This window comes from Prunus avium, chromosome 6 (genome assembly GCF_965620075.1).
Source record: "Prunus avium chromosome 6, drPruAviu1.hap1.1, whole genome shotgun sequence".
Classification (NCBI taxonomy): Eukaryota; Viridiplantae; Streptophyta; class Magnoliopsida; order Rosales; family Rosaceae; genus Prunus; species Prunus avium.
This window is the reverse complement of record NC_142289.1, coordinates 24,831,441-24,902,712: the sequence shown is the minus strand read 5'-3', so window position 1 is coordinate 24,902,712 and position 71,272 is coordinate 24,831,441. Positions and strand designations below refer to the sequence as shown.

The following is a 71,272-nucleotide window of genomic DNA, read 5'->3' as shown; positions in this document are numbered from 1 at the left end:
GAATTTCCCTCATAGCAGGCTTGGTTGGTGGTGCTGCTGTTTTAGCTCTTTCATGTATGATGATCTATTACTGGGCTCATTGGCAGGAATGTACAAGTTCGAAAGAAAATTCTGGGAAGAAAGATGTCGAACAAGGAGGCTCTGCCCTTTCTCATAGATCAGTACCTGAAAAAAGTGTAGACGGCTCAAAACCTTCTCAAGATCTTTCACCATCATCCCAAACGAGGTCTCCTCATGATGCCTGTGATACTTCATCAGTTCTAAAGAAACCTAAGAATTTGGGTCATCCTGAGTCAACAAAAATAGAGGAAGGGACATCTGCTCCTATGTCTCTCTTATCATCATCAAATCTATCACCTTCTAAAAATCAACAACCACTTGAGAGTCCTGATGTGCTCAAAACTTGTTCTCCAGATAAATTGGCTGGTGATTTACATCTGTTTGATGGCTCCTTGGTGTTCACAGCGGAAGAACTTTCATGTGCTCCTGCAGAAGCTATTGGAAGGAGTTGTCATGGAACAATGTGCAAAGCTATGCTTGACTCAGGTCATGTATTGGCTGTGAAATGGCTAAGGGAGGGTATAGCAAAAGGAAGGAAAGAATTTGCAAGAGAAGTAAAGAAACTAGGAAACATCAGACATCCGAATCTAGTTTCTCTGCTCGGTTACTACTGGGGCCCAAAGGAGCATGAGAAACTGATTATATCAACTTATATTAATGCACAATCGTTGGCATTCCATCTCCATGGTAAGACTCTGTTATCTTTCATTTTAGGATTTGAAATAAGAATCTCCCGAATATTATTTCCATTAAAATTTCAGCAAAATGAAATTGCCAAGCCAAGCTGAGCCCATTATCTGATGATTCTGACCCATACAGAAAATCTTTGCTAAAAAGATTGGATAACTTACAACCGCATTTCATATGCATGCCACCTCTGGTTTTTGGAAAAGTTTGTCTCCCCGAAATCGCCAATACTTCAGATTATTTTTGTTTTCTGGCAAGTGAAGCTCCCACATATATCTAAAATGCTGGGAGTGTAATATTGTTCCTTGTGTACACCTTGATTTTACTAGCAATTCCTTCTCTCCTCCAAAAAAAAAACCTGCATGATATTTATTTTAATGCGTCTTTACTAGATATAGAGGTTTCAATAGGTTTCAATTTTATGTTAATTTTGAGAGTAGTAATGATGCATATGAGAAACTTTTGGAACTCAATGAGATTTATGATGAGTTAGGTAGATCATAAAAGTGCAGAAAATCTATTAGTAGTTAAACCAGAGGGCTTGGTATAAATTTCTAAAAATAGGAGTGATGTCCATGTATTTTTCCTAAACCTCTTAAGGAGGTTTGAATGAGCTTTATGCTGGTCTTACTCTGTGACAAGGTAAAATAGATCCATTTGGTCATTCTACAATTGACTATTTTTACTTGTTTACCAGTGGTCTGTAGGTAACAAAAGAATTCTACTGTATAAGATAACAAGAAGTACACTTGGAATCCAGTTTGACTGGTTTTCAGGACTAATGAATGGTAAATAGATCAACAGGATTTTTTTTTCGTCTTCGAATAGTAGGATTTGGGAATTAGGTCGAAGATGACAGTGCAGAAAAACTTTAAATAGTTAAACAAGAAAGCTTGGTGTAAAGGAGGTTTATGTACCTTTAGTAAACCCCTAGGGAAGTTTGAGTTTTAAGCATTTTATTTTTAATGTGTAGCACTAAACTGAATTGATCTGGATTCATTTTGTTATAAAGAAAGTCACAGTTTTTACTTTGTTACCAATAGCCCCTAGGTTTTTACTATAAAAGTTTCTAGGAGGTACAATAATTGCTCGCTGAGATGATAAATAATCTATGATCATGACACATACAATCTTGGAATCTAGTCATGATTTTGAAAACTGATGAGTAGTAAATCAACATCAGTAACATCTAATTTTACTTTTGGTCAATCTTTAATGACAATAAACTAAGATATGCACTTGTGTTAATTGATTTTTCTCCATAAACTCTGTGCTATGGTATAAATTTGGGATGGAGTTGCAATGAAAACTTTCCTTTTAATCATCCCTTGTTCCTTTTACAAAATTTACTTTGTATTATTTGTTAGAGAATATTAATTGTGTGCCAGAACTTCAGTCTGGCTGACAGAACCTGGCCAACATCCAAGCGTACTAAAACCTGTAACCAATACTGAAAATTGTCCAAAGAGAGAGGGCAATGTATTTTAAATGACCTAGATTTATTTTATTGAAATTGATGTCTTTTACTATGTGCTATTCTACTTTAAATTTACAACCTGTTAGGTTAGGATGGCAGTTTATGCTAAGGTGTATCAGGTGTTCATTAATGGGAAATTGTTGTGCTTTTAGAGTAGGAGACACCTTTTGTTACTGTTTATAGTAGTATTTCACCAAATGCGTTGTGTGGTTTCTGTAATTTTTTTTAATCAAATGTCTTGGTCTTGAATTATTGTCAAAATGCATGACCCGTCTTATTTTGGCTTTTAATAAATTATTATTATGAAGGCAATTTTTTTTTTTGCATCCATAAGAAATATATTCCTAAAGCTTTAGCTAGTTAACATCTGCCATTAACAGCTTAAATTGCATGAAACAGATTTATTGGAGTTTGTATTATCAGTTGGCCCCTACCAACTTTCCTGTAATAAATCCATCACTTTAATTGGACAATTTATGGGTGACATCGGCAACACCCTTCTAATATTTTGCATATGTTTTTAAAATCCTTTTCTAGTTTTATTCCTGCATCTGACATGAGTTTTCTGAATCTTTCTGAGTCGTCTACAGAAGTTGAGCCAAGAAAACTTTCACCCCTGTCTCTTGAGGAACGGCTCAGAATTTCTGTAGATGTTGCCCGATGTCTGAACTTCCTACATAATGAGAAGGCAATTCCCCATGGCAACCTCAAATCCACAAATATTTTATTAGAAACTCCTAGTCTGAACGCAGTCCTCACAGATTACAGTCTCCACCGAATTTTGACTCCGGCTGGCACTACTGAGCAAGTACTGAATGCAGGTGCTCTTGGCTATCGGCCCCCTGAATTTGCTAGCTCAAGTAAACCCTGTCCATCCTTGAAGAGTGATGTCTATGCGTTCGGGGTGATCTTGTTGGAGCTCTTGACTGGAAAGAGTTCTGGGGAGATTGTGTCTGGCATACCCGGTGTGGTTGATTTGACAGACTGGGTGAGACTTTTGGCCGAAGAAAATCGTTCTTTTGAATGCATTGACAGAGTGATCCTGGAAAAGCCTAGCGTTAAGCACTCCCCTAGAGTTCTTGATGGTATGCTACAGGTAGCTCTAAGATGTATCCAACCAGCATCGGAAAGACCCGACATCAAAACTGTGTTTGAAGAGATTTCAGGTATAGTGAACTAAAAGGACACCCCAGGTACAACAAATGCTCTAACTGTAGTCATTGGTACTAACACAATACATCGATTCTTTTTTCATTTTTGTGTAATTTACTAATTGTTTGTCAACCGATCCTGTAATTGACAAAGCCAAACAGGTAGTGGTACAGTTCAGAGGAAAATAAGTTCATTGTTGATATGGGGGGTGAATAATTTTTGTTGACCCTACTCTAGGGTATGATTTTCATACTGGCATTCGTGTGGTATTAATTTTAGATCTTCATCACTGAGATTTCTCAATCTGCAAACTTTTAAACTGCCAAGCTTATTTCTGCACCCAAATTTATGGAAATACTGTACGTGGATTTAATGTGTTTTCAAATTTATGGACATCAAAATTTCCAAATTTTATTTATTTATTTATTGGATATCTAAGAAAATATAAGCTCAATTATTAGAAAATATGTTGGACAAGGTCAGCTTTTACATCTCACGGAAGCTTTGTCCAACATTGTGCGAGACATTTTAAACTGCCAAACTGATTGAACCCGACCCGACTGAGCCGTTGGTTTGGTGCAGGTCTATCTTTATGAGTTTTCAAATTTTGGTAACAAAAATTGAATTGGATTGGCTCAACTGATTCTGTTTTTGGTTTTAAAACTGGCAGTTTAACCAAACCGAACCAGTCCAATATAATCTCTTTTTACTTCTTTTTAATATATAACACCTAACTTTTCTGCGACTTTATTGGATTGGCTTAGCTTCTTACATCACTCAGGCCATCTCCAATCCGTGAGTCCAAATCCAAAAAATCCTAAATTTTAGCCCAATTCTTTTCTCAATCCAAGAAAAGTGAGGGGCTAAATTTTGAGAAAACCCAAACTTTGTGCCAAATACCAGTCTAGCTATTGACTGGACTGGAATTTTTTTTTGGTGGAGCCACACAGCCATGATGTAGCCCATGTGCAAGGGAGAAACAATGGGGCCCGTGTTGTTGGTACTGCAGAAGGTGTCGCATCACTTTTTTTTTTAAAAAAATAAAAAAATAAAAAAATCTAACAGTAACCCAAATCAACGATTCATATTAAATCTAAGTTATTTTAACGGTAAAAAAAAATAAAAAATAAAAAGGCTAAAATTTATATCCAACGGTTAAAATAATATTTTCAATTAATCTAAATCATATCGAACCCCAAAACTCACTCCAAACTCTATAAATACCCACCTATTTTCAAATAAAATTATTTATGGAATTTCAATTTCTTTTAGGTCAAATTGTTCAAAAATTAAATTATGAAGTTATTTAAAAAGATTAAATGAAGAAAAGTTATTCATGAAAAAAAATTAGACTTAAACTATTCTTAAACAATTCAATAAAGTTGCGGACTTAAAATTTGAGTCTGAATGGTTGAGGGAAAAACAGTTTGAGTTCAGGCAAAACCCAAATAGTTGCTCTTAAGAGAACTTCCAGCAGTTTGCCCCTTGCCATGACAAGGGGGGGCTAGGGCAGCTACTATTCACATGAATAGTGGTTGCCCTTACCATATTAAGCTATGTGTGTTTCCAGCAATTGCCCTTTGCCATGGCAACTACTATTCATTTTGTTGTTTTTTTCACAACTTTTTTTACTTAAACAATTATTTTGAATAATATTTTCGGGTAAGATTTTTGGGTTCCTACGTGTCAATACTATTCATATCGAATAAGATTTTCGGTTTCACATTTCAGATAAATTTCGAATTTCAAAAAAAATATTGAGTAGAAGGAGAAGAAAATGTATGAGGATTTGGTGTTAAAAGTGAAGAGTATTGGTTGGTATTTATAGAAAACAAATTCAGTATTTTTAAAAAAGTTCTGATTTTTTTTCAATTTTTTATTGCACAAAAATTGGGTGTCGTTGGATTGCTAGAAAACATTAGATTGGAGAGCCCAGTGCGCACCACGTGGAAGCTAGTCGTTGGGGAACTATAGCGGGCGCGTCACACGCGCCAACGTTAAAAAAATTTTAACGCCAGGGCTAACGTCATCTCCAAAACGCGGGCAGGCGCTCGGGCCAGCCCAGTTCGCTGGGTCCCACTCCTTGCCCGGGCCACTTTTTGTTGCTGGAAACAGCATTTTGGGCTTGCGCCCCCCAGCCCTCCCCTAGGTCCCCTTGCTGAAAATGTTCTAAGGGGGAAAATTTGAGCTTAAGACCAAATGGATTGGAGAATGCCTTACCATACACCTCCATGCGTCAAAACACTCCACTAGATTATTGGGCTCATGTCTATTTGATTATTATTTTTGGGATGTTGTGGGGCATAAAATTCACTTGTTCACAACAAAATCAAAATAAGAGAATGTATGCTTTTAACCACTTGAGCAACAAATTCCCTTACGGTGGCATTAAACAATTACTTGTTACAGTAAACCCAAAAGTTATACAACACTAACTTACCTACCCCCCATAAATGAAAAAAGTGCAACGAAAACAGTTTTACAAGATACAAATAGAAGCTAGTCAGTCATTCTTCCCTGCTAAATCCATCCAGCAATACCAAATCTGTGTCTGGTATGGAAGAACACCTTAGAAGAGTTAGCTCATTTACTCAGCACAAAAACAAACTTTGCTGTACCCCTGAAACAGAAAAACCATTTGAGCAACCAAAAGAGCCCAAGGCGACCAGAAAACTAGTATATTTCCAATTTTCAATATCTTTAAATAGTTTCCTACCTTCTTTGAATGAAATTGGAAGGTCCCCAATCAAATCCGTAATATGTAATTAAAGTGTCCAAGGTGACTAGAAGACTAGTTACTCTACATCTCCAGTTTCAAAATCATCAAATAGTATCCTTCTCTCCTCAAATGAAATCAGCATGTCCAGATCAACTTTGTTGTACGTAACTTATATGCACTAAACCAAATCACGTTGGTCAGAAATCGTACTTTGTTCTCCCACTCTTTAGTATCAGGCACAACATATCTGAAATGTCAGAATAGGAATTGTAGAAGTTCCAAGACTCGAGCATCAGGCGTTTCCTTGATCCTTTGAAATGAACAACCTATATCCAGGATATAGTATAGAAGGGACTGATAAGAATTTTACAAATAACCACAATTGAGTATCATATTTGTTTCTATTCAATAGGTGGTGTGTTTTGGACAGTTGCCGCATACCTTAACATCCAAGGGCATGCCATGAAATTGACCTGCGCCTTCTGGTGGTGTCCAATTGTATAGAGCACAGGGTAAAAACAACACTGAAGCATCGCCAATATCCTCTATGAAAGCTTGGGCTTTGGTAAATTTCTTCGCATCAAAAGATGGGTGTGACTTCACCACCCAGGCAAGAGCTAGCTGATCCCCAAGCATTCTAGAAGCTCTCATGTACCTTGATCCATATACTTTTAGTACTTCTTGCAGAAAAATCTTCGCCCTGCATCGATACAGTATGTGAGATGTGGAAAATGGTCCAGAAGAAACACCGCATTTATGTTTTCTGGTAAACAGTAACCATTAACTTTCAGTTAAATATCTCCTGTTGCAAACCAACCGAGCTAACATGAAAAAGAAAACCAGATAATTTGATAAATGCACCTTAAAATGCCATCGGAAGTACCCCTCACTGCTATAAATCCTGAATTCAGAGGTTGAGCTTTGTTGTTTCGGAACGTGAGTGCCAGATGAAAATTTGGGTACTCACGAAAAATGTATCCTAGATCATCAACCACAGCTATATCTGAGTCAGTGAATATATAATGATGAATATGCCCCCGCTTCTGAGAAAGCTCCTCCAGCTTTGTTTCTAGGAAGGTCTGAATCACAGAAATCCGAAACAAACATCATATTAAAGCATTTTTCTAATGACTGATAAATACAATATTACACATGGGAACAATTTCTTGTTAAAGCACCCCCTACCTTAAAAAGGAGAGGTCTTAACTAATGAAATAAACTATGTAATATTTCTGAGAAGCATAGCTACTGATAAACAACAGATTTTTCTACTTGTTAATAATATAACTTGCTCTTACAATGTAAGACCTGATTCTTTGAAGCATCAACTGGTCACGTGAATATTCACCTTGAATTGGATGTACAGTGACCCCATTTCTGTGCATTGAAAGATCCGATTCTGGGTCAGTTAGAATGACTACATTGCTCCGGGGCATTGATACCTGCAAGTATGAAGTACAGACATGAATTTGGGAATTCATAATGATAAATAAAATTCAACAGCATACGCTAATATGTTTACAAATTAGCATATTGACTTCCTTCTAACCAAGTATCTGTATCATACAAAATCCAAACAACAAAGTCTGCTGATAATAAAAACCCTTAATTTTTCCTACCATTCTAAAAAGTCTGCAGATCCTAATATAGAACCATTCAATTACAGTCATTCCTTGGTTTAAATAGGTAACAGAACACACTCCTTATTGTGGAATTGCCATGGGAGATTAATACGATTTTCTACACATTCTGTTTAAACCACGTCAGAAAATCTGCGTTCCATCAGTTGCAATTTCACTATATCAATATTGAGCTCACAAAACCTCAAACATGTACCCCAAGATCTGTTAGAAATTAGCAAAGACATGATAAATCACAATGGTAATTGTTTAGTGTTAGAAAAACAATAGACATTAAGCAACTAATCCATTATGTTCTATATAACGATTACCTGAATGAAGTTAATGAAGACATTCAAGATGGCCATTGACCTCTCCACTTTAGTATAAGAAGCATTCCCAACGGTTACCAATTGTGACAGTTGATCGTCGGCGCGCCCATTAATGGTGGAGTTGTATATGGTGAAGACAGTGACAAAGGCAATGTCATCCACCCCACTGGACACATGGGAAGAGGCTGACGAATGGGTTTGGTTGAGAGCTTTGGTGCCTGCCCAGATGAAAAAACCATTGGTAAACAACACAACCACACAAACCCAAATCCGATTTAATCAAATTATATGAACAAAAGAATCTGATTTGATTTATTTTGATAAAGAAATTGAATAACCTTGGCATTGGAGACGATTTCTCAAGCCTTGCCCAGCAGCAGGTCCAAGAACCAAGTGATTGGATTTGTTGCCTTGTTTCTTCTTGGGCAAATCTTCCACATTAGAGTTATGATGCAATTGCTTGACTGAAATTTAAACTTCAATTGTGAATTTGAATGTTGTTTCTTCAGAGTGTATTTATTAAAAATTAAAAGAAATAAATGAAAGAAAGTAGAAAGAGAACAGAAGGCTCACCGGAGAAGAAGAGAGGAAGAATGAAAATAAGAGGGAGAAAGATGAGGAAACGACGCCATCCGCTGCACACTCTCATCGCCTTACCAATTGCTCACTCTGACTCTGCTGCATACTGCATCAGATCAACTATTGTTAGAGAGAGAAAACTGCACTGTTTCTAATCGTATCTGTCTCTAATTTCAGTGGCTGTTTGTTTTTCTTTTGTTGTTTCTTTTTCTTCTGGGCTTTGTTTATGGGCCTCAATTCAATTGGGTCCGACTTGCCCAGCCGGGTAAGAGTAAACGAGACGTCATGGATTTATTTTCACAGCACAGAAATATCAAACTGTGTCCCTTAGAGCCTCCGATAACTTTTCTTATTACAAATTTTTAAAGGGAATTTTACATAAACACCACCTCGATTATTAGGGGCTGCTGCATTTGCCACCCAAAGAACAGAAGTTTAGGAATTTTCCCATACAAGAGTGGATCCGATGATTTTACTAATTTATTGGATATCTTATATTATTTTTTGGAATTAACTTATACTTTTATTTTGACAACAACGTAGGAGTGACACCAAAACAATATTTCATAAGGCACAATTGTACAGCATATAATCCTCTTGGTACATACCTCCTTCTTGACCACAAACCACCATGTTTAGCCTTGTCTAGATTCTTTTTCTTGGCTATCTCTCACGTTGCGTTCATGTCCGCCATCATTTCATCTTCGAAATCGGAGTCAAATAAGTTTTGTTGGCTCATTATAGTATAGTGGAATAGAATTATATTAGTTAATAGATGGATGATTTTGATGGAATAATTGTAAAGAGACTAAGAAAACTTTGACGTTTATAGATAATTTGGATGATATCATATATAAGAATTAGAGGGTTGAGCCGGAGATATAGAATCTCATCCAACAATTTAAGATGAGATGAAATATTATCATATTAGATCTTGAATTTTGTGCAATTTAGAGATGATATTGAATCTACTTTATTTGATCCAACGGTTGGTGTGAGATGAAATCTTATCTTACCGAAATCTCGCATTTTGTGCAAACACATGATAAGAAACCAGTGTTTCATATTAATTGTTTGTACTTCACGATCCAATGTTTTGTGTTGGACGAAATCCTATCTTATTGGAATTTTAACATTTTTAGTCTATTTATTGGGAAAAAGTAAAATCAATGCTAACAAAAAAACAAATTAATACATGAAAATCTAAATTTACATCTTCCCATTGTAGCAAAAACCACATTATTGTATATGTGGCTAGACCAATTGGCAACAAGGGTAGTACGCCCGCCCCCTTCTATCAAAGTTAGAATCCTCTACATGTACATTAAAGTAATTTAAAATAATTTAGACTATTGCTTTTATTATAAATTTTACATCCAAAAATATAAATGGAATGTAAATGCCTTTGCACTGAAATTAATTTTTTATTGTTGATATGAATAGTAGGATATATAGTAGGAAGGTTATACTAGTGATTTACCCCTTGAACTTGTACTTAATTTTCGATTTGCCCCTTATTCCTTTTTTTAGAAAATTAAGGATATAAACTTTTTTTTTTTGGCCAATTACCCCCTTACCGTCTAAATCCGCAACATTTCATCCAAGTTGCCGTTAAATATGAGGGCAAAGTGGTCATTTTATACGTTAAAATAAATATAAATAAAATAAAATAATTTGAAATTTGAAATAATAATCAATAATGATAGAAATAAAGTTTTTATTAAAAAAAAAAAAAGTAGAGAAAATGGCATCCTCTGAATTTCTGCTTACCAACCCCATTTCCTATAAGCCTCATACCAACCCCCTTCCTCCTCAAAATCAAACACATCCCATACAACAACACCAAAACCTCCACCATATATTTGAACAAAAAAACCCATATGCACTTATTTGAACGCATTAAAAAAACCCAGATCCATTTGATCAAAAATCGCACAAGGGGCAGAAGGGTTGTGGCGAGGTGGGTGATTTTGTGGGTGTCGAGGATGGACTTGGGGTTTGGAGGAAGAGAGAGAGAGAGAGAGAGAGTGTGTGTGATGGTTGTGGGGTGGTGGCTGTGGGAGGGTGAGTTGTTGAGAGAGAGAGGGAGGCTGCGATGGGTAAATGGGTGGTCGTGGGTTTGGGGGTGTGTTGCGAAAGGGGAGGCAGTGACGGTGGGGAGAGGGGTAGGGACGGACCCAGGATTTCAAAATAGGGTGGGCTAAATTTACCTTGCATACAAACCTATTAAGTCCATCTCTAATGCTAGATAACTCAAACCCGAAATTTTCCCCTCTAAAATAGAACAATTCATGTATATCTCATACTCAAATAATTTTTCAAAATTCTTTTTTATGTTAATTTTACAATATTAAACAAAAAATTATTACAATTTTAAAGTTGAGGAATGGGGTGTGGTTTTAATTTAAACATAAATTTAACGGGGAAGTGTGGTTTTTAATGTTAATTGTTTCTGTATGTGAAGATTTTTGGTTTGTTTTTATTTATGTGAAGTGTTAAATGTTAATAAAATTGGGAAAGTGTGGGGTAATATGGGGTGGATTAAAAAGGGGAGGTGCCCTCACACGCAACTCCACCTAGTCAATGCACTAAATCTGTCAGTTGGGGTCCATTTACATGGGTTGATTGGAACTTGGGGAGGTGTGCTAGGTTTGCTAATTTACACTAGAAAAAAAAAATATTTTGCCTGGGCTATAGCCCAGGTTAGACAAAGGAACGGTCCGTCCCTGGAGAGGGGATGGGGTGCGAATTTGTCTTGGGGTAAGTTGCAAGTGGGGAAGAGGGTGAGTTGCAGGTGGGAAATGGGGGTTCTGTGGGTAGGATAGGTTTTTGTTTTGTTCCTTTTTCTTTAATTTTTTTCTAAAAAAATAAATTTATTTTTAATGATTTAACTGAAGATTGGATGAAATGTTGATGATTTAGACAGTAGGGGGGAAATTGGCGAAAAAAAGAAGTTAATATCCTTATTTTTTTTAAAAAAAAAATATAGAGAGTCAATTGAAACCAAGGTACAAGTTTAGGGGGCAAATCACTAGTATACCCTAGTAGGAAAGCGAGCAATCTTAGAAGAAAAGCGTGTTTTGTACTGGTTAAAAGCAGAAAGAAAGAAAGAGCGTGTGGAGTTGATTGAGTGTGTTGGTAAGGAAGCGTGTGCCAACTGCCATTTAGCCGAATGTTTTGATACCATAATATCTTTCACAGCTGCAATGCAAGCCTGCCTGCCTGCGTGCCCGCCTGCGTACCCTGCCTGCACACGCACTCTAAATTAGTTGAGGACGAGGCAGATAAAGACATTTATTTGAACACTTCCTTGAAAGTTGACGCATTCTCTCTCTCTCTCTCTCTCTCTCTCTCTCTCTCTCTCCAGTTTCTTGCATAGATAAAGCTAATTATTAAGATGGGATTTTGTTTTCTTAAACAATAATTAATTAAAATTAATTGACATGAAGAAGAAGGAATGAACTGTACCCAACTCAACCAAACCCTTCTTACTCAGTCAGACTCTATTAAATTTTCTTTAATTTGTTTTTAATGCGTTTAAATACACCGATGCTAAATAGAGACTCAAAATTCTATATATATATACATAGAAAGCAGAGACTCGTTCAGTTGGCATACTCCGTCAAGACTGCGGCATCATCATTAGCCATTGCAGCAGCTACCTAATCTAAGACTTATATATAGCTAATAGCTTATAGAGTTTGGTTTGCTCTGCCTCTTCTCTCTCATTCAGCTACAGCTCTCCTCCTATTATTATCGGCTTTCAACTTTCTTCATCAGGTAAATCTCCTTAATTCCTTTATACTTGTACTAGTATGTTTATATTTCTTGCCCATTTTGTTCTTCATCTAATTTCCTTTGTCATCCATTCATCTTAACTTCTTTTTCCTCCTCAATTTCTTTTTCTTTGTTCTTCGTTAACACTTTAAACAAACTTATGCAATCATACGTTTACTTTAAGAAGGAAATAGCAAACCACAAATAAGCTCAGGCTATGTTATGATTTTCACTTTCTGATCTTTTTTATTTTATTTTTTATACAAATGATATTCTACTTTAAACTAAATTAAACTACGGGAAGGGGGATTGTCTTGGAAACATAAAGATCATTTAAAAAAATAGGGGATTCGAACCAGGGATGGGGGATAGCCCCCGACTGGTACGAGGACGAGGATTCCCCGAACCGAAACCACTTAAATGGGGATGGGGATGGGGCCGGGGATGGTATTGCCATATCCGGCCGCTATCTGGCTCTTTACCATTCCTAACGGGGAAGAAGATTCAAACTCGGGTGTAGAATGAAGAGTACATCCACCTTTAAGCCAACTTTCTAATCTTTAGCATACCTCATTTGTCAATTAATTTTTGGCTGTCTCCGATGTTTGTCAATGGATGTCATCAATTAAACTTGGGAAAAGAGAAATTACCGAAAAATCTGGAAATTATTGAATTGTTTTGTCTATAACGTGCGCCCAACTATAAATCTTAAAACACTTTTCAATTGTACATGTAGACGACACTAGTGCCTTCCTGTCACAACCTATGTATTTTTTAAATAATAAATAAATAAATAAGTATTTCAAAAGAATGTCCTCCCCAATTTTTTATTCCTTTTTGTTTTTAAATTCCATTTTCAGATCATGCAATTTGTTGGTTTGGTCCCTCAATCAATTTAATTCCCTTCGTTTTGGAATTAGAAATGCATTTATGGTAAAGATTTTTAATTATCCTTGTTTATAAATAAAAAATAAAAAATCATAATTACCAACCGATTGTATATTCTCCGTGTGCGAAATTTTTTGAATCAGTGAATTATTTTTCTAAAATTCCAAATATACCCTTTTCGAACGCGGTTTCAGTATGTATAAATAAAAACTTAAAAAACATCAAAGCTCATCTGACTCTCTCTCTCCTCGCTCTCTCTGGCCTGCTTTTTTCATTTGTCAGACAGAAATTTCCGCCTACCTCTCACTCTCTGTAGTTCGTTTCAATTTCACTGCAGCCCCAAATGGCCGACCGAGTCCACCCGCGTGACTCTCCTTTTCACACCGAAACGACGCCGTTGTCCTTATCAAGGCCCTCCCCGCCAGAGTCCGAGAAGCCCGTCCCTCCGCCGGGCACCTACGTCATCCAGATCCCCAAAGATCAGGTCTACCGGGTCCCGCCGCCGGAGAATGCCAGCCGCTACCAGAGCTACACTCGCCGGAAGTCTCGCCGGAGCTCCTGCCACTGCTGCTGCTGCTGGTTCCTCGGCCTCCTCGCCGCCATCGTCTTCCTCTCCGCGGTCGCCGCCGGTGTCTTCTACCTCGTCGTCCGCCCCGAGTCCCCCAACTACTCCGTTGAGAGCATCGCGTTCAAAGGCTTCAACCTCACAACGACGTCGTCCCCGCCGTCAGCCATCTCGCCGGAGATCCACGTCACCGTCCGGGCCCAGAACCCCAACAAGAAGATCGGGATCTACTACGAGAGAGAGAGCTCCGTCAAGCTCTTTTACTCCGACATCAAACTGTGTGACGGCGTTCTGCCGGCGTTTTACCAGCCGTCAAAGAACGTAACGGAGTTTCGAACCGCGTTAACGGGGTCCGGGATCAAGTTGACGAGCGCAGTGCAGAAGGGCTTAGTGGATGCGCAGAAGCAAGGGAAGGTGCCGTTAGAGTTGGACCTGAGAGCGCCCGTTAGAATTAAAGTGGGGTCCATTAAGACGTGGACGATTACCGTCAAGGTTGCCTGTCAGTTAACGGTCGATAAACTGACGGCAGACGCCAACATTGTGTCTAGGGACTGTGATTACGGCGTGGACCTTTGGTAGAATAATGGAAATATGCTTAGTTTTGTTATGCGCTTTAATTCGTTAATTAGATTTTGTTTAAGAATTAGACAAATTTTTTTTTTTTTTTGGGTATGAATTTAGATGATACGATTTGATTCATACAATTATTTATTGGAGATAATTAAAATTATTTACACACGATAAGATTTTATTTTGTGAGATAATGATTAGAAAACTCTCTCATGAGAAAATAAGTTTGTAAGTCCAAATTTGAGAAAAAGCGTTTGGTACGATTTTCAGTTGAATATCAATATTCTTGATCATTTTGGTGATTCAAGGCAGTTCAAATTGACAACTCTTCGGTCTGGTCCTAGTTTTTATTATATTTATTTATGAGATAGGGGGATAAAACCCCAAAAAGAATCCTAGTTTTGTCTTTCAATTTACTATATTTTTCATCTTATTTTGTTTTTCTATAGCAATTATCTTTGTAAAAGTGATTCGGACTCAATTGTATGCTTATAATTAGTTTGGTCTTCTTATTTCATTTTGGATTTGTTTTTAACTTGGTCTGATTTCCCCTGTTTCTTGCTTGCACAGATCATGACACTAAGTTTTTGACATAATTTTTGGTAATTAAATTACTCCACTTTCAGTGGTTGAGATTAAACATGATATGGCAAGTAGTTTTAATTTTTTAAATAAACAATCATTAATTTTATTCTCTCTCCAACCTTTTTTCTTGGAGATGTAATCTCTCTTGCCTCTTGAATATTAAATATTTATTAAGGTGTAATAAATAAAGAATCTCAACAAAAACTAAATGCCCTAAACATAAGGAGTCTTTTCATTTTAGCCTTCTTCACGAGAAAAACTTCCCTGTCACATGCACTGCTTTTCTTCTCCTCTCTCACGCATCCAACTCTCTCTCTTCAATCACTCATCCTTCAGCATCATCCACCCACATGCCTCTCTCTCTCTCTTCAACCACTTCCTTCATCACCCACATAATCTCACTCCTCTTTTGAAATAATAATAATAATAATAATAATACTGATTGAGTTATATTTATTGGGGATTCTAGAAAATTTTGAAAATTGTGGAGTTGAGAAAGACTGGGCTGGCTTCAGTTCTCTCGAAGAACAGTGAGGGTACTGTTCGGGGGAAGGAAACTTTCTCCTGCGTCACTCTCTCCCTTCCAGATATAAGGAGGAATCTCTTTCCTCTGTTTTTGTTTTCAAATTTTATTGGGTTCTTTGTTGGGGAATTTTGAAAATTTTGAAATTGGTGTAGCTGAGAGAGATTGGGTTGGCATCGATTTTCCAAGTTCAGTGAAGTTGCGATTTAGGGTAGAAAAATTTTCCGCGTTTTTTCATCTTCAGTTCAAAATTGGAATACATTAAGGAAACAAAAGAGAGAAGTCAACATATGGTGTATGTGGGTGATGAAGGAGTGACCGGAGGGAGAGAAACATTGGAAATAGAAGAACAACAGAACATATATATATTTTTGATATAAATCTTATTCTTCATATAGAGTGAGAATCATATTCTTCATTTTCATATAAATCTTATTAGGGTATACCGGTGATTTACCCATTGAACTTGTACCTCGCTTTCAATTAGCCCCATATCCTTTTTTTTTTATTATAGAAAATTAAGGATATGAATTTTATTTTCCTGCCAATTTTCCCCCTGCCGTCTAAATCCTCAATATTTCATCCAATTTGCTGTTAAATATGAGCGAAAATTGGTCATTTTTATATTAAAATAAAATAAAACAATTTAAAATTTGAAATAATAATCATAGAAGTAATTTTTTTTTAAAGGCCACCTGCCACCTCTCTCTCTCTCTCTCTCTCTCTCTCTCTCGACTTAACCCCCACAGATCCACCCCTCTCCAGCCCACTCTCTCATTCTCTTCCTCTCTCACTCTCCCACAAATCCTCTAATGAACCTCCATCGTTGCCTCTGATTGAGACGATAGAAAAACTGAGAAAAGCTTAAGGAGGAATTCAACTAGGGGTTGTCGTCAACTCCCAAATTTCAACCACTGCCATAAAACTCCTAAAAAACCCAGATCTATGTCCCACCTCCAATATTTCAACCTTCCCCTCCGTCTTCTCTCTCAACTAAGCTCAAGGAACAAAAAACACAACAGATATTTGATATCTGATACACAAATCCCAGTTTTTTTTTTTTTTTTGCTGTAAGCAATGAGGGTTTCAACTTCCACAATTCAAAAATATTGAGGTAGAAGAGAAATAGGGTGGAGATAAAGATTTATTTGTCGAAGAGAGAGAGAGAGAGAGAGAGAGAGAGAGAGGAGGAGGAGGAAGGGTAGGTTTGGTTGTTGTCGAAGAAGGAGGAAGAGAGAAGGAATGGTGGCTGGGTAGCGGGGAAGACAGAGGGGGTCTGTGGGTGGGGATAGGTTGTTTTTTTTTTTTTTTTTTTGGGTTATCTTTCTCTTTAATTTTTTCTAAAAAAATAAATTTATTTTTAATGATTTAACATAAAATTGGATGGAATGTTGATGATTTAGACGGTAAGGAGGAAATTGGCGAAAAAAAAGTTTATATCCTTAATTTTCTTATAAAAAAACAAGGATAGGGGGTGAATGAAAAATTAGGTACAAGTTCACGGGGCAAATCACTAGTATACCCATCTTATTAACATATGTATAATGTTTTTCTAAGTTGCATCGTTAAGAATGATTAATATGTTCAATAGGTAGAGGAGATAATTCAAGTGGACAATGATGAAACAAGTACTCCAAAAAAGAAAGTGATACGATTAAAAGCACCATATGTAGGGATGGTATTTGACATAATGGCAAAAAGAAACCCTACATTACAAAACACAAAAAACAAGCAATAAAGCTAAATCATTCCCCCCCCCCCCCAAACTTTGTCCTCAATGTAAAAAAAATCAAAATGCATGCAATGAATCCAGTAAAGGAAAAACAAAGAATTAAAACTAGAAAATGAAGAGTGAAGAGTAAGGTTTGAGTTCCTTGGGCAAATAATCTCAAGTAGGAAATGCTACAAACGCCAAGATCCTCTCATCATCATCATGCATCCAAAACATGGGTTGCCTCCCAAGAAGTACTAAATTTAAAGTCTTCAGCTAGACTCAGCGATCTTCACATATATGGGGGATCATCGAGGTACATCACCTCAATAGTCTTGGTTTGTGCCGTCAAAGTATTGATATTCTCTATAATTTGATCCACAACTTCGACGTGAAAACAATCGTAAGGTTCCAAGGGTCTTTTCAAACCTTCAAAGACCTGAAAATTTATAGTAGTATCTTGCACATTCATGGTCAGTAAACCATATTTAACATCAATTTTCGTACCTGCAATAGCCATGAAGGGTCTACCAAGGATGAGAGGGAGTTCACGACCCAAAATTTCAGCTTCCTCCATATCCAAGATGAAGAAGTCAATAGGGAGGATAAGTTGAACAACATGGATAAGTACATCTTCAACAATGCCTCTTGGGTACTTCACAGAACGATTCGCCAATTGCAAAGAGATCGAGACATACTTTAGTTCCCCCAACCCAAGTTGTTCATATATAAAATAGGGCATTAAGTTTACAATTGCTCCCAAATCAAGCAAAACTTTGTCAAATATTCTTTTTCCAATGGTGCACGTGATTGTAAAGCTTCCGAGATCCTGAAGCTTGGGTGGCAACTTTCGTTAAAGCACAGCACTCACATTTTCTGATAACATAACTTATTCATGCTCTTCAAACCTCCTTTTGTTGGTGCAAATATTCTTTAAAAACTTTGCATATGAAGGGATTTGTTTGATTGCGTTTAGCAAAGGAATATTAATTTGCACCTTCTTAAACTGCTCCATAATGTCTCCCTTACTTTTCTGTTTTCTAGCATGTTTGTCACATTGAGGGAAAGGAAGAGGACCGTGAGTTGCTATGTTTGGAGTATGAGGGACATGCTACAAAGATTCGGTCACTTTGTCAACATGAGTGGCGTCACTTTCAGATTTCAAAAAGCCCCCAAATTTCTTGTCAAGCTGCTGCCCTGTTTCTGTCATGCCTTCATCTTTCTCTTCATCATCGAGCTCTAGATTTCCAATCTTATTATCAATCACTTTTCCACTTCTCAAAGTGGTAATAGCTTGAACCTGCTAATGATTCCTAGGATTAGCTTTTGTTTGGCTTGGAAATTAACTTTGTTCTCCCTCTAATCTGTTCAGAGTAGTAGCTATTTGTCCCAATTGAACATCAAATTTGGATTGACTCTTTTCCAACACTCATTGACTTTGCTTAAGTGATGCAACCTCTTGTTCATATCTTTATGATTTCTTCAAGAGTTGAGATAGCATTTCCTTGATAGAAGGATCTTTTTGTTGTGGTGGAGGAGCTTGATAGGGTTGTTGGTATGACCCTGATGAATTTGTGGGTTGATCGGTGCATATTTACATATCATTTTGTACCCTTCTAGCTTATGATTTGGTTATGTTTTTGAGTTAAACTTGTGCTTTTAATCCTTTTTGTGTTTATCTTTCAGTTCATTGAGCTTTAGGTAATAATGATGGCTTTAGAGAGCATAATTCATGCAATTCAAGCATGTTAAGGCCTAATTTGGATGAATGGATGAAGAGCTTAAAGACAAACTCATTTTGGCTACAGCCCCCTGCCAGTCCAGTTCCGTAGGTCATATTGCAAGCTTTGTTTCAACAACCTACATAGCTCTAATGAGGCCACATTCTTCATGAAAGTTGTTCCAATTGGTGTGTACTATAACATATCCAACATTCAGCCCCATTGGATAAATCTGGAGTCCGTTACCTAGCAAACACAGAACCATGCTCAGGATGGATTTTTGTCAGCGAGCAAAACGAGTTAGCAATTTGTTTTGGCCTTAACTTCCTCCTCCGAGCTTGGATTGGGCCAATACTTGTATGGCTGGAAAGAAGACATTCTGAACTTCAATTTCGAGTGATTAAAGTCCTAATTTGATTAAGAGAAGCCCAAGTTGTAAGCCCTTGAAGTTTCTGGTCATGCTGACCTCAGCATGTGCTGGTTGGATGCTTGGTCATGGTGAGCTAGGTATGAGCTATCATTTCTGGTTGGAAGCTTGGTCATGGTGACATGAAGATGAGCTAGGGCTGCTGGTGGGATCTATTGGTGAAGTGCATCAACCAATTCAAGATTTTCTAATACAAGTGCATCACCCAATTTAGATTTTCTAATACAAGTGCATCAACCATTTCAGATTTTATAAAACAAGTGTTGTATGCATTAGCCATATTGAATTCAGATTTTCACTTCCCCTAGGCCTATAAATAGGGAAGTTCTCTAAGCTTGTAAACACACCCCAAGGGGGGGAGCTCTCAAACACTTCTCTAGAGCTCCCTTCCCTTCTCTCCCTCAAATTCTCTTAGTTTCTCTTTCTAGTTTTCAATTGTTGTAATGAAATCTTTTGTGTTGAAATTTTCCTTAAGTTTTTCTTAGTTCCACTTTACTTTTCATTATGTAAATTCTTTCTTAAGTATTCAAGTTTAATTAGTTTCCAAGTTTCAATTATGGTTTTTGTTCTTATTCATTATGCTTATAAGTTAATATGCTAGTTTGAATGATTGATCACCATTTAGGCTTGCGTGTTAGCTATCTTGGTTTGAATTAAGAGTATACACCATGCTTTAATTCGAATTGAACTATGAATAGGAAGAGTATGTATGGACATTCGACAACAGGGATTAGATACATGCTTGGTTGTTTAAAATGTTCTTCTATGCTTAATGGGTTCCTAATGCTTAATTTTAGGTTAGACAACAAATGATCAAATTAGGGAATTAGGAACACAAGGTTATGACCACACACCATGGCTTAATCATACTTTAGCTAGAATCAATCCATTAATCTAAATTGAACTTGGGAACTTATTTGCTTGAGTTACTTATTTCTTTCTTCCTTGTTTTATGTTCTTTGTTTTTGTTTCTATTTTGTGTAGGGAAACTAAATTGGATCATTCAATCACCAATCCCTGTGGAATCGACCTCGCACTTACATATGCTAAACTACCAACGGCTCGTGCACTTGCGAGTATCACAAGTTGAGGATGCAACTGAATCCATTTTGGTGCAGCTGTATCTACACAACATGGGTCCCATTGTATTCTGTGAATTGCTCCAAGAGAAGTTTGGGTGTTGTCTCCACCTCGGGTTGTACGTATTGGAGTAAGGATCATTTCAGAGCCTTCCATTGAATACATTGACCTCTTGCACATCTTATAAAGTAGGATTCGATGGGCAATTTTCAGTGTTGTGGGAGATGCTAACATATAAATTACATGGTTGTGCAATTACCTTCTTTACCAGTGGCGTGAGAGGTTTTGTGAGAGCTGTAACTTGTGCTTCTAAACCCGTGCTTGCACTAACTTCATAGATGCCTCCTTTCTATGTCGATGATGTAGGCATAACTCTTGAATATTTTGCAGGAAAGTCCCAATGCTCAAAGTTCTCACAAATTGTCTCAAATGTGCTGATGGCTTCATCTGTAGCCTTGTCCATTAAGCTTCCACCAACTCTTGAATCTACCATGCTCTTGCTTTGCGGGTTCAACCCTCTATAAAAGTAGTGAACTTTTTGCCATATGTCGAAACCATGATGAGGGCTTTGAAGAAACAAATCCTTATATCACTCCCAACATTCATGAAATTGTTCACGCTCTTGTTGATGAAAACTCATAATATTTGTTATCAAAGCAATGGTTTTACGAGCAGGGAAAAATTTTGAAAGAAATTTCTTAGATAAATCAGTCCAAGAATTTATGGATGCTTATGGAAGAGAGTCTAAGTGCCCGTTTGGCATTGCTTATTTGTGGTGATAAGTGATTTTTAAAAAAATTTGGGAAGCCCAGCCCGTTTGGTAAACTATGAGAAAATCACTTATTGTTAAAAATTGCTGTGAGAGAAAGCTATAAGGGAAAGCAGCTAATGAGGTGCTTTCATTTTCTGATTATGCAGGAATCAGTTTCGAAGAAGCGCTGGGTTTAATGATTATGCTGCAATTTTTTTTTCTAATTATGCGGGAATCAATACGAACAACACTTTTAATAAAAAGTTTACCAAACGCCAAACTGCTTTATCTCACAGTTGATTTCTCTAACAGCAAATTTGACAGCGATTATTTTCACAGCACAGCAATGCCAAACTGGCCCTAACCAGTTTGTCGCTTTATCCCTTAGAGAAAATGGGAACAATTGGAGTCGAATTTGCTCTTCACTAACACCGCCATAATTGAATGTGGAGCATATGGTGAAGAATGTCTTATGATGATGGTAGAGATTTTCCTCATCCTTCCCATGATAACTAGGTCAAAGTTGGATAGTTGTTGGGCGAATTTCGAATTGTTGTGTAATTGGAGTCAAGACTATGCACTATAGTGCATTGTACTCCGCTGGTACAGTGTAATCCCTTAGACACCTTGGTTGTGGTGGTGGGCTATCTCCACCATTGTTGACTAGATCACTGGCTGGTCTTGGCAAAAAATGCTTCCTTCGATGTTTTCGTATCGTACAATCAAGTTCTTGATCAATGTGAATTAGCTCCGATTTGAGAGAACGCCTCCGTTGCATATAATTATTAAGAAATTAGGTTTTGCACTTGCAACAATGGCAAAGAGTTGTTTAAATAAGAGGACAATAATTGGGGAGGGAAATAACAAAACAAAATCCAATTGGAAAGAAAATATAAATTAAAGTCCGGGTTGGAGTGGGAGATGATTCCTAATTAAAGAAGAAGAACGTCCTGATGCTTGGTGGGTTTGGAATTCTCCAATTGGAAGAAAGAGTTTCCAATTGTTGGGTAAAAAGATGGCGTGAAGTAGCTTGAGTTCTCCTCTTTGGCTTTTTGTGAGTTACCATTTTCACTTTGCTATTTTTTGTTTTGTTTTGTTTTTGTTTTTATAGAAATGGAATTCATTCATAGAATCAAAGTAGCACACATAGAACAACACGAAACAGTGGCCTTTTCATGACGGACAAACCCCAGGGTAGGAAAGAGTGCTACACATGTCATTGACTAATAAGAGAATCTGAAGCAGTCAACCAAGACCAATGCTAGAGCAAAATAAAATAAAACAGGAAACTGACACATAGACCTCCAACGCATAGACCTCCAATGAGAACACTACAACACAATCCAACTGTCAAAAGAGTCATGTTATGAAATCATAGTCCTTTGTACAGCCACAAGACATTGAGAGCATCGGACAGAGAACATAATATGTCAAGAAGAAAGAAAACATCCACTAAGCACACCATCTCCAGCCACCTCCAATAGCAATCAGAGATGAAAGAAGAAAGATCTGCAAGGAACAACACAAAGAAGAGACTAACCTCGCAAACAGGCCAGGAAAGAAAATAAAATAAAAAAACCCCCAAGCACATTGTATCATCTCAACACTGACAAAGAAACATCCTAAGAAAACATAGTCTTTGAGACAGGCAGAGAATCCAAGATCATCTAAGGGGAGAATGAAGAAAACACCACGCAATAATAACAAAATTGTCCTAGCCACTTAACCTGAACACAGGGATTAGGCATAAGAACAGTCACTAGATGCCAAGCCCACGAATGCTCCAAGAACACATTAAGGAAGGCGCCCAGGAGAATCCACTCGGCCAGTCTCCATAGGTTTGTCAAGAAGGACACCAACATCACCTGAATTCGCAGTCCTTATCGTAAAGTAACCAACCAAACCCATAAAGATAGGTAAAAGGATGGTACCCAACAACCCTAGTTGCCAAAAACCTGGCCCAACACCGTGAAAAGGAGGACCGAAGCTATAGACTGTAGGTGAAGAGCCACCCACGCCAAATCTTTGGACAACGACCGTCTTCTCATGAAGATTGTAGATCGGACGACCGAGGGGGCGTGAGGAAAGCCACCTCTACCTTGATCGCCTACCTCAACTAAGCATCTTGCACCATAGTTGCCGTTGACTTGGAGATTGTTGGCACAATAGCAGTAGAAGACCCGCTGAAACCACCATAGTAAGACAACCACTAGAAACGCTGATGCACTGAGGAGAAAGTGAATGACGAAACCAATTCCAAATATCTGAGATAGACAACAACAAGGCTAGCACCATTGAGTCGAAGAGAGGAGTGACAGTAGCGACTCCAAGTGGAAGAAAAACGGCAACGACTCGACAAGGAAGAAAAGTGACTCGACGCTGTCAAGTCGAGGAGGGCGACGACGGATGAATGTGGATGAAAACAATCGTTGATAGATCAAGGAGGGGATGATGGCTGAACGTGAAAGACCTAAACCTTAATATTTGACGTACGGCTCTGCTCGCGTAGCGAGAGAGCGACCCCGATTATTTATTTATTTATGATCAAAGCAAGTATATCCTTTTTCACTTTGCTATTACGTCTTTTGTTTGGCTTTTCTCTTTCTTTCTTCTTTTTGGAAAGTGGCGTGTAACTTGCCACAAGAGAGTTGTCTTCTTTCTTTTCTTTTGAATTTCGTATTTCTTAAAACCAAAACACAATTTGAGAAAAATAGAGATATTTTTTTTTTTTAAAAAGGAAAAAAAAGAAGGAGAAGAAGCAAATAAGACAAGAATTTTAAATTTTAAAAAAAAAATAAACACAAAACAAACTCAATTAGACATAAATTAGGAATCCAAATTTTAAATTAACTTAGAATCCCTGGCAATTATTCAAAAATTTGGTCTCCCCTTGTAAGTGCACAAGAATGATGTAGTATAGCATTTGACAAGTCCAAGTATTGTTCTCACGAGGATTCCAAATTAATCTAATATTCGCGAATTAAGCTTGATAGATGGCCAAACAAATGGAAAGCTTCAAGTTTCCAAGACTCTAATCACAAGCCAATTACACCGGAAAGAAGAATGAAAATGAAGTCAAATAAGGTTATGCCAAAAACAGCTAAAATTTTGACTAAAACATTTCATGAAGAAAATTTGCCAATTAAAAAAGTTCCTTCAATCCTTGGTGGCCCGCATATTGGTTTTAACAATAGAGATTGTTATAACCACTTGAGAAATGTTCGATATAGACAATTGGATGGAGGTGATGCAGAATCAGTCCTTACTTACTTTAGGAAGAAGCAAGTTGAGAATCTTCAATTTTTTATGCCATTCAGTGTGATGGAAATGGAAGGGCAACTAATTTATTTTGGGTGGATGCTCGATGTCATGCATGGCATCCCACTATTTTGGAGATGTAGTCACATTTGACACAACCTATAGGACAAACAAGTTTGATATGCCATTTGTACCATTCACAGGAGTAAACCACCATTTGCAATCAATACAATTTGGATGTGCACTTTTACAAGATGAGACAGAGGTAACATTTGTGTGGTTGTTTGAGACATGGCTTGAACAATGGGAGGATGTCATCCAGTTTCCATTATTACTGATCAAGACCTGGCAATGAAAGGAGCAATTACCAAGATTTTTCCAAACACTCGCCATCGGTTACGCCTCTGGCATATTAAAAATCAATGAATGGACTATGCAATGAACTTGTGTGTAAAACATGTTATTCTAATTAATGAAATTAATCACTTCATTACAGTGAATAAACAATTTTTTTTTTTCATACACATATTACAACCAATGTTACATGTACAAATTCACAGTACGTAGACCAATGAACTCTTCCTCATTGTTGAGGCCCAAAAAATCCAGGGCTGGGTCCAAATAAATTTATGGCCCAGTGCGATACCTTACTAAGAAGAAATCCGGTGTGGGCAAGTGAAAGTTCATCATACACACTCGCACGAGTCATGATCCACATGCCATGCCAAATAAATATGTAATCTGTCACGTTAAGAGTTGAAATGAGCCTATAAAATGCACTGGCTCTATGAACCCAAGCTAATTATCTCATCAAGCATCATAGCCTTTGACCACGAGCACACCAATCGACATGCCATACCAAGTGGAAAACCATTATTTTGCACCTAGCCACGCTACAAGCTTAAGTGGGCTCAAGCCACACAAATGCCCGGGGCTTGCTGAGTGGGTTGTGGTATGGATGGTTACAAGTATTCATGAGACGCATTGATGGGCCAAGAAGTGGAAGTTTTGGGCTGCTTGGGAGCCCCAAAACTCGAGCCCATTTCTTGAGCCCAAATATGTGGGTAAGCACGAAAGAGAGAAAAGGGTAGCCCATTACCTTAGAAAATTGGCCAATCACCTTAGTAAAAATAGTCCATCACTTTAGAAAGTTGGCCCATCCTCTTAATAGACTAGCCCATCACTTTAAGGAATTACCCAAGTGACTTATAAAATATTTGAAAGTCTCCAGCACATGGCTAGAGACTTTACCACGACAGAAAAACCAAGGGATACTTGCATGTGCAGGCGGCTAGGAGCCTCCAGCACATGGCCAAAAACAAACCCAAGACAGACCATTCGAAAAACCACAGGATATTTGCATGTGCTGGCTGCTAGGAGAAAAGCACCCTTCAGACCAACGATGTTACCCATTTCTTTCTCCTACCAGCTCTTGCCATGAAATAAGGGAGGAAAGAAGAAGAGATGGTAGCCTAAGATAGGAGATTGCCACTGGAACAGCCGCGGGAAGGCTCTAGAGCTCCCAAAAATCTTGTCTCTTTGTGTTTGTCCGTTATGTTCGAAATCAGGCATATTAAAAATATTAAATGAGATCCTCAAAGTTTAAATAGTTGGAAATTAAATTTTGATGGATCAATTCTTTCTTGTGGCAAAGCTTCTGGTGGTTTTGTTATTCGAGATTCCACTGGGTATGCTAGGGTTACTGGTTCAATTCCTTAAGGTTTTACTTCAGTTCTAGAAAGTTGAAGCAACTAGTTTGAAGTGTGGGTTGTTTTGGGCACAACGAATGGGAATTAAAGTTGTACAAATTGAAGAAGATTCCAGATTTTAATCAAAGTGTTCCGTCACATATGAGAGATATTAAGGGATTAATGCAAAGCTTTTAGATTCTCCAAGCTTTTAGACACATCTATCAGGAAGTTAACATGGTGGCTGACGATCTAGCAACAATTGGTCATGTTACCAAACAAAAACAAAATGTAAACTTTCCCTTTAAAACTCATGTATGATAGGGATCCTTAGAGGATCCTCTTTGTAATTTTATTTCTTGTTTTTAAATAATAATAATAACAAATACGGAGGAGATGCAAATTTTAAGTTTTTACCAATGGATCAAATCAAAGGTTCATATTTTAAAATAAAAAATATACTATGAAGACCAAATTTTTGTATCACATTTGAGTACCACATGATGTAGGGATATCATTGCATGCCTACATGCCATGTAAGTTACGGTGCATTTGGATGAGGGAAATAAACTTGGGATTTTGACAAAAGTTAGAATTTGTAAATTGACATGAACCAATTCCCGTATTTGAATAAAAAAAACATAGAAATTTAGAAATTCCGCATGGGAAAAAATATGAAATTTGGAGATCATAAATCCCAACTTTAAATTATATCTATAAGTCGTTATTTTTAAAATCCCAAGAGAGGTTGAGTTTTTAAAATAGATAACTTTACAAATAAAGGTTAAATTCTGTGTTTTAAATCCGTCACCCAAACAAGAAACTTTACAAATTCTAGAACATTAATTTCCATCATTTTAAATTCCGTCATTTATGAAATCCTTTGTACTTTTAAATTTCCTCATCCAAACGCACGGTTAATGAATCAATCTCTTTAGAAGCTAGTTAGTTCACATCATTTGTGGTGTTCAAATACGGTACAAAAATGTGATTTCCACAGAGAGAGAGAGAGAGAGAGAGAGAGAGAGAGAGCCGAGGCATCTCTTAAACTAGAGGCAGCAAGGCAATCAAGGAAATTTAAAGGGAAAGAAATGAAACAAAACTTGAAAAACAAAACTAAAAAGAAGCTGAAAAATAGTAGCAAAGGAATATGCAAGGAGGGTAGGGGAATAAAATTAACACACTCTTGAATACATTTTGAACTGATTAATAATCCTGGTAGAAAGGAGGGCAAAGTTCCTACAAGAAAATCACTATACAAGATTTTGTATATTGGATACAACTCCCTTGACCGCTACCAGCCTTGTAATTACAGCTTTAACCTACAAGAGACCCCATTATAATAGATACAACTTCAAAACTTTATTTAACTTCTGACCAAATTTCTCTTATTTTTCTCTTCATATACAAATCCCATGCCCAATTGAACTCGTATCCAAATGCTTTATTTTTTTATTTCCAAGATTTATCGAGCGCCGCTCCATGGAACTTAATATGGGATGCATTCTTTGCTCTTCTTGAGCGCCAATCCTTCAAACTGAAGATTGAGACTTCAACTGCTCATAGTGGCTCTTAGCACGTTGAATGGCCTCCTGAAGTTCTACATACATCTTCACAGATGACTCTGCAAAGATGTTCAACTTACCACAAAACCCTGCCAAGCTTATTTGAAAATGGTCAAAACCTGAAACCCAGTCTTGAGAAACTTCATCTCTCAACATGTTAACTGCAGAATCACTACCATTATCATGTTTCCAGGATGTTAAATCTGATTGGTTAGCATCCTTCCCTTCTTTCTTTTCTTGTTGTGGTAAAAAACTGGAAGTTTCAGCTGCTAAACTCTTTATAGAATCTACCAGTTCCTTGGCAGGCGGCTTCTCAAGCTTCTCAAGCTTCTCCAACCAGAGACCACAGGTGACATATATTGGAGGGCCCCAGTACCGAAAGGGGATTTCTTGTGGCCTCCTTTTCTTTTTGGAAGCCTTCTGTGGAAAAGAGACACATTTTAAAAGCCAGCCATCTATAGACTTCAGATAAGACTTTTGAGCACCAAACCACTTCATAAAACTTGACGATAGAGAGCTGAGTTCATCTTCAAGAAGGATGGTAATCTGACGACGTGATTCTGACTGTACAGAGAATTTGGTGTTGCCATTGTTGTAAGCTATCGAGATTATGTGAAACTGAAGCTTGTGACATTCAAGCATCACCTCCCACATCCGACTTAACCTACAATTTTGTACAAAGAACAGAGCAAATGAAGCCCAAAAGTGAAGCACAAAAGTGAAGCACTCATAATAATCACATCAAGGATATATGTCCACATTTAACTTAAAAAGTATTAAATTCTTCCATCAGAGTACTACACATAATTATCACTAATTCTTTTTCAATCAATCACTTACAATTACATATACTTTTCTCAACTCACAAATCTTTTTTTTTTTGGTCGAAATTCTCAACTCACCAAATTTTATTTATTTTTTTGTCGAAATTCTCAACTCACTAGTTCAATTACTCAAGATATATGTCTACATTTAACTAAAACGTCTTTTATTATAGAGACTAACTATAAGCGGTAATTATAACTCAATGCAAAGTGTTTTGCCTGACCTGTTATATTTTCGTCATAAATACATTATTTTACGATGTTTACATATTTAATTGCTGCATTATGGATTGATTTAGCACTTCCTAAAGTTTCACCGCAAACGTACTTATGGATTTTTTTATGAGTTATGATTGTATAATAATATTATGTAAAATTGACCCAACAATTTAGACTAACGTAAATGTGCCGTAATATGTGCATGTGGAAAATGAAACACACTAAGGGTCTCAATCTTACACATAGACATGATTATCCCACCAAAGTCATGTGAATCTCATTTGTTCGCACTCCAGTTGAAATATCCCATTGTTTAATGTTCCCACAGTATTTCACCAAACATATAATCTGGATCAAATAGTTAAAGGGCCGGCTTGGTAACACTATTGTTTTTAGTTTTTATTTTTCAGTAAAAGATAGAGAAGAAATGCACCGGAGAAAAGGATGAGAAAGAAGGAAGGAGGAAGGGGGAGGGAAGGGATGGATGAGGGGAAAATGCACACAGAACAATAGCGCCTATATGAAAACTGAAAACAGAAACCTAAAGCAATTCCAAATAGTTTTCCCATCCTATGTCACGTTCAACTTAATTTGTATGGGTTCTTAAGAACAGCCATGAGAAAAGGAAAAAAAAGAAGAATTAATTGACATAAAAATTCTCTTCTTTTTTGCATCTAGTTTTACATAAATATACCCAATTCCAAGTTTCATTGGCTTCCAAAATTGAGTTTCTAGGACGTATAATAAAGCACTAGCAAATAGGAACATACAAAATACATACCCCTCAATCAACTCTTCAAGTTGTGGCTGGAGCTCATTGTCTCGTAAGTCCTCAATCCTCTTTGATATAGAGTGAATTCTGTGAATAGCAACTCTGATCCTAGAATGCAGATCCTTGACAACAGCACGAGTTTTATCAATTTTTTGAGAAGTTTCTCCTTTTGATTCTAGTTCCCTTAAAATCTTACACTTTACGTCGTAATCCCTTCTAACCATCTCACTAGCCTGAAAAAACAGTTGTACACATTCATATAAATTAACATAAGTACCCATATACTCTTTATATAATGCTAGATCAACTTACAACCTAAGATTTTAAGGTGAGAAATCTGAGGGTTTACAAAAAGTGATGCAGATATGTTTTTTAGTTTCAGATCAGAAATGCCAACACCATAAAAACAAGTTCCACATCCTTCTGCATATCTGAAATTTCCGATTTCTTTTTTTTTTTCAACAGTTGGCAGTAAAAGTACAAAAGGTAGAGACTGACATCTTGACACTACGCGCATTATGAGTAGGCATCAATCTATAAGGGCATCAAAACAACAAGCACAAAGGGGAAGCCCAAATAGCTTAGTTTCTACAGTAATTCTAGTTATAACATGATTTTTCAGTAACATTCCCATTGACTATATCACATCAATGTTTTGCTTCTAAGCTATCAAATTTCCTTTTTTGTCTTTCCCTCCTCCCCCAACCCCCCCTCCCAAGTTGCTGGGTAAGTTAGAAGTGCCTAATGCCAGAAATGTGTAGTTGTAAAATGGGTGAGTACATCTCCACACTCAGCATGTGGAAGTATACTAAATAAAGGGCTGAACTTTCATTTTTGTAACAATGAATGACTTCATGGTTCAATAGCATATCCAGTTATAGATTACCTCGTTCCACTAAATTTGATCCCTATGACGAGTTTGAACATGAAGAGAAGCAGGAACATAAATGAAATGAAGACTCCATGAAATTCTAAATAATAAGATGGTTAAACTAATCTCAGTAATGAAATTGCCATAAAGCATATTTATGCATCTATTTCGTGATCATTTTTTATAACAATTTTAGTGAAAAAAACCATAACAATACCATCAACCATAGAACAGTAAATTCGATGACGACAATGATGATTACAAATGCCATTACTACTGTTATTAATCGACAGTACCTTGACCTCATCATAAAGCTTCCTCTCCCATGCATATAATCTATCCAAGGTTGAGGCATGACTGCCTGAATTCATGCAGAAGTTATCAAAGAGGTTACCAGTAAGATCCTCAATATCATCTCTTGAGTTTGCCCCTAAAGGATTCCTCGATGAAGAGGACCGAGATGATGTCGTCCTGTGCCAAGTTAAGTACTTCACAGCAGTTTGAGGAGGCTCTGTGGAATTAAGGAAAGAATCAGTACCGAAATCAAGATACCAATATCAAGAGTTACCTTAAATGATTTCACAAGATATTAGTATGCATACAATTTTGTTCTCCTAGATACATCTTTTACCTAAAATGTTCCCATACACACGCATGCAGGCGCTCAAACATTTCAATAATAGAAACCTCTAAGTTCGCCACAATTTGCTTCTTAAATAAAACTTTTGGTGGTTTACTCTTCTCTAATCTAAACATGCCAGTTTTTAGTTGTACAAGACTAGTTTTCCTGAAAAGCACGGCCAACTTGTGCATGGCACTCTGCCTAGTTGCTAGACTTGATAAACATGAACACGTATGAACTGGATAAACTAGTTTTGTACTTACTTAACATAGAATTTTCATACCACTCAAATAGAAGTGAAATGAAATACTTTCACAAGTTAGTTAAAAACCCTTGCAAACACATAGCACGAGGTTCTACAAATTGCAATAATTTAAACACAAAAAAAAAAAAAAACAGAACAGGACACACATCAATCACATTGTTCTTTATATCTATTCAACTACATAATTACATCTTTGCACTGAAAATTACAATTTGCCAAAACAGTTATCGAGAATACCATGTAGCATAGACTTATGGATATAAATAACAGAATTATGCATCATCCATAGTTATTTTTTTGAAAAGACACATAACAGAACCATTCTCGCACTAAACCCATGTTGGTTAAAAACCAATGTCTGTGTCATGCATTTGTGACATGAAAAATAAAATGAGAAGCTTAAAGAACAAGACCTACCTTCCTGAACTTGACTTGGGTCTTCACCACAGGAGAAACAAGCCTTCAGGAATGTAGATGAAATTGATCCACCTGCTACAGTAGAAATCCTAGTGTTCATAACTTTCACCAAAAGAAAACAAACTTCCAATGGTCTATAGTAATAGGAAATTATTTCAAAATATTTTAGAATATCCATTCTTTTTTCAATCTTATATGTGCCGTGATTTAAATCTATGAGCTCCACTAAAGCAGGAGATGTTTACTGGAGTGTTCATAACATTCCAGAAACTCTTGATTGTACTTTATTCACAGAATAAATCATCCTTGGATAATTAAAACAAGCTTAAATAGTTCCACTAAAATACTAGAGAGAGATAGATCTTACTTTCTTTTGCCGGAAATAGCGGACGGAAATGAAACTTATTTGCTTCAAGCATTCTGGGAATTTCTTTACCGGACTCGAAAGCTTTTATAAAGAGAACTTCAATATCTTTCATGCTTGAAAAAAAATCTTTTGGGGCAACCTTACTTTCAATACAATCTTCTTTAACTGGTGTTCTATTTGAGTCAGTTTCAACTGCAAATACTGAGGATGTGGCTCTTAATGGTGACAAATCAGGAGAGTTACTTTTCTCCCCATTCAGTAACTCAGTTTCTGAAGTTACACTTTCTGCAGAAGGCATTGTGGGTGAAGCGCTAGCTTCAACATGATCATGTACTCTATTAAGGTTTTCAAAACTTCTAACTAGAGTATCTGTAGCAGGCTCATCAAATTCATCTTCAGAATCTTCAGATTCTTCCCTCCCTAAAAAAGAAACCTTCTCTTCTTCATCTTCCAGCTCAGGAATTCCCTCCTCTTCCCTAAGTCTTCTCATATCATCATTATTTTCAAACACCTGGTTCACTCCCTTCCCTTCTTGAAAAGAAAACTGATGGTCAATTGGGTGAAAGAAATCGAAGTAATCCCATGGTGGAGTTTGAGGTGGGTGTGAAGAAGCTTCAAATGGTGATACTTCAGGTTTTTCAGCGGAGCGAGGCGTGGTATTCTGTGGGGTGCTCGAGGAGGTTACTGTTGCAGTAACAGGCGTAGGAGGTTTTTCTTCTACCTTCTTAGAAAAGCTACCCCTGAATTTCATATGATTTACGCGAAATCGGGTAGAATTTGGAGGAGATGGAGATGGAGAAAAAGTTTCAGCTGCATCAATGCGTTGTGACACAGATGGAGAAGAAAAAGAGAAGTGAGAAAGGGACTTCTCAGTTTGAACAAGAGGCTCTGGCGTTGCGTTAGTGGAAGTGTACAAGGAAGACTCAATGGGAGCACCAGGATCGACAAATTTCCTAAGAGCGGTTCCCGTATTCTTTAGTGATTGAATATACATAAGATGAGCTGCTGCTAGTGAGCACCTTCCATCAAGTGCCTGCTTAACATATTTCTTCCTTTCTCGACATAGCTGTAGGGCCTTATCTTCCTCTACTTTAGAGTTTGCAGCCCCCATATCAGCAGATCTGGCCTAAATTCCTCTAATTACATCAACAGGACATAAGATTCCTCCTGAAACTCAATTTAATAGAGTTATCAAAAAATGCGAAATACATGCAATGCTGAGAATTCTTCAAGAAAACAAAATCGTTTGAAACACATACTAGCACAAGATGTAAATTATGTTCATTTAGTAGCACCCCTTAAATCAAAGAGAATAAAAGAAATTTAAAGATAGATAAACAAAAGCATGCCCACCCCCGCCTTCTTTTTGTGAAAGAAATGCAAATTTATTACGGAATTCCTAGCCAACAGGAAAAACTAACAAAAGAAAACTGAGGGACAGAGTACAACATAAGAGAAATCAGCTTCTACATATCCAACTCAGGAAACGATCACATAGTCAAAATTACAACCCTTACCGAAAAAGAAAAAAAACCTCTGGAGACATTATAGATTATAAGTATATGAAGTAATCAAGAAAATTCCACATGCCAACCTCAATGAATAGAAACACATGTAAGAGATAAGCTAAAGAAATGGGGCAACATCACCAACACCAGCTATAACAACAGCAAGAGAAGGAAATATTGGTTCAAGCTCGAGTTAATCGAGACAATGGATGTGGAGATAACAGAAGTTATAAAACCCTTAAGCAATTTCTCTTTCCCTCGTTAACCAGAGTATCCAAAAGGGACGGAATCTCTGCATATTCAAAAGCACTTAACAAAAGCCAAGCAAAGCAAATGAATTGGCCCATTAAAAGATATGGAGGTTTGAAATTCCCATGTAAATAACTTCTCACATCTCAAAACCAATCCCAAAGACCAACTCCGTTAGTTCTAAGTCACTACTAACCTTGATTTTTCTTTATCTGAATTCAAGCGGAAAACCCACCAGAAGAGAGAGCTCAGAAGAAACCCCAATTGAGAGATTCAATTTTTGCAACAAAGTAGATCAAATTGAAGGCCTTGGTCCTGGAGTTTGTAAAACGCAATCACAGCCTCTGCAGTTGAACACACACAGAAACAATTAGACTATTAAAACCAAACAGCCAAAGTCAAACAAACGAAGCAATATTCATAACTATAAGACACACACACAAAAAACCCATCTCAGTCTCACAAACCAACAATCGAAGAAATCAGAAACGAAGAACTGAACCCAAATTCAGTACCCACGAGAAAGAAGAAGCAGAATTGTACAAGAGCAGTGAAAACCAAAACTAAGCATAGACAAAAAAAAAAAAGAGTAGAGGAGGAATTTTGAGTGTACCTGAGAATTGAAGTGACGCAGAGGGCGTCGAATGATAGCTTGGATTTCAGAGCACAACAGAGACGTGTGAGAGCAGAGTGTATGAGTTTCAGAGAAAATAAATAAAATTCAGAGAATTCCTTTTTTTCCTTCTTTTAGTAATTAATAAGAGGCAGAGCGAGTGAAAAAGAGAGAGAGAGAAAGAGAAAAAAAAAATAGAAAGATAATAAAAAGTGTTTTTCAGAAAGAGAAGTCCAGAAAAACGAATCTGCCGCCGCTGCTGCCTCCATGCAAAAGGGATTACACAAAGACAACAGATCAGTGTGGATTGTGGACCCCACTTACTACCCTTAACATTTTTTTTTAGTTTTTAAATATTTATTTATTTAATTATATAAAACCTTCCTATGAGATCTGGACCTGGCGTTCCAAAAGAAAACAAGTCATTAAAAAGTCGGCTAAAAATAAACCTATCAGCAGATGCGCGTTGCGTGAGACCTAAGCACCTCGCTGCTTGGTGTCACTCTTATCCTACGTGTATCCCTGTCAGCGCTATCAAATGAATACAACTTCCTTTACAACAAAAGGCTGACACACACTAAAGTAAGGAAATTTTGGTTTTTTTTAAAAAAATACAGACAAGATTTTAAATGAATATAATTTACAAAAAAGAAGACTCGAACTTGAATGCAAAGAGTTGGATTCGGTACCGCGACCAATTTAGTCTAAGAGAAGTAATGGGTGGGAGCAAAATACCATTGCACCCATTTTCACATTTGTGTTTAGGTTTTTTTTATTTTATTTATAGTATTCTCTAAGGAGGGGGAATTATATTTGGTTGCCTCAAGATTATCTCCTACATGAATCGAATACGGGTACACTTGAGTGGAGGAGAGAGATTGGCCACTTTTCCACTGTGGTGCCACCTGTGCGCATTTGTATTTATGTTGATAGATGGAGATTTGGTGAAAACTATATTGGGGATAATTAATGGTATTAATATTGGTGATAGTGTCATAATATTTGGGTTATTTTGTTGATATTTTTATTATGAAAAGTATTTTGAATACTTCTCAGAGAGCGGCGATTATTTTGAATACTTGAGAATCAAGATCGAATCTTTTGAATACTTGGGATGCAATGAGGAGGAAAGATCATGATCACGACTTGATCACCAAGTAAGTTGACTCCCCTCTACAAATAAGAGGAGCTACAACGTTGACATCTCTCTCTTAAAACAATGACTCAAAACACAACGTTCCTCAGTCAAAATTCTAATCTACAATTAAAAATTATATAATGAATGAATAATTAAAAACGTTAGAAAATAACAAAAGATAATTAAAAACCCCTCTTTCGAACAAAAAAAAAAAAAAAAAACCACCAGCACTCCAACCCCTCCAACCCCTCCTTCCCCAGCCTCCCTATCCGCAAAACAAAAATCTCGATTAGCTGAGCAGTGATGATTAACAGAGAGAGGGAAAGGAAGAACGCAGAGGGGAGAGAGAGAGAGAGAGTAGAGAGCAAAGGGGAGAGAGAACAGAGGGAGACGGTGGGGAGGTGGAGGGATAGCTGCAGATTTTTTATTATTATAAAGTTTTAATCTTTTTTTTTTCTCTAAAATACTTATTTTTTTTTTAAACCCATGTGTCGTTATCTTATTGGATATGTGGAGTCCATATATGTGCCATGTAAGCAATTTAATAGAAAATTGAACAGCAGGACCAACTTGATGTACGAAAAGTAACCTTAGGATCATTAATGTCACAAAAAAACTTTAAGGACAAAAGGTGATAATTTCGTTAATCTCAGGGACCATTTGCGATAAAAAAAACCTTTAAAAAAAATAGGGACGAAAATGAAGCTAGGTGCCACAGTGCCACAAAATTCGAAGTTCGGGTGTGACATTGCTATTCTTTTTCCTTCTAGGTGGTAATTGAACGCATCGCTACTATTTCAAGTGATGTTTGTACACTTCTCCCAAATCAATATATCAACCATTACACTTGTATTTTGAGAATCATTATCGGGAAATTAAATTCGTACGTGCTCTCTCTTATAAAAGAACAATTTTACTGTAACATATAATCACTATTAAGGACAAAAGTCAATTAAAAAATAATTAATTTGCTCTATGTCGGACATAAATTCCCCGATGACTAACAAAGATTTTTGTGTCCTGAAAATTAAAGAACATAATGTCAACTGAGTCTTTCAACACACCATTGTGGTGTGAGCTAAAGAGCATCCAATATCAAAGTTAGATTTAGAGTATGAAAATGCAAAAGTAAGGTTCTTAGAGCATCCACAGTGAGTATGTGTAAATTCGGGGGTGTAAAGTCACTTTTTTTTTTTTTTTTGGTCAGAAGATGAACTTCATTTCAAAGCCTCACCCAAAACGGGGAGGGAACAGTACAACAAACAGGGCAACCCAGTAAGGAAGCCAGAGAAACTAAACTAAACTGCAATATCAGGTAAGCAGGAACAAAGAGGTTGTCCCAGATGATGATATCACCAGATAAAACAAACTTAAAAAAGACAAACCAAGCTGAAATAAAAGGGGCAAAAGAGCCCAGTGAACAAAGCAACAACAAGTTCGAAAAAAATACAAATCCACCACAAATCAGCCACCATAAGCCAACCACAATCCTAGCAGGCCCAAGGCAAGGGGAGCAGGAACAGGACCATGAGATTGGAAGAAGGTGGTGCAAGCACCCGAGCCGTAGCAAAGCCGTGGCTCTACACAAATTCCATGTTGTACGAGATTTCTCGTTTTGCGGTATCACAGCAGAAGCCAATAGATGGAACCAGATCGAGCTGGGAGAGAGGGGGTCTGAGTGAATGTCCACCCGAGATTCTCCATCTCCACCCGAACCGAAGTCACCAGTACACCTAGAGGAGGAAAGCAGGAACCGATCGAAGGGCAACCAAGGAACCACGCCGAGAGGATTGGAATGGGGGAGATCTGGGGAATAAAACTGGAAGGGAGGCATAAAGCCCCAAATCAAAGGCAAAAAGCCCCAGAAGCGAGCATTAAAGCTCAAGTACATCACCATCTCCTCACAATGAGAGAGAATCGGACACAGCAAAACAAGCCAGATAGGAGGCCTGAAGCCAAGGAGAACAAAACTCCCGCAAAGGGAGAGTAGAGCACCCACAGAGGGGAGAGCAGACCACCCACAGAGGGGGGAACAGGTACACCCACAAAGGGGAAAGCGGAAGCACCCACAAAGGGGAAAGCGGAAGCACCCGCAAAGGGGTGAGCAGGAACACCCACGAGAGGGGGAGAAGATGGGTCGGCAGATCTCAGCAAGGAGATACACCAGCTGCAGTAACAGGATAGAGAAGAGAAATCCAGAGGAGAGGGGAGGAGGAGCGGACCTCCTTTCCCCCCCCAAGGTAGAGCGGCGCAGAGAGAAAAAGTTTAGTTAGGGTTTTGTCGTCCCTTTCTTTCTCCTTGGTGTAAAGTCACTTTTACATTCCCTTTACACCTTCGGATGATGTAAATGTGATTTTTGCCCCAATGAGAAATATGTAAATATAAAGATGTATATTTGATTTTCTTGTGTTAATTCGATTGTGTGTGTGTGTTAATGTTTTGAAATTAATTTTGTGTGTGTTAAATTTATTTTATTTCAAATAAACCTAAAAATATTTAAATTCGGATAAGTTATGAAGAGTGATGATTTTTGTGAACAAAGGTTGTGCTTATATATAGAAAATTAGAAGGAAAAAATTAGGCCTTTTTTCCCATCAATTTCAGACAATTAGATGATCTTGAGGTTTGTTTAGAAATTGTTTGGGCCTTTAGATTAATGATTTTGGAGTTTGTAAAAAATTAGGGCCGTAGGATGTTTTATCTGTTGGAGCACCAATTCAAATGTCATTAAATCAAGCACAAGCCACTTCCAGCAGCCCCCTAGGGCTCGGGCTGGGGGGGGGGGGGGGGCAAGAGCCCAAATTTTGATTCCAGCAACAAAGGCTGGCCCTGGCAGGTGGTGGGGTCCACGAGCCTGGGCTGGCCCGAAGGCAGGGGGAGCCTGAGTGCTGGTGCCACGTGGCGGCTTCTGGGCTGTCAGATTCATTTTTGTCCTTTAATCCAACAGCAAAAAAAATTTTCTGCAAAAAAAAAAAAAAAAAAAAAAAAAATCGAAAAAAATTCAAATTTTTTTTTAAAAAAAAACCTAAAATCTGAAATTTGAAACCCAAAATCTTATCCGAAAATATTGTCCAAATTAATTGTTTAGGTAAACAAATTTGTTAAAAAAACAAAAAAGTGAATAGCATTTGCCCTTTGCCATGGCAATTGCTGGAAGTGCATTTTACTTTTTGCAAAGACAGGCACTATTCATGTGAATAGTGCTTGCCCTAGTCCCCCCTTGCCATGGCAAGGGTTTCACTGCTGGAAGTGCTCTAAGACACAAGTAGGGCCCGAACTAAGTTATGTTGGATGATTGAAGTTGAATTTGCGAGTGTGGGGCACGTAATTCCAGAAACTTTGCTGCTCTTCTCTCTCATCTCTCCTCCTTTATTAGGCGTGGGGACCCGCTTCTAGGATGTAAAAGAAGATGTTAACTTCCATTTGTTTTTGCATCTCAGCCTGAGAATGCAAATGTACAACCATTTACATACGACCATTGGAGCTGATTCCGGCGATAGGGGGTGTAAATCTGATATACACCTCCTTTTACAGGCGACCACTGTGGATGCTCTTAGTTCATGGAATAGTTGCCTTCTACATTTGATGGAATTTGGTTTTTATATAACCTCTAGGTGGCTAGTTTCGCACCATTGTGGGTGACATGGTGTGTGTTTCTCAGTCGAGACCCATTATTTTGGTCATCGTGTTAATTAGGGGTTTGATTTGGCCTGTGAGATAATTAATGGGTTTAATACACGTGATATTCTGGCCATTATTCATGTAGCAGTAATTGTCACCTATGAGTGGGCAAGATTAAATGGGTGCCTAAAATCCAACCAGCGGAGAAATTACAGAGTGAGACGGTATCACCACGTCAACTGGTGATACTTCCACTCAAAATCTAACACATGTCAATTTTAAAAGAAAATTAAAAAACAATTACACCTGGACTTTGTCTTCCAAGTTTACCCTTCAACATTAATTAGACCTAACCCCTCTCCCATTGTCTTCCCTGTGCTTCGCTTCTCCCTCGCCACCAAGCTGTCTTCTCTTTTCCCTCGCCACCCACCCCAACCTTTCTCTCCCTTCTCATCCAACATCCCCAACCCAGCCCCTCTTTACCTCCCTCTCATTCTCGATAAAAAAGTTAAACGCTTTAAGAAAAAGCCAAAAATCTTGAATATATATAAGTGCAAATCAGAAATCTTCAAAAGCATCTCCTATGATGATAAGTTGACAACCCACTACTTAAAGAAAGGTAATGATGGATGTTATGGGCAACCAAGTAAATTAGTTATTTTTTCATTTTTCTGTTAATTTTATCAACCACTTTTTGGGTGGTGTTGTTTGATGTTGTTATTCATGGAGGGGGACTGCAGCCAAGGGGCGGCAGTGCGTGGTAGGCAGATTGCCGATGGGATCTGGGTGGGACACTGCTACAATTTTGTTTTCTTTTTCATGTTTCTCAAAAAAAAAAAAAAAAAAATTATTTAGGGTAAAGTTGGAAGACAAAGTACAACTATGAAAAAAATGTAATTATTTTTTTAAAAATTGACATGTGTTAGATTTTGAGTGGGAGTATCATTCGCTGACGTGGTGATACCGTATCACTCTATAATTTCTCACACATATGAGGTAATCTGATTTATACCCTTGAAACGCCCTCTCTCTCACGCCACTCTCTTTTTCACGGCTATGGCCACTCTCACACACAGCTCTCCCTGTGCGAGAAGATCTCCATCCTTTTGGTTATCTCAGTATCTTTTTCAAGAACATTTAATTGACTTACGCATGAGGGCCTTTGGCTAACACCCTCCGGGTGTAGTCTATTTACTCCGGAAGAGGAGAAAGAATGAAGATCGAAGATCGAGGAATCAACCCGCGATTATTCCCCGTGCGGAATTTTGCTCAAACACTGACCTCCTTCATGGATTTCTAATATACAAAGTCGGAACTCGTACATACTTAGTGGAAATAGAAAATCAACAGGAGTTCAAATTCTATTATCCTTGGGAATCGCATGGAAAGATGAATATTTGAAGTTATAGAACCTGTTGCCTGTTTGTCGATTTCCAACTTGACGTGGTTGAGCGGAAGCAAAATAGGGCTGGTTTTGAGGTTCAAGTGACGTAGAGGAGCTTTCCAAGTGGCTTTGAGAGACTTAATTAGTTTAATTAATTTTTATTTCTTTCTCCTTGTTGAAGAAGGAAGTCCTAATAAGGTTATAGAATTAGTAAGCCCATTATTTCTCTTTGTTGGCGGGGAGACGGAGAGAGAGCTTTTGAAAAAGAAAGCTTTTGAAAAAGAAGAGAGAGACCACAAAAACATTGATAGAGTTTTTAGAGAGCTTGCCATGACATGGAGCTAGGGTTTGATGTGGAGTTCTTGAAAATTTCTAAGGTGATGGCGTGGAGAAGAGATCAAGTCATTGATTGGATTTATTCTATGACACTATTTATTATGGTTTTTATTACAGTAGTCATGAACAACTTCTTCTTGCTAGGGCTACAATGTAGCCTAGTTATAAATACTTAATTACTTTAGTTAGTGTTAATTCCAAGTATTTTTTTCATATTGAGTATCTATTATTATGCTTAATGCTTTGAATGTTTGACAACATTTAATTGTTTTGATGCTATATTGATGACATGGATGTCCAATTTAGAGTTTTGCTTCTTGTAATAGATGTCATGGGTTACATGATTAGACATGGATGTTTGTCATGACTTACGTGGTTGTTTTGCAGGTCTTCCCAAGAACTTAATGGGCTCTTATTATACTTTTGGTATGACCAGGGATGATGAAGTATCAAATAAATTAGAGAAAATCAATTGTTAATATGGAGAGTAATTAGAATTAACATGCTAAGGGAATTGGGTAGAATTGGCTATAGTGAAATCGGAAGCTCTAGTGTTCTCATAACTTGAATCTCACTACCTTATTTTTATAATTTTGCTTTTATTTATTGTTTTTAGTTAATGAATCATTGAATCTCATTATTTAACTGTTCAAATAAAGTCTAGAGTTAATCACAATCAGTACTTGGTAAATTAAATCACTCTCCGTTGAGATGATACTTCAATTATCTCTAAACTATTGTGTGATTTGTATGCTTGCGAAATTGCTCAACAACTTCCATTGCCATGATTTCAGTATGTTATCATATTGATGTTCACATAATAAATCTTAGCACCAAAGGCTTCATGTGCAACATAAGGCCTTTTACTCAGTCAACAAACTTTTAATTTAAACCTAGCCGAAGAAGATATGCAAAATTGGGTTGCAAACAATAGGACTATTATGGGTGTTTCTTTCTTAAAGTACTACTTTTGGACTCTGATCACAATTGATTGCACCCGAGATGAAGTGGAGAGGAAAGCAATTACCCATCATTCCTTCCTTTATACTCTGATGTTTGCTTGCTACCGACACCACAACGTGTAAAGCAATCATCCAATATTTCTTCATTTTTGACTTCTTCTGATCAGTAGTCCTTGGAGTTTTCCTTCACTAAAAAAACCTGAAAACAAGTGAAAAGTAACAGCAAAAAGGAGAATAACATACTTGAAAGAAAAAGGAAAAATGTGCATGTGATTAGGATCCAAAGAGATTTAAGAAAAGAAAGAAAATTTACCCACAACTTTCATATCTGCCAAGTTATTTTAAAGTGGACTCTAGTACAACCGGACAGTGATTCTTAGCATGTGGTGTTAGCCTTTTTCTTTTTCTTCTGTTTCGAAATAATTTTTTATAAAACTACAATTACTTATTATTATTATTATTAGTAAGCAACTGATCTATTGTAGGGACATGAAAGTGTTAGCACTAAAAATAAAAATGCATAATGCATTTTACAAAATTGTTGCTGTTGATGTCTCCATCTTATTGTTGTTGGAGCATGTGGTGGTGTGGTCCTTGGATTTTGGTTTTGTCTATTTTGGTGTCGCTTACATAAAAAAGAGGCTGCTTTTGTTAAAAATAAGGGTTTAGCAAATTCAGGACTGAAGTCTCTGATTGACGGTGCTAGAAAGTTTAGAAAGTAAGGAAATTTTGACAATTTCATACCGAAATTTTGACTCGTTTGTGCTTGAAAACGGCCAGCAATTTACAAAGCGAATCACAAGAAATTATGAATACGATGCTGAACCAACAAAACAAATTCAATCAGTCATTTATTGGTCAATTTTCACAAGGTCTAAACTACAAGTTCCCTTTCTTTTGGGTTTTCTTTTCCATCCCTCTCTCGCTCACTCTCGGTTTTTTTTTTCCCCTTAGCAAAATTGTTTTCTTTTCCTATGTACAAGTTACAATCTGGAGGACTGAAATGATTGAGAAAAAGCAGAGGCACCTCTTCAAGCTTGCAGATAACTCCAATAAAAGATAGAGCCGGGAGCCCGAAAAACCTTGAACCAAAAACTGAGCAGTCAGCAGCCCTCTCTCCCTCACAAGGTGTAAAATCCATCAATACATAATATACAGAAATCATCTCCCTTCTTTGCCTCCAAACCCAAAAAAGCTGCGAATTGTCTCCCTCGTAAAGCTGTCAGAATAGTCTTTCAAAATTGGAATGCCATCAATTCAATGTCGCTGGGGGATTGATTATAGGCATTACTTGCTACTGGCTACTGATGACTCCTCTATTTCATCATAGTGGCTCTCTCTTTGGCACGGAAGTCATCCAAGCTACGGTATACTTCCCTGAGCAAACGATCCAATTCTGGATGTTTCATTAGAGGCTCTTTCTGATCCCGTTGTTCACGATAATGATGAAATGCCCTACACATACACAAGGAATTCCAAAATATAAAAAGCAACTTAGATGCACATGCCTGGACGACAAAAGGATTACTAGCCAGTCACCTATAATTCAAATTCAGTTCAAAACAGTTATACTTGAAAATGACATAATTAAAGATCTTCAATTCCTTATGAAACGAGAGCATTTAAACAAAATTTCGCACTTATAGTTAATGTTAGCTTTGTTATATGTATTCATCATAAATATAGGTGAAAGTGAGCAATTCTATAAATCCTCTAAACTAAATGTTTTCATCTCCTTTGTATTATTACCAATTACCACAATATCATCTACATAAGGCTGTAAGTAATAATGTCTAAACAGACTGGTCGTGGTGATATCCATGCTTTCTCATAGATTGCATAACTATGCCAAACCAAGCTTTAGGATGTTGCTTCAACCTATATGGTGATTTTCTCAATCTGCACTTGCGCCTTAAAAAATGGTAGCAAAGCTAGGAAAGAATTCATTCACACTTCCTCCTCAAGATCCCTGAGAAGAAAATCATTCATATCATAATGCTGGAGGCCAATTCCAAATCTGCAGCCAAGGATAGTAGAACCTGGATGGTATTGACCTTTCAATAAAACCGTCTACCTTCTGCTTCACCTAAATATCTCCATTTGCAACCAACTACAAGTAGAGTTCTTTTCGAGACCTTCCATTCCTCAGCCACAGCAGCCTTCCAATTAGATTTTCCAGGAACATAAGGAGAGACATAGAGGACCAGGTCGCAAAATCTTTATAAGATTGTGATAAATATTGATAAGACAAATACAGATGGTGACAACAATCATGAGACTTATGTTCACAGGAAGTGGTAACCAGCAGCATTAGTCCCCTTACTGGGAATCGAGTATCATTAACATGCACATCCATATCAGTTAAATCAATACCAAAAGGTCAACACATGGGTTGGATTCTGCAAACAACTTCAGGATTCACATGAATGGCAATTGATTGGTCAGTTGATTGGTCAACAGGTGTCTTAAGTGTCCAATTCACTACTTCTACGATAGCATAGTTACCAATTACATCTATGAAACTTTGGTAACTTATACCAGAACTTCCCTTAATCACACCACGCTCCCCCTGAAGAGAAGTTTCTGGTTCTCCTAAAATGTTTCTTCCCTAAATGAGATATCACCAAAAACAAACATTTTCAGCGAAGGAGAGTGATAAAACTTTCCATTCTAAGTGGCAGAATATCCCAAAGATATACACTTAGGGATACAAGGATCAAACTTACCCCAGTGTTCTTGGTGGACATGGATATACCAACAGAACCAAACACCTTATCAGGAATACAAAGCTAAAATGGGACTGGGCTGAGAACCAAAAAGGGGCTTTGACGAAATTCAATTGATAAGATATGCAGTCGGGAGTTGCATCCCGAGCAGAGAGCTAACCTGAAATGGGATTTATTTGAATAAAAGAATGAACAAAACTGAAGAACTACAATTGAAACAAGACCAGGATTTATAAGAAGAGGAAGAAAAAACAAGATTATATCTCAAAAAATGAAATGGGAACCAACAACAAAAAGCGAAACAACTTCGGGCATGGCCAGCTCCCATAGTGTGACGGGCGGCGTGTACAAGGCCTGGGAGCGAATTCACCGCCATATGGCTGACCGGCGATTACTAGCGATTTCGATTTCATGTAGGCGAGTTGCAGCCTACAATCCGAACCGAGGACGGGTTTTTGGAGTTAGCTCACCTCGCAGGATCACAACCCTTTGTCCCGGCCATTGTAGCACGTGCGTCGCCTAGGGCATAAGGGGCATGATGACTTGATGTCATCCTCACCTTCCTCCGACTTATCACGGGCAGTCTGCTCAGGGTTCCAAACTTAACGGTGGCAACTAAACACGAGGGTTGCGCTTGTTGCGGGACTTAACCAAACACCTTACAGCAACAATTGATGACAGCCAAGATTTCATTTCAATTGGAATTTGGTTATTCAACATTTACGAGGATCCTTGCTAAGCATCCATGGCTGAATGGTTAAAGCGCCCAACTCATAATTGGCGAATTCGTAGGTTCAATTCCTACTGGATGCATGCCAATGGGACCCACCAATAAGTCTATTGGAATTGGCTCTGTGTCAATGGAGTCTCATCATCCACAAATAATGAATTGGTGTGGTATATTCATATCATAACATATGAACAGTAAGAACTAGCATTCTTATTGAGTCTAGAACTCATAGGGAAGAAAATAGATTTATGGATGGAATCAAATATGCATTACCCTAGAAAGATTGAGAAACACATATAGCAAAAAAGATCAATAACCTATATACCCCTAAGAAACGCCAATTTTTATGCGTAGAAACACCATCTTGTTAGGGTGAATCTTTTCCTTCAAGAAAAAGAAAAACTTTATTACAAGAAAGCTATGTGAAAAATGTGGATGAGCCACGAGGTCTCCATAGACAGCCAGTTGAATGTCAAGTCTTGGAGTGGGGTTATAGGCTAGCATTGGTACAAGTGAAATTTCAAGGCCAAACAATCACAACAATGGCAGCAACAACAGGGAGGCAAGGTAGCACCCAGTGAACTATTCCATCTAAACCAAGTCTAGCAAGTAAACCTTAAATTTCTGCAGTCTGATACCATGCTATGATGTTAGATAAATCAAATTTTCTTAATCATCTTCATTTACGAAATTCTTTTTACAGCACGAGATTTCATGGAAATTAATCAAAGTCTTATTAACCTAATCACAAAATTAGGAAATCAATATTTTAAAACACAAGGTTTCATGGAAATGAACCAAAATCTAGTTAACTGTAACAGAACACTATGGTAAATTTTCTAATAGGAAATTCAATTTATTTAGTTATTTTATTTTTTATAATGAAGGTTAAGAATCTATAATTGACTATCCACTCCTCTTTCCATTTAATAAAAAATTATTTTAATGTTTAATTCTTTCCTTAAAATATCAACAGAATTCTTAACAGAAAACAATATAATATGCTGCAAAAGAACACCAAGCTCAAAGAAAAAAGCAGCTGATCTGCATAGACATCAGAAAGAAAAAGGAAGTTAATGTTAAGAATAGTTACCAATACTTTTCAAGGCCATAGAGATTGCCTTTATGGTAAAACTCAACTGTGAGCTGTTCAAAGTCCTTATACAGATCCTCTCTAAAATCCTTCTCCAAACCATAACTGAAATAAGAATACATAGACCCACACATTAGTGCTAATGTACTGGAGAGAAACATACTTAGAATTCTTTGTTAAATAACTGAAAACACAAGTGAACCTTAAAATTCAAGTGGGGACTGCAAATATTACTAAAACAATGTAAAGAGCACAGTTTACCACTAACCTATAGAACCTGAAAAGGCACTCGACTCCATAATTATAACCAGCAGCAGCATCTTCATGTGCGTATTTCCGGAACTCATCATACATCGAAGAGTTGAACATGCTTCTTAGGAAATAAGACCAAAATCTATACAGAGTATTCATTTCCTGCGTGGAAAGTAACAAGACACATCTCACTGCAAATCATGGATATTGAAAAGAGACAATGCATAGAAATCCAGACAATTTTATGTAGACAAACTTGCATGACAAACTAAAATGAAAATCCCATTCATATACTTCGTGGACCAAAACAGAGGCAGTGGCATTGACATTTAAAGTAACTACTTTGAAACTCAATTGCAAAGAGAAACAGTTCAGTTACATCCTCACACACAAACGTAAAGATACAACAATTACATGGAGGTGGATTTGCAACTTTGATGAGTAATGCCAAGAAATGAATTAGCAATTCGTATAACAGAGGATAAAGAATACAAAATTATGTGAGATTGATTTCAGAAGAAATTGAATACTAAATTTAGGTGACAACAATCTAATCATAAATTAAAGCTTTCAACCAATAGAAAAATATCAAAAAAACTACTCTCAATTTTTTTTTTCTTTTAGTATTCTTGGAAAATGAAATTCATATAACATAAGTTCAGATAAAAGTCTACCTCACTGCATCCAATTCCCAACTTCTTCCTGTCATTTAGGCAACGCTTATGATACTTTAGGTACCTAAAAGGAAAGGCACCCATGTTAGATAACAAATTTATGCTCTTGCTCTCTCTCTCTCTCTCTCTCTCTTCCCCCACCCACCCTGCCCCCGTCCTTTCTCTATCTATCTCCTCTCTTTCTGTATCCAACACACACAAGCATGCACGCAGATCAAAATTACGAAATTACATCCCTTACTTTTGTTGTTTAAAACCATTTTCTTCTAGAAGCTGATGACTTGGATGCTGAAATGGTGGAAATGACTTTGGCACAGAACCCATCGGTGGACTACTGCTCGAGAGAAACCCATGGGGAGAAACACTCAATTTTGAAGACCTTGGTCTGTAAAATTAAAATCATATTTGGATTAGCTTTGCAGAATCACAAGACCTAATATGCTTAGACACTAAAACATTAGCTTGGTGCTGCAACTACTGTCCCTTGATTTCGAGTTTTGTTAACTACAATTTCTCATCTCACAAGTAAGAAAAACAACTTCCGAATCACTAGGTAGAATTGCTCTACTGAAGAAACAAATCCAAAATGTCATAAACAAAATAACATTCATTTTTAACTAACCCATGACTTTCAGGAGGCGTGGAACTAAAGAAAAAGCCAACAGAGTTACTTGGTGGACTTTCTGATATGATTCCTAGAGAGTTCCGAGCAGTTCCATAATTTCTAAAGTTGCTTGAGAAGAATCTCTGTCTATGGGACGACTGCTGATTTTGGAAGTTTTTACTTTGCTTCTTCCGGGAATTAGCACTTCCAGACTCTTCAATGCCAATACTACAGTTAGATATTTCTCCAGGCTTCAATTTTGAAAAGCCTTTGCCAACGTTTGATAATCTTGAGTTTGCATCTCTATTTTCATAGCTGGGGCTGTTCTTTTTACGATTTGATCTCTTGGTTTTCAGTTCCTGCTAATTGATTATATGTTAGGACAGTGAAAGTACAGTAATTAACAAACTCCATTGGGGTTTTCTCAACCTGCTCATAGAAGTAAAGTCCATCGTTTATAGCAGACGCGAGCTCATTGGAAATGGTTTTTGATTCTTTATCTCCAGTTTTAGATCCTTCACCGACTGTACTATTCTGCACAGCAAACAATGAAATGTCAAATTATCAAAATGCTAAAGACATTAAATTAAAGTCCCATGCGTGAAACAAACGTAAAAGGACCTCGTATTCAAAAGACATAAGTTCAAGAAACATCTCTTTTTTATGAGATGAGGCAGTTGTTGCATGATTCATTGGTAGACTAGCAGATTAACACTTTTGATACGACAAAGATGCCTTCACAGCATATAGAAAAGATAGATGCTCTAAAACGCTATTTAGGCATTAAAGGAGTTGTGAAACTAGACAAGTTAGTTGCAATAAATGAAAGTGAAACTGACTGGGATAAGTTTGTTTATTTTTTGGGAAGAATATCCTGATGGTACCCCTGACACATCACCCTTTTCATCTTACCATACTACAATCTTAAGCACCGGATATACATCTGATGAGGTTGTATTTGCACCAACAGAAAACAGATATCAAATACATCCAATAACTCAGGGGGTCGCATTCCTATGTGCAATACTAATATTACTCGTTATGCTTCTTGAGAACATTATACAGTGTTTACGTCTGTTAGATAGAGCATCCAACAAACTTATTGGCTAAGTGGAGAGGCCCAAGACTTTTAATTTATCTATTCGAAAAAATACATAATTTCATTGGCAAGGAACAGAGCAACGCAGAGGACAAGTTATCCACTAGACTAGCTAGAAAACGCTAGTTAAATACAACAAAAGACTGCAAAACATAGCTAAGCAACAGGACATTATACATTGTAATACAAGGCTTCACTTTATTAATGCCACATACTCTCAACACACACCCTCATGTGTGGTGTAACTTGAGCCAAACACATGGACTGGACAACCCATGTTGTGTCACATGGAGTGCGTGTGGCCATTGGGCTTGACATGTGAATTGCCAGCTCTAATACCATGTTAGACTTTGTTGGTTTACCACTATTTGCAAGAGCTTAAGCATGAAATATTTAGATTTACTTACAATATGATAAGAGTAATCAGCTTTTTCAAATATACATTTTGTTACTTAATGGCATACCTGAGTGACAATTACAAGTCTCTGGACATCCTGATCATTGACTACAATCTCATCATCTTCATCATCAATCCTTTGGACACCACTGTCATATGAGGAACACATACAATTAGAGGCCGAGCAAGCAGACACTACAACAATGAAGCAGATAGTAAGATTGCATACCAAATTGCATGATCATAGTATTGTAATTCTATTGAAGCAAGAATGCTTGGCCAGGATATGCCAAAAAATTTAGGCTCCAAGTTCCAATTACATTAAATTGAATGGCACCAGTACAGTTCAACCACCAATTTTTAGTGCACAAACAAACAAAATGTATCCTGGAAGCATACTTTCATCAATAAAGAAATACGAAAAAAAGAAGAAAAGAAATGAATAAAAGACTGCAGAAAAGAAGAAGAAATAAACGAGAGCAATAAATGTCCACGTGCACAGAGTCACATAATTACAGGTCACAAGGCTTCCAACACAAAAGTCTTCAGATGATAAACAAGAAATTAAAAAAATTTAATTCTCCAGGACATGGTGATTGCTGAGAAACAACATTAAAAGAATATCACTACAAGCACACCCCACTCCCCAAAAAACTGATGAAAAAAAATATAGTAAATGGTTTCTTTTTCTCAATATGGCTTTACAATATGAAATAATATTACATTCAGGCACATAAAAACCTGCAGTTGGAAATTTTTAGCTTCTTAAATTGAGAGCCGGGACAGATTCATCCAACATAGTAAATCCTAATTGCATATTAAAATATAATATACAAAAGAGGGATTAAAAGATTGTCCTCTAGACAAAGATATCTCTTCTGGAAAAAGGTAAGTTACAATTACTAGATACAGATACAGAACCGAGTCTTAGTGCACATTAGTACTTGCGGAGGCACTTTATCTATCTCTCCTAGAACTAACCAACAAATTTCAAATAATTCGTAATAAGCCCAGGTCTATTCATTGTCACACCAACCACTTAGGAATGTGAGATTCGTATCTAAGTAATTTGAGTGAGATTCGTATCTAAGTAATTTGAGTAGGTCAGATTACAAAAATGTTGTTGGTGCCTTTGTTATTTTCTTCAGAACCAGTACACCTCACAATCCATTGGGGGCTAGCCCTACAATACTTATGGTTCTCGCATTTAACTAAACTCACCTGTTGCACCCTGGGGTCCCCACCTGTGGCCCCATAGAACGACATTGTACATAAAGCATATCAATCAAATACAAAAAAAAAAAACAAAAATCATTGAATACCTTCTTCTAACAGGAGAAAGATCATCCTTCTTTATTATTTTCTGCTCAAGCTCTAGCTCTTCATCCAGCATAAATGTGTTTGCAAAATCATTAGACAGGTCACCAACATTCTTCATATCCATATCTGACGGCATGCCTTCCACCCCATCATCATCGAGTCTTACACTTTCAATTCCCTCTGAGTGGTCTAGGCAGTCTGAGTAATGATTCATTTTGACAATTGAGGAATCGCAATTTGATTCAGAAGTCAACTTTCCACTTAAACCACCATTATAATCTTGTGATCCTCCATTAACCTGAACACCATCAGTGCCATGTTTGGTGTTTGATGGCATGCACAACATCAAAGTTTTTTTATCTGATGAAAGTTCAGCTTTTTCTTCGGAAGTGTTCCTTCCATCATCGATGGAATCACTATTCTCAGGAGCATTGATAGACCTTTCTTGATGTTGAACTAAGGAAGTTTGCGGTTTGGATGTTAACACGTCTGCAGAGGCTGCGGTCCACTTTGACCATTCATCACGTCTCCGTATCTTGTTAGCCTAATCACAGAAAAGAAGCAAAGCATTTTAAAAACATCCATAATTTGTCAGCATATCTCTCAAATTCTCTGAATCCAACATCTTTCATAATTTGAGTAGGCCACCAAAAGTACAAAGGCACCTCAACACAGGTAATTACAAAAATGTTCCATTAACCTCAGATTATGAACATTATGAAGGACAATTTTCCATTACGGTGGCCTTCACTTCCAAAATGACATGAACCCCCAAACTTAGAAAGGAAAGATCTTTCTTTAAAAAAAATGAAGAAAGAAATAAAAAAAATAGAGTTAAATAAAACAAATGAGAGAGACAGGAAAAATCCATTGTCAGCAAACAATAGATATTCACCACAAAAAATAGTCTGGCTTTGCCGTACCATTGAGAATACAGTACAAGACAAGAAGACATAAAAATCAGGATAAGTGCTAGAAAGAATATTAACCTGCACTTCTACAGTAGCTGAACCCAGCAGTGAATCAATGATAAACGTTATGTCTGTACACATTTTTTTAACCTGTAACACAAAATATAAAAAAATTAGCTTATTTACATTATTGCAAGCTACAAAACAGGAGGGCATATATTATCTAATCTAATATATCACACAGCAAAACATCGGTAAAATTGATCAGCACGTATTACTTAGCTTCTACATATGCACTATGGTACCGAAACATACCCTTTTAAAGTCCGCAATCGTGGTTATTGGAACCCATCCTTCGTCATCCATCAATGAAATTAGGTAATGGTCATTCTTTAGATTTTCATCACTGCCAAAAGGAGATTAATAGAGTCAATTAATGATAAATGCAACATCTGTAACATCTATCTATACTTCAGAGAACTCTCCTTGTCTTCTATGGTGTGCAGAAAGTCTGTTTACAACAGATAATAGCAATAAGTCAGTTAAAAACTGGGATACTTTTGTCTTTACATACAACCCCACTGTTTCTCTCACATCCTTATATTTCTCTTCCTCCAATAACTTCAACAAGCGCATGTGCTTACTTTTCTAGTATAAACAAATTCATTGCTTTTCATTGTAATAATGTATATTTTAAGAACTTCTCCAGGTCTAGGTCCATTGAATAGTCCCAACTTTTCAGAGAAGTTTCTGATGAGATCCAACTTTTTAGAGGGTCGAGAATGTGTTTATGCTACTCATTGAAATCCAGATCTATTCACTTCTTGCTTTTGGAATTTATACTGCTCGTCATAGAGAGTTGAAAATGTGCTTCACTATGGAAAAGCTTGACTTTCATAAGCAACTTACCTGAAATAATACTCTATTTGTTTAATAATAGAGTCCCTCAAAGAGAATGTATGTGTTTCTGAGGGTAGTAATGGAGCCCCTGGATTTAAAGGATGTGGCATAAAGCGAGGAGGATGAGGTCCTCTAATTGCACCAGGTGGTGGAACTGGAAGATAGCATATGGGTGCAGGACCTGTGTAATTGATATAAACACGAATAAAACATAAGGTCATAAACACAAAGTAAAAGATCAGCAGCAGCTGAGTGTTAGGAGATTCATTGAGCACATTGATTTTTCCATTTTTTCAATTAAGTAAATTCAAGTATACTGGTGACACTGGAAATAGTCCGATACCAAGGGGAAAATGGAAAATTTGTTAAAAATAATACACATAATTGAAAACAAAATAAGACAGCTCAGCACTGGCATGCTATAATTACCAGGAATGCTTGGGCCGACCATGAATCCTGGAGCTGGACCAAAAAAATGAGGTCTTAAGAAAGGCCTAGGTCCAACACCTTGTTGCACAGGAATGTTCTCTCTGGGGTTAAACGGTCGTTGATGATTCCAAGTATGATTCCAATGGCCACCAGGTTCTGGCAAATTGGGTCTTCTAGTAGAAAAATTGGCACCATAAGCATTTGGATTCCCTCGTGGTTGAGGCTGAACTGGTTGCACAAAAGCTTGCACTGGGGTCTCACATCCAGATTTTGCAATATGATTTTCAACACTTGGAATGGGTCCAGGGTATGGCTGGTAAGCATACCCAGAAGCAGCAATGTGCGGCTGCTGTACCATAGTATGAAAAACAGGAGGAAGCGGTGGTTGATGGTAAGGTAAGGGTACTGGAAAAGGAGGTGCGGCATTTGGGTTGCGCCTAGGGCCTTTTTGGTGATGTTGTGATGATGAATGCTTGTGTGAAGCATTAGAATTTCCAGACCCATTTGACTTCTGCTGCATGACAAATCCCTGGATGACCAATCAAAACATTTAAAAGCAAATACAGTTAATGACCAGATGAACTAAAGTAGCATGTATCTTTTTGTTTTTGACCTATTGCTCATTTTTAATAGGAATGAAATAAATTAATAAAATAACAATGTTCATGAACAGGTGGCAGGCCCTAACACTTGAAATTCTAAATAACTAATCCAATGTTAAGCGTATATCTCAAAGCACTAGTGCTAGACACATCAAGTAACCAGGAATGGCAGGAAGGGGGAGAACAAGAAATCAAAGACTAGCGAGCCACTTTGGTAATGAATCTCTAATAATTTTCTGTTCTAGTCCTTCAAGACAATGCAAAATCTGTATTTAGCAGGCCGTTTAGAAGAACTTTTTTCAAGTAAATTCCAGTAAGTGCCCATATATTTAGATACATGGACTCAGTATGCAACAGTTAAATTCTGGGTTATCCTAGTACAATATTAACTTTTGAAGGGTTGCCAAATATTTTTTTTTGAAAAAAAGTGAAAAACATTTGCTTTGATTGTAATTTTGGTTTCGATTTTATTAAGCTCTCTAGTTATTAATCTTTTATTTGAAGTTATATTATACTCTGAGGTGTTTTCTTCAAAAAATACAATATATAGGACATCAATAAAGATATGAATATGCGAATTTAATTTTCTTTAAATAATTTTTGCCAAATAAAAATGATACTTTAATTAATTACACAAATCTCTTCTCCTAAAGAATAAATAAATAAATTATTCAAATAAAAATGACCATTTTCTAAGGTTTCAATGCAGAGATAAAACATTACTGAATTAACCGTGCATGTTCCATAGTTTTAAACTTTTCCAACATGTAGCAAACAGGTTTGGGTTATTTTATAGTTCTGCAGCCAAACAATAGCTTTCTTTTATCTTCATGGAAGCTGTCACATGGAAAACCATTTATGGAAACAAACGGACCCTATAAAAGATTCCAAGAAATCAGATGTTCAGCAATTGACAATTTACCTGAGGAGGCAAGGGAGACGGCTCTGCGGCCGGCGGCTTCGCGGCAGCATCTGAATTTTTGGGCCTGTGGGCGTCGGCCAGAGCAGGCCAGGACTCAGCCCCCATGACGGGAGCATCCTCGGCCGCCTTGGCGTCGACAGTGACCGGAGTCTTCCATGGGGACTTGGGCCCACCTCCATTGACATTGAGGTCCCTCTGGTCATCCCCAGCCTCATTCTCAGCCATCACCATCACTCCTCCGATCTCACCAAAACCAAAATTCCTTTCCTCTCCTTTCCTTTGCTCAACGAAGAGAACAGAGGCAGTGGCAGTGGCAGTGACAGTGTTAAAGTTGTAAAATTGAGGGGAAGAGCGTGGAACGGAGTATCAAGATCTTCGTGGGCTGGTGGAGCAAGCTGCGATCAGAGCGAAACGCGCGTTTTGTAGTGTTTCATCCTGTCATGGGTTTGGTGGGCGCTAGGGTTTTAAGAAGAGTGACAAAGAGAGAGCAAGAGAGAGAGAGAGAGAGAGAGAGAGAGAGAGAGTTTGTGTAAGAGAGGAGAGAGAGATAGACAGTTGCGGTTGCGGACGCCAACAAAGTGCGCGAGCTGTTGAAAAGCGTGTGTAGGTTTTTTTGGGTCCCCTTTTATATGAGGATCTACTGACGCTGAGTCAATAGGTATGTTGTCTATTGCTAGACTACTGTTTGGCTACTTCCACACTATTACAGTTCTGCTCAACCTCTTATTTGGAAATTTACGCGGGTGTGGAAGCAGTCCAAAATGTGTCTGCAAAAGTAGAGATAGAAGGTACGCTGCCTTCCACTTCCTACATTACAGATTCTTCTTTTAGCTAATTTAGCCTTACCTTAGCATGGATTTGGATGGAGCAAATAAACTTGAAATATAGGGGGTGTACTCAAATGAGATTTTAAAATATTTTAAAGAAGTTTAATAGTGCAGGTGCATTCAATCACGATTTTATAGAAGTCTATATCATTATTGGTGAATTCAATTTAGACTTTTTAAACTCCATTCAAATTTGGATGTATTCAATCACGATTTTAAAATACTTCATAAAAGTTTGGGTGTATTTAAAAATTCATTGATTTTAAAAGGAATACAAAAAAGTGGTGGATTTCGTTTGATTATAGACTAATTTTAGACCATGACAAATCTTTGCTTCTCCCCAAATATTTTGATAGATATGTTGACGCCCAAAATGAGATTCAATTTAGATAGATGTGGAGTGGTGGATGATGTGTGAAGACATGAGCTTTCAGCACGTGTATGTGCCTTCGGGAGGCAAGGCAAGAAACTGCCTTTGGCAGTCAGTGACGTTTAGCATAAGTAAAGTAAATAAGCATGCAAAAGACAAGGTATATGTGATTCATCCGAATGATGAGTTACGTCCACAAAGAAGGATGTTCTCATTATGATAATGTTTGTTTACATTTGTATAAGGGGATTAGACCCAAAGATAAAGGGAAGAAGGCCCAAGGCCTAAGGTACAAAGCCCAAGAGTCCAAGGCCCAAGGGTCAAGACCCTTTTTCTAAGTAAAGAGTGGTTTTCTTTTCTAAGTGAAGATGAGTCTCCACCTCTTGTAGTTTTCCAATGTGGGACTCTTGACATTGCTCCTAGTTGTGACCTGTGGCAATGCTTATTTGGCTAAGGTGATGATTTCTCAAAGCAGGGCACGTGGTTGATCTTGCTTATCTAGTTGCTCGGTTAGTCACGGTATCAACAGTAGTCCCCCAAGTTCGCGAGTAAGAAGGTACTTCTTGCTTGGGGATTTGTAATTTTAAGTGCATTGCCCGAGAAACACCGTAGTTCATCTTCCAAGTCGTATAGTGCACTACCCACAGTCCCCCAAGTCCCTGGGTAAGAAGGACATTGGAGGGAGAGAACTTGCAACAAAAAACCAAGTGGTTTGCAAGTCCCCAGTTTGTTATGCAAGAGTGTCGAAGGGCATCATAGTACACCAAAGGGCGAGGGGTGCCGAAGGTACAAGACTTGCATGTCGCAAGACAAGGTGCTGAAGGGCACGTGACAATTTAGAGTCTTTATGAAAAAGTCTGCCTCTCTTCATCGAGAATCCCCCATTATATGGACAAAATACAAGCTAATTTAGGAAAGAATACAGGCCGATCTTCAGCCCCTAAAACAGCTAACCTGCCATATATACATCTATCTAATTATAGTTTATTGCTAGTATATCCTAATTAAGGAAAGAGTAAATCTGTATAACCATAGCTGTCAAAGCTGTCCAAGGCATAGAATCTGCTGGCATTAAATCTGTATAACCTATAAATATGTATAACCATAATTGTCAAAGCTGTCCAAGGCATAGAATCTATTGGCATTAAATGTGTAGTTATTTCCTTTGACATCCCCCCTCAAATTGATTCTGGTAAATCGACATGCCAACGAGGAAATGATGGCGTTGACGTGGCATGGATTTGGTGAAGATATCTGCGATCTGTAGACTAGTGGAGATATGTGGAAGGGTGATAACCAGATGATAATAGGCTTCCCTGATTGAGTGACAATCAACCTCAATGTGCTTGGTGTGTTCAGGATAGACGAGGTTGGCTGCAATTTGGATGGCACTAGTGTTGTCAGCATGTAGTTGAGCAAGATGAACTGGACAGAAACCGAGCTCTATGAGGAGACAATGCAACCAAATGATCTCGAAGCATGAAGCAGGCATGGCTCGGTACTCTGCCTCAGTAGATGATTTGGAGACGTGGTCCTGCTTCTTGCATTTCCAAGATATAAGGGCATCACCAAGAAACATACACCAGCTGGTAGTAGATTTCCTGGTGTCTGGGCAACCGGCCCAATCAGTGTCACTATAGGCTTGTAGCTGAAGTGAAGAACATGTAGGAAAGAATAAGCCATGACTAGGTGTGCCAAGAATGTAGCGAATTATGCGGCGAACAACCGATAGATGGAGATGCCTCGGAGCTTGCATGAACTTGCTGACGATGTGAACAACATAAGAAATGTCTAGTCGAGTAATGGTTAGATAAATAAGACTACCAACCAGCTTCCGATAGATAGTAGGATCCTCAAGAAGATCCCCTTCGTCACGTCGATATTTCACATTAAGTTCCATGGGGGTGTCAACCGAAGTAGTGTTGGTGAGGCTGGTTAACTGAACCAGATCCTGGCTATACTTGTGCTGATGCAAGAAGAAACCATGAGGCTGATGATGCACCTCTAAACCCAAGAAATAGGTGAGCTGGCCAAGGTCTTTCATGTGGAATGTAGAATGCAACAAAGTCTGAACCACAAAGATTGCCTCCAAGTCAGAGCTAGTGATGACGATATCATCCACATAAACAAGGAGGACAACGATACCCATAGATGTCCTTTGTAGAAAAAGGGAGGAGTCATACTGACTTTGAGTGAAAGAAAAACCAAGCAAAGTGGATCGAAACTTTTCAAACCATACTCTCGGTGCCTGCTTCAAACCATACAAAGAATGTTTCAGTTTGCAAACATCATTAGGTGAGTAAGTAGGCATACCAGAGGGAAGTTTCAAGTAAACTTCTTCCTTGAGATCACTGTGGAGGAATGCGTTCTTGACATCCATTTGATGTAAGGGCCAAGATTGGGATGCAGCAAGGGCAAGTATAGTTCAGACAGTGGTCATTTTGGCGACTGGTGCGAAGGTCTCATCATAGTCGAGACCATATTCTTGTTTGTTGCCAAGTGCCACTAACCGAGCCTTGTAACGGTCTATGGACCCATTGGAACGAAGCTTGATAGAAAACATGAACTTACTACCAAGGGGTTTCACGGAGGAGGGACATGGAACAACATCCCAGGTTTGGTTTTCTTCAAGTGTGAGAAGTTCGGTTTCAACAGCTTTCTGCCAACACTGATGCTCCATTGCCTGTTTATAAGACGAAGGAAGAGAAATAGAAGACAAGGTGGCTGTGAAGGATGAAGGAGGAGAGAAACCAAGCCTATCTAGGGGTCTACGAACCAAAGTACTGTGTCTGAGAAGGGGAGGTGCAGTTGCTGGAACAGGAGTAGCAGTCGGGGAAGGAGCTTGAGGGGGCTCGGGAGGTGCTGAAGGCTGGTGGGAAGTGGCAGAAGAGCATCGTTGATACACTAGAAGAGGCTTAGAAAGGACTGGAGCTACAGAAGAGTTAGTAAACATAGGCAAAACAGAAAATGAAGGAGAAATGGGATACTGATGCGTGGAAAAGAAATATTGGTTTTCTAGAAAGATCACATTTCTAGAAACTCGAATGCGACGCAAATTTGGATCATAGAAAAGAAAACCTTGAATCGACTGAGCCGTGAGTTTTGTGTGTTTATGTGTAGGAAGATGAACATAACAGACACAACCAAAGGTACGAAGGTTAGACTAAGTTGGAGGGTGACCAAATAACCTGGTGAAAGGAGAGTCATGGTTCAATGTGGGAGAAGGCAATCTGTTGATGAGGTGGACAGGAGTGGAGAAAGCTTCACACCAAAATCAAGAGGGCATAGATGACTCTAACAGAAGTGTGCGAACAACATCAAGAAGGTGACGGCTCTTCCTTTCGGCCACCCCATTTTGTTAAGGTGTTGAAGGGCAAGACCGTTGAGAAATGATGCCATGATTCTGTAGGATGTCTTGAAACAAATGAGACATATACTCACTCCCATTGTCAGAACGAAGGATTTTGATATGGGTTGAAAATTGGGTCCGAATATATGCATGAAAAATCTTAAAAACATAAAATACTTCGTCTTTAGAATGAAGGAAATGAATCCATGTGAAACAGTTGTGGTCGTCAATAAAAGTGACAAAGTACTTGTAATTAGCATGAGAATCAACATTGTTTGTCATATGATGGGAAGCCCCAGAATCAAAGTACCAAGGAGATGATGTAGAGAAGGGTTTACTTGAGAGTCCAAAAGATGAAAATGCAGAAATGATCAATTGTTGAATCATGTCAGGGGTCACGGGTTGGACAGGAGTAGGAGCACTTTGTGTCAGAGGTGTTGTATTCACAGAACTACCAGCACTAGAAGAGCCAACTGAGACAATATATGTTGTCTCTGATTTCTTGGGGGGTCGAGTAGGGCATTCCTTGATGATATGGCCATCCTTTTTGCAATAGTTGCAGAATTTTCGGAGACAATTTGTAGCATAATGGCCAAATCCCTTGCAACAGAAGCATTGAACAGTGCTGCATAGGCCACATGAACAGATGTAGATCGTCGTGGTTCCATGATGGTTTGAGTGAGAAGGCGTTGTTCCTCACGAAGGAGATCATTGAGACATGTATCCAAAGAGGGGATAGATTCTCGATTCATAAGATTGGATCTGGTGCCTTCAAATTCATGTCTCAGTTTCATTAGAAATTGATCCCTCTGAGTAGTTTCATCGACAAATTGAACAGAACTAAGACCTTCATATGGTAAGCCAGCATAAACTATATCAGTGTATTCAGCCCAAAGATTAGTGAATCTAGAGTAAAAATCAGAGATAGAAAGACTATCATGTTGGAGAGTGGCCAATTCATGTTCAAGTTGGAACCAACGAGCAACGTTTTGTTGACTATAGATCTTCTTCAGGTAAGTCCACATATGAGCTGCAGTCTGAGAGGATTGAAGGTTCAAAATGATGTTGGGTTCGACAGATCCTAAAATCCATGCCATAACTTGAGCATCCTTGACTTCCCACTTGGCGTGCTGGTCTTTGTCTTTGTTTTTGTCAGGAGTTGGGTTACTTCCATCAACATGTCCCCACAGCTCCTTAGCTTTGACGAAAATCCTGAAGTGAAACGCTAAGTAGAGTAGTTCTTGCCATTGAAACAAATCAAAGAAACATCAGACTTATCTGAAGACATGAGGTCAAGAGAACTTGATCAAGAATAACCGAGACTAATGAACTTGAGAGCAAGAGACAAATGACAATTTAGAGCTGTAGCTCTGATACCATGACAATTTAGAGTCTTTATGAAAAATTCTACCTCTCTTAATTGAGAACCCCCCATTATATGGACAGAATACAAGCTAATTAGGAAAGAATACATGCCAATCTTCAGCCCCTAAAATAGCTAACCTACCATATATACATCTATCTAATTATAGCCTACAGCTAGTATATCCTAATTAAGGAAAGAATAAATCCGTATAACCATAGTTGTCAAAGTTGTCCAAGGCATAGAATTTGCTGGCATTAAATCCGTATAACCATAACTGTCAAGGCTGTCCAAGGCATAGAATCTGCTAGCATTAAATGTGTAGTTATTTCCTTTGATAGCATGTAGGTGCCGAAGGCTCAAGACTTGCATGTCGCAAGACAATGTGCTGAAGGGCATGGGGTGCCGAAGGCACTTGCATGAAACTTGTCGAAGGCATAAGACTTGCATTTCGTAAGATAAAATGTCGAAGGCATGAGTGTGCCGAAGGGTAAGGGGGTGCCGAAGGAGCAAAGCTTGCATGTTGCAAGATAAAATGTCGAAGGGCATAGGGTGCCGAAGGCACAAAGCTTGCATGTCACAAGGTAGTGTGTCTAGGCACGAGGGTGTTGAAGGTGCAAAGCTTGCATGTCGCAAGGCGGTGTGCCTAGGCACAAGGGTGCTGAAGGCGCAAAGCTTGCGTGTCGCAAGACAAGGTGCTAAAGGCATAAGACTTGCATGTCGCAAGATAAGGTGCCGAAGGGAATACTTGTGCGTCACAAGGTGGTTGCTGAAGGGCATACTTGTGTTTTGCAAGGTGAGGTGCCGAATGGAAAAAGGGCGCCAAAGTCATTTGCATGTCGCAAGGAAATTGCCAAAGGGTATGAAACTTGGCAAGGTGCCGAAAGGCACATGGTGCCAAAGGCATTTGCATGAAACTTGCATGTCGCAAGGAAATTACTGAAGGGCAAGAAACTTGGCAAGGTGCCAAAAAGCACGAGGTGCCGAAGGCATTGGCACAAACTTGCATGTCGCAAGGAAAATTGCCAAAGGCATGAAACTTAGCAAGGTGCCGAAGACATTTGCATGTCGCAAGGAAATTGACAAAGGGTATGAAACTTGGTAAGGTGCCGAAAGGCACGAGGTGCCAAAGGTATTGGCATAAAACTTGCGTGTCACAAGGAAAATTGCCAAAGGGCATGAAACTTGGCAAGGTGCTGAAGGGCATGAAGGCATTTACGTGTCGCAAGGAAATTGCCGAAGGGTATGAAACTTGAGTAGGTGCCGAAGGCATTGGCATAAAATTTGAGTGTCGCAAGGAAAATTGCCAAAGGGCATGAAACTTGGCAAGGTGTCGAAAGGCACGAGGTGCCGAAGGCATAGGCATGAAACTTGCGTGTTGCAAGGAAATTGCCGAAGGGTATGAAACTTGGCAAGGTGCTAAAAGGCACGAGGTGTTGAAGACATTGGCATGAAACTTGCATGTCGCAAGGAAATTGCCGAAGGGTATGAAACTTGACAAGGTGCCGAAGGGTATGCAACTTGACAAGGTGCCAAAGGCATTGGTATGAAACTTGACAAGGTGCCGAAGGCATTGTGTTAATGACTGAAATATTTTGCTCCCAAAGGTCACGTGGTGTTTTTTGCCGAAGGGCAATTAAGAACATTCACAAGGTATTGTTGAAGTCGTTACACTCTCAATGTGCTCTTTCAGAAGCTTGTGGTGGGTCAAAAGGTTGGGTTGAAGGTCCATTGAAAATTACATATCCGTTGGGCCCGCACATTTTTGTTTTTTCGGTTGTGACTCACTTTGCTGAAGATCCCTCAAGGCCCATAACAGCTACCTTTTTTTGTTTATTTTTGGTTGTTTTGTTTATGTTTTGAATTGACGCCCACCCATATTTGATAGGGAAGAAGAAACGTTTTGGCTTTAGAAAAGTGGGAGATGGCTTGGTTGATATAGATGGTTTGGGGGCTCCGCTGCAAGCTCCGTCTTCGACCTATCGATCGATTGGGTAGGCGTGATTCTCTCCATGATAGGTAGTTAGACTTTCCGATCGGCAAGTTCGTTATCACTCAATTGGAGATGGTGTGGAGGTTGGCCAATTCCTTTGGTCTACAGCCTACCGATTGGTAGGGTCGTTGCCAATGGTTTGGAAGGTTGTTGTGCGAGCGTCTGCTGTACATTCGGCACAATGCTCGCCGAACGGCAAGTGTGACAGCATGTTGCTGAGGGAATTTGCCGATCGTTGGAGTTGGATTTAGGGCTATTTCATACTTCAATTGACAGCCTATCGATCGGAAGGTGCGACATCACCCTTACCGTTTGGCAGGGAGCATGCCGAAGTAAATTGGGGGAGGGGGTGTCGCCCATCAATTTACAGATGGTTGCCGATGGTTAGAGCCTCTAACTTAGAGGTTGTCTGGTTGTTGGAGGTTAGTTGGGAGCTCTTGTTGACGCTGTCGTCGACTTGCCATTTGGAGGTTGGCTAAGGTTGTCCCGTATCTTCGATCGACGGCCTACCAGTCAATAGTTGTGACGTCACGACTGAAGATCGGCAAGGGTGTTGCCGATGTGTTTGAAGATGGGTTGGGGGCTCCTCGCACGATCTGTCGTCAACTTGCTGATCGGCAAGGGCCTTGCCGGTCGGTAAGGGCGATGGGTGTAGAGAACGTAGCTCCTTGTAGTGGTGGCTTGAGAGATTCTGAAAGAATGAGGCTTTATGCTGTCACCATACCTACAGATCGACAAGGGCATCACTGATGGTTTTGGAGATGGTTTAGGCGTTTGGGTATGTCTCTTGGCTTAGTGGAATAAGTGTCGATGATTATGAGGAGGTATGGCGTCGTGGGGCTGTGATGAAGATGTTGGCGTGGCTGTTGATGGGTATTCTTAGTGACGATAGATTCAGGTCTGCACATCCTTCCGTAATGTTGACATGCATTTTGGTAAGGAATGGGTTACCTTTTGATGGTGTTCCCATGCTTGCTGATTATCTTGGAGTTGCTTTAGCCGAACGCTAGATGTTGTGTTGCCCAAATTGGGTATTGGGTGGCTTGATAAAATTCCTAGCATAGGGTGCCGAACAATAGGCATGTACACAGACTTCTTGAGGTCTCGTGAAGCTTCTGAAATTGTCATTCGGCTGCTGGTCTGAGAGTTGCATGGCTAGGTGTCTCTATGCCTAGTCATCTTGACAATCGGTATTTGGCCTCTTCATGGTTTGCTGAAGAATTGGAGTTGTTGCTTGATAGAGTTTATCGGCATGGTGTGTAGAGTTGGGGCTTTGATTTTGCACTCCATGTGGTAGTATGTGGCATCTTGAATCCATTTGCATTTTTGTGCTTCTGCAAATGTTCTGGAGTTTTGATGGAGTGTGATGCCTGAGATTAAGGTTGAGGTGCCGATCGGTAATTTTGAGCTGCAGCTGGTGATGAGCCCACTCTATTTGGGTGTCTTGATAAATTTGGTGGCTCGATGCCATTTAGTAACCCATGAAGCAAGCACTGTTACTCTATGGTTTTTGAGCTTTCTGAAGCGGATGGAGATATCATGGTTGTAAGGGCGGTGCTGATCAGTTTGATGTTTTCTTCTATGTTTTTGAAAATTTTGGGCAATTAGCTTTAGAGACCAATTTGTAGTAACTAATGGTGCAAGAGGTAAGGTCCACCACTTTCCCTTGGATTGGAATTTTGGAATTGCTTTAAGCCCTTCAGCTTTGGACGGAAGCTGTTGCCCACTTAATGGGGTGGGTGAAAAGAGGGGATATTCAAATGCTAAGATGCCTTGGGAGATTTGATTAGAGATTGCCGTGTGGAATATTGGTACCCTCAGCATGTTGGATCCAAGTTATTCCTATGCGGAAGACATTATGGGTGTCTTGAGAATTTGTAGGGGGCTGGACAGATTGATGAGTGTGACATTTTGCCTCAAATATGAGATAAATCTTGAATTTGGGGATGAGCAACTGCAGATGAGGTGCCATTTGGTAATTTGCATGAGCCTTGCTTCAGATATGGTAACTTCTACTTCTTGGGGTGTCCTGTGGAATTTGATGGCTGGTTGCCGTTCAGAATTTTTGAATTTGCTGTTTGGCAATTAGCTTCACAAGTTAGGTTAGCAACTTTGTTGCTGCATGAGATGCCGATAGGCTACTGGGTTTGCTAGTGATGATTTCCTTTTTGACTTGGGTCTTTGGGTGTCTTGAGGGAATTCCTGACATGGGTGCCGATCAGAACACTTAGGTGCTGCTTGGTTTCCTTGGAAGATTTCGCAAAATTTGATGGGTATGGCAATTTGAGTATTCCCAACGGCAGAAGTCCCCCACTATCTGCTTATATTTGAGGTTGGATGTTGTTCAATTCCCTTTAATGAAGGCATGATGGCTGCACCAATATATGTCGGCAATTTGCTTCAGGGAACCAGCTTCATCAAAGTCAGAGTGCTATTCGGCAGCTCCTTGGGTTCCCTGAGGAATTTCTTAGTTTGGGGTGTCGAAAGGCACCTCCAATTTGTTACTTATAGTTGCCACTTGTAATCAAGAATGGCTGACAATAATTGAGAACAGTGCCTGGGAGGCAAATGGAGTTTTTACTGATCTAATTGTTGCCAATAATTTAATAAAGAATGCAACTTAAATTAATAAAATAGAAAAGATAAGGAGACTTATCTTTTTCGAAAGTGATGACCGTGAGAGATAACTCTTGGATTGAATATTTTTCAACACTAAATGGTGATATGCTTCTTCACTTCCTTTTCTCGCTCTAAACCATATGATATGGGTCCCGCATGTTATTACAAAAGCAGAGGGGAGTTGGTGGTGGGAGGCTTTGACATAGTGCCATGGAACATCATAATTGCTTCAGTATAAGCAATGCCTAACAATAAGTGATTAGGAGATTTGTGGATGGGCACTTTATCATGTTCGGCTGTTTTGGTGTGATGTACAGAGGCTGTTCTCCTTGACTGTATGGGCACTTTATCATTTTCGGCTTGCCGATTACCCATAAGAGTGGGTGTCCCCATGAGTTTGGTTTATCTCCTGGAAGCATGTGGCTTTCCTTTCGAATTGAATTGGTGGGTTGTCCCCCATGCAAAGTTATGCTTTTTGGTGAATTGGAATATTTGGCAACCTTCAAATTGAAACTCCTCGAAGTGACTGAAAGTTGGGTTGTTTCAGTAAATACATGTCTTCGGCATATTGGTGCCTTCAAACCCTACGGTGGCTTCGACACAAATGGTGCTAAATGATAAGCTAAAAGGTGATGATTGGAAGGGTGCTGAAGGAGACTAAAGGAAAGGAAAACGACAAAGGCTTCTTGTGTTGATTCCCACAGACGACGCCAAACTGTTGACTCCCAAAATGGGATTCAACTTAGATAGATGTGGAGTGGTGGATGATATGTGAACACATGGGCCTTCAGCATGTGTATGTGCCTTCGGGAGGCAAGGCAAGAAACTCCCTTTGGTAGTCAGTGACATTTAAAATAAGTAAAGTAAATAAGCATGCAAAAGACAAGGTATACGTGGTTCACCCGAATGATGGGTTACATCCACGGATAAGAATGTTCTCATTATGATAATGTTTGTTTACATTTGTACAAGGAGATTAGACACAAAGATAAAGGGAAGAAGGCTCAAGGCCTAAGGTACAAAGCCCAAGAGTCCAAGGCCCAAGGGTCATGACCCTTTTTCTAAGTAAAGAGTGGTCTTCTTTTCTAGGTGAAGAGGAGTCTCCACCTCTTGTAGTCTTCTAATGTGGGACTCTTGACATTGCCCCTAGTTTTGACTTGTTGTAAGGCTTATTTGGCTAAGGTGATGATTTCTCAAAGCATGGCACGTGGCTGATCTTGCTTAGCTAGTTGCTCGGTTAGTCACGGTATCAACAAGATATATTATTTTTATTCTCAAGATATGATTTCACCACTTCTACTACCACCATCTTACCAAGGCTATAACCACTGCCGCCGCAACCACCAGTGGCGAACCCAGACTTTCGTTCATCTAGGGGCTTAAAACAAAATTCCAACCGATATATAGCCAAACAAAAAATATTTCAAACTTAGAATATTAATAGCATTGTCTAAGAAGTAAATTTACAATTGTCCTTGACGACTTTTCATATTCTGAAAACATTGCATAATATGCTCATTATCAATACTATTAAATATGTCCTTTTCAAGATATACTACTAAGCAATCATTCATCCATTGGTCTCCCATTTGATTATGCATTTTGTTCTTCACGATGTTCATAGCAGAGAATGCCCTTTCTACTGAAGTTGTTGCAATTGGAAGTGTTAACGCCAATTTTATGTGAAGATAAACTAGTGGATATGCCTTGTCCTTTTTTGTCTCAACTAGTTTTTTGGCAAGCGTAGCAATTCCTTGCAATTTTGAAAAGTTGGTGTTGGAATGCATATCATCAATATAAGTTTGAAGTTGATCTTTAAGTACCTCAAGTTCTTGTGTAGAAAAATCATTCAAGTAAAGTTGAGCAAGCCGAATGAGCTTTTGCTTGTCAAAAGAAGAAATGAATCATTTGGACTCAAGCATGCTAATCAAAGTAACAACTCAGTGTTGGCCTCATTGAAACGACTATTCAGCTCTTGGAGTTGCAATGCTATCACTTCATAGAAAAAATCAACAGATAATAATGTATATTTGTGATTTTTGGACCGTTGCATCGTGACCTCCCTCGAGCTAGAAACATATCATCCATGTTAGGAACATCAATAATTTGATTCCTGCAAAAAACAGAAACTTCCTCCAACAAAGAATCTCATCCATTCTCCCCCATCTTCATGAATTGTTGCTTACATAATTCAACTAAATCCATGGCATTCACAATATCTTGATCATCCCTCTGTAAGGCTTGTGACAATGCATTTGTAATTCCAAGTATATTCCTCATCAAATGCAAACTGAATACAAAATCAAATGATTGCACTAATCCTAGCAGTATATATGTCTCATGGTTTTTTTATCAACAGTCAATCTATCATTTGCAATTTCTTCAAGCACATCAATTGTAGATGAGAACATGGTAATAAAGTTTATCAACGCACCATAATATGAGGCCCAACGTGTATCACATGAACGCTTAATCTCTGTTGCTTGATTTAAACATTTCCCACTAGAAAGCTCCTCATTGGTGAGTGCTTCAACTACTTTGAGAGCTTGCTTATCTCGAAGAATAACATGACGCTTAGATGATGCTCCAATAATATATACCACATTAGAAACTAAGGTGAAGAAAGCACCTATGAGGCTGTGTTTTTTTGCCAAACCCACAATAGCCAACTGAAGTTGATGTGCAAAACAATGAACATAGTAAGCAGACTCATTCTCCCTCATAACAAGTGTCTTCAGACCATTGAACTCTCCACTCATATTATTGGCTGTGAGAAATTTAATATTAAAATTTCTATTTGAATGGAAATTAATAAAATCCATTGGGTTAAAGACATGACCATTGGGTTATTATAATGGCCCATTTTCAATTGGGGGGGTGGCAACTCTTCATATGTGTCTGGAACCCTATCAGAAACCTAGGGATGCATTGTTTGCCTTTTCAGATTGGGATACCTTTTGGAAAGGATATTTCGTCATCTATAAATAGAACAATCCTCCTGCAGTTTTATCATTCAATTAATTCACTACATACAGACTTCCATATATAGAAAGCGTTAGAGTTTTCATATTCACAAAGAGAGGTTCCTGCATAATTTGGTTCAAAGTTCCTTGTGAATTGCAATGCTTCTTTCACAAGAAGGGGAGTCGTTGTATCTTGGGAGGCGAACGGTAGTGAACCATAAGCACTAGTGTGGGGCGTAATTCGTCTTAAGGTCAGAGTGTCCAACACTTGCCTCGACTCAATTAAGGTTCTTCTAATTCCATTCTCCTTGTAAAAATCTGTTTTGTTTGCAGTATTTATTTGTTTATTTTATAGCAATTTAGCACTCTTATTTCCTACAATCTTAAGACGAATTATTCTGTGTTAATTGCTATATATATTAATTTGTGCTAATTGCTATATACATTAGTCTGTGTTTATGCGTTTGGATGAAAAGGTGCAAACTATTTGAATCTGATGCATATAACTATTTACTGCTTTAGATTAAAGTAGTTGGTCATACATTCAAGTGTATTACTATTGGCAAACATCTTTTAATTGGATTTCCTTTTAGTTGATTTTCCTTTTCATTTGTTTTATCTACAATTTAAAGTTACAGACTTCTAACATTTTAGATTTATTGTTTTGTTATCATAATTGGGACCCACACATTTAAGATTCATTTGTTTTATCTACAATTTAAAGTTACAAACTTCTAACATTTTAGATTTATTGTTTTGTTATCATAATTGGGACCCACACATTTAAGATTGCTACACACAAAATCTGATTGCCTTATGTTTCTGTTGTTAGACAAAGAATACATACAATAGAAATCTATTCCCTTTGAATTATAGCATCGTTTTTTATTTTTCTGTTTGGCATCGTTTTTTATTTTTCTGTTTATAAATTTTGATTATATTTGTCTACATACATTGATTTCACTGTACCTGTGAATTATAGCATTCTGTATTACTGTTATCTTGAATAAATTGCATATTGCGTTTGCTATACTTTTTATCGGTATTGTATTATTAATTTCTGTTTGTGGTTTGTTGTAAATCACTGTTCTAAGTCATTATTTATTTATTTAAGACTGCCAAATAATTGTTTATTGACATTGAGATTGTTCACTCAATTAAGGAAAATGTCGAATGAGATACAGAAAGTGGGTCCTTCTGTGAAGACAAGTGCATCTGCTATTGTGTTGCCTTCATCCCATAATCATGCAGAGAAGCCTGAAAAATTTAATGGGGTGGATTTTAAGAGATGGCAACAAAAGATGTTGTTCTACATCACCACATTGAATTTGGCTCATATCCTAAAAGCAGATCCTCCTGCACCTGATGATACTCTGCTTCTGATGCATGGAACCAGTCCAACTTCCTTTGTAGGAACTACATCCTAAATGGTTTAAGTGATGCACTATACAATGTGTATAGTCCAATTAAGATTGCCAAGGCTTTATGGGAGTCACTAGACAAGAAATATCAGACCGAAGATGCAGGAATGAAGAAATTTATTGTTGGTTGGTTTCTTGACTACGAGATGGTAGACTCCAAGACTGTCATAAGTCAAGTCCAAGAACTCCAACTCATTCTGCATGAGATACATGCAGAAAAGATGGAATTGAGTGAGTCATTCCAAGTGGCTACTGTCATTGAAAAATTACCACCCTCTTGGAAGGATTTCAAAAACTACCATAAGCATAAGCATAAGGAGATGGGACTTGAGGATTTGATTGTAAGGCTAAGGATTGAAGAGGACAATTGTCATGCTGACAAAAAGTTTGGATCCATAATGGAAGCTAAGGCTAAAATAGTGGAAAAAAGGTCAAGAAATAACAAGAAGAGGAAGCACTCTGGAAAAGGGCAAGACTGAGGTATACATGACTTAAGAAGCAAGCTTTCAACCGATTTGACAGATATAAATCTTTCTGCACTCGTGTCTGAAGTTAACTTGGTAGGCAACACCAAGGAATGGTGGGTGGATACTGGAGCTACACGCTACATATGTTCTGAAAGGAAGATGTTTTCTACATATGAAGCAAATGATCAGGGAGAGCCTTTATTCATGGGAAACTCCTCCACCTCCAAAATTCATGGCCAAGGGAAAATAGTTCTAAAGATGACATCTGGAAAGAAATTCACTCTCAATAATGTACTTCACGTCCCTGAGATCCGAAAGAACTTGGTTTCTGGATTACTACTAAGCAAGAATAGGTTCAAGTTAGTCTTTGAGTCTGATAAGTTTGTACTTACTAAGAATGGAATGTATGTGGGGAAAGGGTACCTTACTGATGGACTGTTCAAGATGAATGTAATGATTGTTGTACACAAAGTTAATAATAATAAAGTTAGTTATGCTTATATGCTTGAGTCATCTGATTTATGGCATGGAAGATTATGGCATGTTAATTATGACAAATTGCGTCAATTAATTAACATGGAACTATACCTAAGTTTCATATTGATTTTCATAATAAATGTGTGAAACCTGTGTTGAAGCAAAACTAACTAGATCATCATTCCAGTCTATAGAAAGAAGTACAGAGCCTCTAGAATTAATTCACAGTGATATTTGTGACTTGAAATTTGTAACAACTAGAGGTGGTGAAAAGTATTTTATTACTTTTATTGATGATTGCTGTCAAGTATATTTGCTAAGGAGCAAAGATGAGGCCATCGAAATGTTCAAACATTATAAAAGTGAAGTTGAGAATCAACTTAGCAGGAAAATAAAGATATTAAGAAGTGATAGAGGTGGTGAATATGAATCACCTTTTGGTGAGTTTTGTTCCCAACACGGAATTATTCACCAAACTACTGCTCCATACTCACCTCAGCAAAATGGTATTGTTGAACGCAAAAACCGTACTTTAAAAGAATGATGAATGCTTTGCTAGTAAGTTCTGGAGCACCCCACAATTTATGGGGGGAAGCTTTACTTTCTGCTAATTACATTCTCAACAAATTGCCTCATAAAAAGTTAGACAAGACTCCTTATAAGTTATGGAAAGGTCACAAGTCTTCCTATAAATACTTAAAAGTGTGGGGGTGTCTAGCTAAAGTTGCGATTCCAACCCCTAAAAAGGTTAAGTTAGGACCCAAAACTATTGACTGTATCTTTATCGGTTACGCCATTAACAGTAGTGCATATCGTTTCCTTGTACACAAATCTGATATATTAGATGTACATGTGAATATGA

General features: G+C 38.1%; 5 protein-coding genes and 1 non-coding gene across 9 annotated transcripts in view; 3 read left to right on the top strand and 3 right to left on the bottom strand.

The window, feature by feature from the left end:
• LOC110746868 (Leucine-rich repeat protein kinase family protein) overlaps positions 1-3,662 on the top strand; it is a 7,097-nt gene extending 3,435 nt beyond the window's left edge. The window contains exons 2-3 of the mRNA XM_021947096.2: positions 1-747; positions 2,815-3,662. The exon at positions 1-747 is cut by the window's left edge and continues 804 nt beyond it. Coding sequence (XP_021802788.2) covers positions 1-747; positions 2,815-3,404 — 1,337 coding nt within the window. The 3' untranslated portion in view covers positions 3,405-3,662. The remainder of the gene's footprint in view (positions 748-2,814) is intronic.
• A 2,045-nt stretch (positions 3,663-5,707) lies between these two features.
• On the bottom strand, positions 5,708-8,806 carry LOC110746867 (polyphosphatidylinositol phosphatase). Of its 2 annotated transcripts, XR_002525070.2 has the most exons (8): positions 8,620-8,806; positions 8,385-8,510; positions 8,047-8,264; positions 7,394-7,537; positions 6,957-7,174; positions 6,537-6,795; positions 6,093-6,421; positions 5,708-5,996 (listed from the first exon to the last, which is right to left on the bottom strand). XR_002525070.2 is itself a non-coding variant. In XM_021947095.2 (7 exons), the coding sequence occupies exons 1-7, from the start codon at positions 8,693-8,695 to the stop codon at positions 6,293-6,295; spliced, it is 1,170 nt and encodes a 389-aa protein (XP_021802787.2). In that variant the 5' UTR covers positions 8,696-8,806; the 3' UTR covers positions 5,708-6,292. The 2 variants fall into 2 exon arrangements, 1 of the variants encoding a protein (XP_021802787.2); XM_021947095.2 differs by having other exon boundaries at positions 5,708-6,421.
• A 3,404-nt stretch (positions 8,807-12,210) lies between these two features.
• On the top strand, positions 12,211-14,593 carry LOC110746869 (NDR1/HIN1-like protein 13). Its single transcript, XM_021947097.2, has 2 exons — positions 12,211-12,405; positions 13,628-14,593. The coding sequence occupies exon 2, from the start codon at positions 13,634-13,636 to the stop codon at positions 14,432-14,434; it is 801 nt and encodes a 266-aa protein (XP_021802789.2). The 5' UTR covers positions 12,211-12,405; positions 13,628-13,633; the 3' UTR covers positions 14,435-14,593.
• Positions 14,594-27,331: 12,738 nt separating this feature from the next.
• LOC110773156 (bZIP transcription factor (DUF630 and DUF632)) lies at positions 27,332-34,732 on the bottom strand. Of its 3 annotated transcripts, none has more exons than XM_088254882.1 (7): positions 34,462-34,732; positions 34,045-34,192; positions 32,092-33,258; positions 31,725-31,799; positions 30,717-30,931; positions 29,559-29,782; positions 27,332-28,398 (listed from the first exon to the last, which is right to left on the bottom strand). In XM_088254882.1, exons 3-7 carry the CDS (start codon positions 33,200-33,202, stop codon positions 27,702-27,704), a joined length of 2,322 nt encoding a protein of 773 aa, XP_088111008.1. In that variant the 5' UTR covers positions 33,203-33,258; positions 34,045-34,192; positions 34,462-34,732; the 3' UTR covers positions 27,332-27,701. The 3 variants fall into 3 exon arrangements, with proteins under 3 accessions (XP_088111008.1, XP_088111010.1, XP_088111009.1); XM_088254884.1 differs by having other exon boundaries at positions 31,725-31,796; positions 34,462-34,731; XM_088254883.1 differs by lacking the exon at positions 34,462-34,732 and adding an exon at positions 34,364-34,384.
• Positions 34,733-42,723: 7,991 nt separating this feature from the next.
• Positions 42,724-55,169, bottom strand: LARP1A (LA RNA-binding protein). Its single transcript, XM_088254612.1, has 14 exons — positions 54,562-55,169; positions 53,038-53,566; positions 52,618-52,789; positions 52,024-52,114; positions 51,787-51,858; positions 50,800-51,341; positions 49,545-49,626; positions 48,411-48,515; positions 48,000-48,340; positions 47,619-47,762; positions 47,378-47,441; positions 46,720-46,865; positions 46,452-46,556; positions 42,724-43,357 (listed from the first exon to the last, which is right to left on the bottom strand). The coding sequence occupies exons 1-14, from the start codon at positions 54,790-54,792 to the stop codon at positions 43,219-43,221; spliced, it is 2,763 nt and encodes a 920-aa protein (XP_088110738.1). The 5' UTR covers positions 54,793-55,169; the 3' UTR covers positions 42,724-43,218.
• On the top strand, positions 45,368-45,441 carry TRNAI-AAU (transfer RNA isoleucine (anticodon AAU)). The gene has a single exon. It is a non-coding gene; the product is annotated as a tRNA-Met (tRNA).
• Positions 55,170-71,272: the final 16,103 nt, after the last annotated feature.

Bases quoted from the DNA above. Each gene is read 5' to 3' on its own strand.
- LOC110746867 (XM_021947095.2), bottom strand. From the start codon at position 8,695: ATGAGAGTGTGCAGCGGATGGCGTCGTTTCCTCATCTTTCTCCCTCTT. The intron at 7,538-8,046 runs GTAATCGTTATA...TCATACTTGCAG, and splicing joins TCTTCATTAACTTCATTCAG to GTATCAATGCCCCGGAGCAA. The intron at 7,175-7,393 runs GTAAGAGCAAGT...TCTGTGATTCAG, and splicing joins AAAGAATCAGGTCTTACATT to ACCTTCCTAGAAACAAAGCT.
- LOC110746869 (XM_021947097.2), top strand. From the start codon at position 13,634: ATGGCCGACCGAGTCCACCCGCGTGACTCTCCTTTTCACACCGAAACG.
- LARP1A (XM_088254612.1), bottom strand. From the start codon at position 54,792: ATGGTGATGGCTGAGAATGAGGCTGGGGATGACCAGAGGGACCTCAAT. The intron at 49,627-50,799 runs GTATTCAATGAT...CTCATATGACAG, and splicing joins CTTTCTCCTGTTAGAAGAAG to TGGTGTCCAAAGGATTGATG. The intron at 43,358-46,451 runs GTAACTATTCTT...GTGTATGTGTAG, and splicing joins TATGGCCTTGAAAAGTATTG to GGCATTTCATCATTATCGTG.
- LOC110773156 (XM_088254882.1), bottom strand. From the start codon at position 33,202: ATGGGGGCTGCAAACTCTAAAGTAGAGGAAGATAAGGCCCTACAGCTA. The intron at 31,800-32,091 runs GTAAGATCTATC...TTTCTACTGTAG, and splicing joins GCTATTTCCGGCAAAAGAAA to CAGGTGGATCAATTTCATCT. The intron at 28,399-29,558 runs GTATGTATTTTG...ACAAAATTGTAG, and splicing joins CTTGAAGAGTTGATTGAGGG to GTTAAGTCGGATGTGGGAGG.